Raw genomic sequence first — 59,432 nt, 5'->3', positions numbered from 1 at the left:
CTAATAACTAAAAAGTTTTTTAAAAAACTAAAATAAATAATAGTAAATGAGTAATACAAGGTAGGAAAATTATCATTATCTTTTTTTGCATCTTTTTAAGATTTACACTTATAAGTTTTAGATTTAAATAAACTATTTTTAAATTTAAAATAATTATTTTTCTATTCAAATGATTTGTAGTTTTTTACTTTAAAATAGGCATCACATATAAAATTAATTTATTTTACAATATGTGCATATATAAAGCATATCTAATAAAGTGTTTTTATGACATAATTTAATTTAAAAATTATATTTTAAAATTTTAATATTACAAATTAAATTTTATCATTAAATAATGTAATGTAAATAGTATGACCAATTGTATAACTCTTTTAATATTAGTTGTGAATAAAATAAAGCAAATGTTAATTGTATGTTAGAGCACTCACAATAGTTTATTTATCTTATTTTTTAAAATATATTATTAAATTTTATTTTTTCTATTTTACATATTAATTTTTACAATATATCGTATATGAGTTTATCTACTTTTTCTTTATATTATTTAAATATTATATTATTTAATAGTTTGTTTGAGAAAAAGTACAAAGAGAGAGAAATTATTGTAGGAAACAAAGTAAATGAAAAGAGAAAAAATAAATAAAATATTTTTACATTTGTGTACAGTTCATGCTATATGTAGATGAACACTGTACCAAAATGGAAAATACATTTCCTAATACGTGATCCGTTGGAAGCAATTTTAAGCCACTTTTATTCAAATTTTACATAAAAATAAGTTTTACAAAACTTATTGGGAGTGCTCTTAGATATCAAGAATGTCTGAAAATATTTGAGAAAATGAATGATACTTGCAATCGTTATTATAGAAGTCTTGCACAATTATTTAAAAATAAATAAATAAATACAAAACTGGAATGAAAATAAAATTAATTTTTTAATAATAGACTTTACTCTTTTTTAAAGCGACTGCACAACACTTGCACAGTTCAAGATTATATGTATCATTACTATTTTCTTTTTTCTTTTCAAACATTTTTTAAACATCTTTAAATACTTTTTTTTTTAAATTCAAATTTACTAAATGTCATTTCTTTAATTATTAGTAAATAAATAAATAAAATATATAACCGGTCAAAATGAAGGGATAAAATTATGAGACTAAACAATAATATCCTTTTGAGAATTGTGATAATTTGTTTGAAATTTGATTTTAAGAAAAAATTGAATAAAAATAGTTTGGTGTTATCAAACATCAGTAAATCCATTCTATATTTCTCTGAAATGAAAAATATTTAAACAAAGAAATTATAATAAAAAAATCTTGATCCATATACATCTCACCATATATATATATATATATATATATATTTGTTTGCTGAACAGTCTCTTTCTCTATCTTTTCAACATCACAAAATATGTGATAAGATTTACGTACTTTAATAATCACGGTTTCATATAATATAAGTCGAATTTGTTTAAACGTATTTAAATTTTTGTGCTGAATCAGCTTTTTTTTTTTTTTAATTTTAATTTTTAATTTTGGTTTTTGTTGACCGAAGAAGAAGTCATGGCATGGGATGAGTGCGGCAAAAGATAAGAAGACATGAAATAATCAGAATATGGTTTCGTGTAACGGGTGATGAAGTGAGCTTTCCGTCTCCATCCATCCAACAAACAAACAGCAGCTCTAAGCTATTGGAATTATTTCCATTAGAACCGTTGATTGTTTCAATTATTCGTTTCTCTCCACCTTTACTTTCTAAATAAACCTGACCTGTGTTGCTTTACACGTGTATTACCTAAAGGTAGTTGGTTATTCCATGCTTCAAACAGAGGGTTCATTATAACTATAGATTAGCTTTAAAAAATATATATAAATATAGTGTGAACTATCTTAAATAATTGCATTCTCAATAATATAATGTTACGTACTTGATTAAAAATAATAATTTAACAGATTTATTATATTTTTAAGTTTATGCGTAGTGTATACCATCCATGTCAACTTAGAAATTTAAATATATTTTATATTTATTTAATTTAAAAAAATAATGACATATCTAAACATAAAATATCATATCATAATTAAAAATAGATCACATCTATGGTTAGATACGAAGAATCCTATTCACATTCTTACCGGTTACCAGACATCCATCCATCTATCATCGTCAATCTTAAAAAGAAAAAAGCAGAGCATTGAATAGGTCTCTGAAAAAAAAAAAATGAGGAAATGAGATGGAGTTGGTTGGTGAGATAATTAAAAGAGTATACCAACCAAGTTGCAATAAATTTAAGGCTGAAAAGGTGAGAGATTTTACTTCTCCAATGCCTCATCGTTTGGCAAAGCAATTAATATACAGTCATTGTTATATAGTCCCAAGTCTATTATAGTTCCAACCAGACAGCTAATGGCTTCTGAAAATGGATTCCCTCCCTCTGACAGGCTCAAAAAACAGCCTGGACGTTCATATTTGCTGACCCAGTTTCAATATAAAATCAAAGACTGATCACTGATCAGAATGTCTGTTTTAGTTTCAGTGACAATGCGAAGAAGACATAATAATAATCAGACGGCCATTATCTTTCTAGAGCATCAGGGGTTTGAACTAAAGCCACTAAGGTAGTGCACGTGTGGCGGGTTGATGGCAGGTAATTTGGCATTTTTTGGGAGATAAGGGTTGTGCAGCCAACGATATTGGGTGCGAATAATGAAAGTATTGAAGGAAGTAGTTGGGCGTGTGTGTCGGTGCGTTAAGGGTGCAGATGTGGGCGATGGCATTTGTCATTGGATGCCCTGACGCTGAGGGAGATACGCTAAAACAATGGACAGAACCAGACGGTGTCAGCAGAGTTGGACGGACCGACGGTGTTGCTTGTCGTCTTACACGTGACTTTTCAAATATCGCCACGCGGTGGTGGGACAAGTTAGGAAGGCCCCCTAGGATGGGCCCATCCTCTCACTTTCCTGTGTGGAAATAGAATTTGATGGAATGAAAAATACTTGTGTTATAGGTGGGTGGGCCACGTCTGGCATTAGCCCCTTATATATATCTCGTTGGGGACAATGATAGATTACCATCTCTTATCATTTATTTATCTAATTTTTATTTAATAATTAAAAAATTGATCATTAACAAAATTTTTTATATTTAAAATTTTTTACTAATTAAGAATTTTAAAAAAATATTTAAAAATAATAATAATAAAATAAAAATTATAAATACACCTCAAAGCCGTAAACGGATGCGAATGGTAAGAAAGAATAAGCATTTCATTGTCATGGTTAAATAACTGCGAATAACTGATAAACAGAGATTTAAAATTTAAAAAAAAAAAAAAAAGGATAAACAGTGATTTTTCGTAAGGATGATAATATAATACACAATCCGTTAATTCAATATGAATATGACACGATAATAGTGGGTTATGGTTTAATCTTAACGAATTTGAGTCAAAACGGATTGATAAATTAAGACACGATTACTTAAACGGTTGATAACAAGTTAACCCATTATGAATCGTTAAAAAAGTTTAGGAGTGTAACCGGTCCGGTTTGGTCCAGTTTTGAACAAAATTTAGGACCAAACCGGTATGTACCGGTTTTTCATTTTTCAAAACCGATTACGCACCGATTACCCTCCTAAACCGATACTCCGGTGTTACTGGTTTCCAGTCTGGTTCTGTCCAGTTTTACCGGTTTTAATGTATTATATTATATATTATATAATGTAATATAGTATATTATAGTATATAATACTATAGTGATAATATATTGTAGTATATTATAATATATATTATAATTGTATTATAGACTATAATAATATATTATAATATATAATATAATGACATATTATATTATATTATAATATATAGTGATATAATATAAGTATAACTATTAATATGCACTATATAATATTAGGATAACTATTAATACAATAAGCAAAATGATATAAGATTTTAAAATTTAATATTATATTAATTAGTAATTTATTATATAGTATAAAACTATTTTATATATAGTTATATACTATATATAAATATCATATACAATATAAAAAATTAAAATATATATATCAATTGGTCCAGTCTGGTTCGGTCCGGTTTTAGAAAAAGAAAAATTGAAACCGGACCGATTTTGATCGGTTTTGAAAAAACTAAAACCGGTACCAGACCGAACCAACCTCGGACCGGACTGATGCCACCGGTTTGATCTGGTCCGGTCCGGTTTACCGGTTTTTTTTTACACCCCTAAAAAAGTTAAAGTTACAATGATACACTTATACCAAAAAGTAAAATTATTAAAATTTTAATTTCGATATTTTTATTATTTAGATTGTAATTTTGAACTTATATTTATCTTTGTAATTTTTATAAATATTGTGATTTTAAAATTTATATAAAATTATACTAAATTTAATTTGATCAAACTGGTTAATTTCGTGCTTATTAAACTCATTTATATAAACAATTTGAAATTGGTCATATTGTTGTATTAATATATTTTGTAATATTTCCTAATAGGTCAAAACTGGTTGACACGACACGACCCGTTATATTAATTGATCATATTATGATTTAAGATTTTGACACGATAAGTTTAATGGGTCAGGTTAGGATTAAGCTATATAATATAATATATATGTTTTGATACGACATGAATATAACTTGTTAACACGATTTGACATCTCTAATTTTTCTATCACTATTTTTTTCCAAATATGTCCCTTATTTTTTCACTAAATGCCCATTTTGTCCCTGTTTGTGACTCCTGCTTTTTCTTCTCTCAGCCTCACCGACTAGCAGTCCCGTCGTAGCCTTGCCTCGCCTCAGTCCAAGGTCCGCCGTCTACCTCGTCTCACTCAGCCACCGTCACACGTCCTCTCCTCCACGCTGCAGAAGTCACGAACAGATCGATATTACGGTTTTTATCAGTTTGAAATGTTATATGAGCTGTTCCTCATTATAATGCAGCAGACTGCAGTGATACAGATAGAGATATGGGCAGCGCTTCCAAGATCGTTCACGTTCTACGTTACCGCCAGCCTTTGCAATGGTAGGTGAAAGGTTCTTTCGAGTATTCAGAATGGGCATAGTTAGTGAACAATTCATATTCCCATTCATTCCCAGTCTTACATTTCATTATCAGAGGCTATGCCAGCATGCGGGAGCATGAAGTCTAGGATGTCGTCATGTCCTGGTCAGCTTTCATTGCGGGTCTCGTTCAACATGGCTGTCGTAAGGACCATTTACATCCGGTATCGAAAGCACCCGATTCTTGTAATTTGAAGTTTATTATACGATTTTATTTAAAATATTCCCTACACCCAAATTCTTATCTTAAGAAAAAGATTTAGAAAATGAAAAGTAATTCTCTATATTTGGAGAATCACTATTTATTTCTTAAATTATTTTTTATTAATATTTTATTCTAATATATAAAATAAATTATTCTTTCAATTATTTATACTTTTTATCGTCCTCATATTTGTTATAGTTTTAAATAATAATTTTAAAAATAATTTAAATAATTACAAAAATATAAAAAAATAATTTTAAAAATATTATCATACCCACAAAATAATAATTGTTTAAAATATTTACTAGAGTAATATTTTAATAGTTCAAAACATAATAAAAAAATATTAAGTAATTAAGTTTGTAAATAAAAGTAAGAAAAAAATAATAAAGAAAGAATATAGAAATATTATTTTAATATAATAGAGAAAGTATAGGGAATGAGATGTATGGAATTTTTGAAAAATGAGTAAAATTTAAGAAATTTTTTTAAAAAATATCATTTTTAACTAAATTATAAATTTTTTTTATAGAAAATACAATGTGAATGCTCTAATGAACATCTTCCTCTGTTTTGTCGCATGCACCATGATGGAACGACGAAGCCCAACGAGTTGATCACCCTCGTCAGCACACTCCACGCATGCTCGTTAGTGGAGAATTTGACAATGGCATATCAACTTTATTCATTCGTTGTTCGCTTGGGATTTGAGTCATACATTTTGTTTGGAATATTTCATTCTTTTTCATTTAGGCCACATAAATGTTGCTCCTCACCGTTTGACAACTGAAGCCGAGTCTTAATTACTTTCAGCTGCTCTCATACACAAGGTCAGTTAATAATTGTTATATATATCCATACCCATGTATATATTTATATATTTTTAGGAATTAAAAAGGTGGTAGTTTTTTTTTTTCCTGATGATCAGCAAGTGTTTAGTTTATTTATTTATTTGCAGATTATGGGTGTCCTTGGTTTTGATCACCATGCCTATGCTCATTTTCGAGATGAGAGGAAACTCAGGAAAAGATAGCAAAGTAGTTAAACACTACTCCATACTATTTTAAATCCTACTTTATGTTGTTAAGATCCACATTTCAAATGGTAACTTTGCTCTGAAATCTATGAAAGGGGACAAACCGTTGCAACACAACCTTGTTGTTGGGCTGTATATATAAAAGGGAGGTAGAGGGTTATTGCTCAATTATAAGTGGGCTCGTTATTTTCCACAAGCTAACAAAGGTTTGGTCTTATTTTTAATTAGGTGTTGTTCATAATCTGGTTTTGAAGAGCTTTCATCTTTATTTTTGTCATCAATTCAACGTTCCTAACTTAACTTTCATGAATTTTCTCCAAATTTTCACATATTTTGTTATGAGATAACGATGTATTCTTCCATTTAGAGTATTTGATTTAATTTTAACACTTTTTTAAAAGCGGCATATACCGCCTTACTAGTATATATAAAGGGTAGTGATAGGCATTTACTATTTATAAAATATTTGAATTTTTTTGTTTTTTTTATCATTTTTTTAATATCCTTAATCACTAAAAAAATTTAAAAAAAATAGAATTTTATTAATAATAACTTCCATAATCATTAAATAAAATAAAATATTAAAAAAAATTCAAATATAAAAAGAATAATAAAAGAATAAAAATGTATTCCTAACATTTTTCATATATAAAAGCGGCTATTACTTTTCTGTTTAGAGCACTGGCAATTATGAGTGACGCCAAAAATATGGGTTAAGTCAGTTGCATTGGATTAGTGGGCCTAAACTACAGTAAATCGAAAGGTAAAGAGTCCTTCTACAGTCACATAAGGAATCTCTAAAAAATTTTATTTTTCCTTTTTTATATATATATTTTTAATCATCATAATTATTTTTTTAAAAATAAAAATATTATAATATTATTTAAAAATACTTTTTTAATCACTAAATAAAAAAAAATAAAAAAAAAAGTCTAGACACCTTGGAAATACATATTCGATCGAATTAGTATATCTCAAAGGTAAAAATCCAAAGGTAGTTGACGAGTTACTGTTCACTTTTCAAAGACACATTGTTAGACGCTGCATAAGCAAATATTATTTCTCTTTTATTAATTTCGTTTTGTTGAGATCAAAATATAACTACGTTATATCTCTCTTTATCTCTCTATGTCCTGTCTGTCTGTCTCCCCCCCTCTTCATGCAAATTTGGGTTCTCTTATCTCGTTCGACGCCCTTGGTTTTCCGCGGCTCGAGTTTAAAAGATCAAGATTCTGCTCGCTGTAAGCTCCCAATTGATCTAGTTTTTTGCTGATAATATTTTCAGCTTCCAATTGTTGAGATTGGGGCTTTATGTTGTAATTGATGCAATTTTTTTTTTTTTCCATATTTTTTATGGTTATCTTCCTGATATTGTAGCTTCCATGGTTTTCATGCTAACGAGTAAGAGTTATTTATTTTAATATACATCTCATTATATATTTTTGTTTCTTGTCTGAGAGGCTTATATTTGATTTTATGCTATAAATCCTTACGTTCTGTTTGGTTTATCAGAAACAAAGGAATATAGGAGGAAATTATATTAGAAATTTCTTTTTTTTTTGGTTTGTATCAAACAAATGTTATTTTTTGATAATGATGTATCTGATTGTAAAACAAAAAAGGTGTAATGTGGTGGACAATATTTTTGTGTTTCATTTTATAAACGTCTAAATAAGATTAATAATCGTAACCAAATTACTTGAGGCCAAATTCGAATGGCATCTAATTGTTTGATAAGTTAATCTGAATGTTGTATCTATGAACAAAAAATTTGATCAGAATTGTATCTTATCTAAATAATGCATGCTAATAGAATTTACATGTGAGCTGCATTTTTGAAAATCTCACCTTGAAATTGGCTTCTTTCATGATATAATTTGTGTTATTAAAGCTTATGGGGGTGCTCGTATGTGGGTTGGTCTTATTTGGCCTCTTTGGGAGCCTTAGGTGGAGTGTTACTTATGTGGGATAAAAGAGTGGTTAATGTGATCGAGGAGTGTATTGGGGATTACTCGGTAGCAACTATGTTAAAAAATGTTGTTGACGGATGAGAATGGGCATTTGTAGGCATATACGGTTCTAATGTGGACAGGGATATGAGAAGGTTATGATAGGAGTTGACGGGTCTATACTCCATATGGGATGTGCTGTGGTGTATGGGGGCGATTGTGATGACCCGCTTTTGAGTGTATTTGCGCTGAAATAGTTGTTTTTATTTTAATTAATATTTTAGTTATTTATTTTAATTTAATTGCGTTTTAAAATTGTTTTTAATTTAATTGATGTTGTGTTTTATTTCTTTTAGTTGTTTACAGTTTTTAATATCTTCTCGGCGGTTTAGTGTTGTTTTTTTCCCGGACTGAGGATTAGACCTCGTCTTTTCCCTACCTCTCTTTTCCTTTTTTTTTTTCCTTTTCTTTTTCCTTTTTCCCTTTTTTCTTCTTTCTTTTTCTTCTTTCTTTCTTTTTTCTTTTTTTTTTTTCTTTCTTTCCCACTCGAGCCCCCCAGGTCTCTCTCTCTCTTCTCTCTCCCTCACGTCGGAAGCTTCTCACCCCCGGTTTGTCGCCGTCCGGCCACCGTGCGGCTCACCGCCGGTCCCTTTCTCTTCGTCTCCCTCCGGCGCACCTCCCCACCGAAACTCACCCCCAACCGGCCGGCCGTTTGGCCGGAAATCCTCCTTAAAGCCCGCACGGTTGTGGCTCCGATCCGCCGTCGTCGCTCCACCTCCGGCCACCATTTCTTCACCACTTCAGCACCGGTCCCTTGCCGTCCTAACCCACCTATTTCCGGCCTCCAACGACCATCGGAACAGCTCCTACGAGCTAGCTTTCCTTTTTGGGAAATCCGGCCTATTTCCGGCGATTTCGCCGCCACCCACGGCCAGCCACCACTTCCAATAGCTTCACAACCATCCCTAGACCATTCCCTATCAATCCCAAGCCCTAGTTTGTCCCCGTTCAAAAGTGGGTTTTTCACAACCCACGACCACAGTGAATTTTCACTGTGACGTTGCTTTTTCGCCGCCGTTTGCAACGCCTCGTGTTTTCTAAAATTGCCATATAGCGCTGTAAGTATTTTTCAAACCCTATTTTCAGATTTAAATATATATTGCTCATTCAATTTATTTTATCTGCTGGTTGGTTGATTTCGGACTGAGTCCGAGGAGTTCGGGGGTCGGATGGATGGAGGACGGAGTTGCTTATTTTATTGATTTATGTTGGTTGGTTATTTTTGTGCATTGATATGGCATTACATGGTGCATGCACGTGTGTTTTTGTTTAAGTGTGAAAGGCCTGTGTATTGGCGTAAGTGGTCTTACGGGTGCGTGTGTATCACGACCCCAAGCCGGGATGGGGTATTATCCCGGTGGAGCTCCTCTGGTCACTCGGGAGCGGAATAAACTGAGTGATGTCCCCTGAGTTGTCGCTAGACGACGGGAGCGGGGGCTAGGGGTTGCTTGGCTACGAACGCGCCGGGCGCGGAACCGGGCATCGCTCTATGCACCGACTCCGTGGCCCTTCGCTGGTGAGGGCTAGAGGATGCTTGGCTACGAACGTGCGGGGCACGGAACTGGGCATCGCTCGTTAGGTGTCACATGCGTGGTGGTACTCTGCGATGTGGCATTGGAGCCAGGGTGTGCGGATGACCCCTAGGGGAGGTCATGGTGCATACGGTTAATTTGGATAATGGTTTGAGACGGATAAAGGCCAAGTGTGACTTTTGGCGTGTTTTTCGGAAATGATGTGTTTTTGGGCCAAATGAGTTTTTTGGCTTGTGTGGAAAAATCGTGTTTTATGGGCTTTGTGCATTGGGCATGTTTCATGCATGTTGTTTGAGTTCTATATGTTTTTATCTGGTAGTGTTTGGGTTTTACTTACCTGCAGTACTATTTTTGGTTCTGTAGCTTTTGGTGCAGAGTTGGAGGACGAAGAGGAGGAGGCTGAGCCCGAGGATGCGGCTCCGCCGGGTTGCTGATGCTGTGCTTTATATTTTGTTTAAAATTGTATTTGTGTTTTTGTAATATTTTATCTATGTATGTTTTAAACAGCTTGTATTACGTTAAGAAAAAAATTCTGGTACTTAGTTATGGCTTTCGTTATCCGCTGCGTGTTTCTTCGTGCACATATGTTGCCTTTGCACACACTTGGCACCCGACGATAGGATGGTGACCCCGAGTTGTCACCATCCGGACGTCTCGATTTCTCCGTGTTCGGGTGTGGGGATTTGGGGGCGTCACAGCGATTTTAACATTAATCGCTTTCATAGTGAGCGATTAGGGCTTTATCGAAATTCTGTGGCCATGGAGGAGTTCTCCGAGTTCATTTTTTATCTTTCCAGCATGGGAAGCCCGTTTTCCGGAGGTTTGTCAGAGACGGCTAGCTCGAGTCAGTTCTAATCATTTTACTATTCTCCTAGAATTTGGAAGCAATCATAGCAGCCGCATGTACTTCAAATTTGAAAACATGTGGCTTACAGCGGATGGTTTTGTAGAGTTGGTGAGGGCTTGGTAGACATTGTACCAATTCTCTGGTACTCCAAGTTTTATTCTTGCAGGTAAACTGAAGGATTTGAAACAAGCCCTGAAGAAGTGGAACCTGGAAGTATTTGGCCACATTGATAATCAAAAGAATATCCTCTTGGAGGAATTGCAAGAGTTAGAGGGACGGGAATTCATGGGAGATATTTTGGAGGAGAGGCTTTTGAGGAAGGGAACGGTTATATCAAATTTGGAGAGGGTTTTGTTGTCAGAAGAGATCTCATGGTGTCAAAAATCCAAAGCCCTTTGGTTGAAAGGGGGTGACAGGTATACGAAGTTCTTTCACAAAGTGGCAAATCCACATCGACGCAGTAACGCTATCGAGAAGCTTCATTTAGGTTTTGAGGTGTTGTCTTCTCCTTCCAAATTAGAGAATTATATTGTGCATTATTGTGAGACCCTTCTCTTTGAACCATTTGGTTGGAGGTCGAAGCTTGATGGCCTGTCTTTTGAGGCAATTGATTCTCAAAGTGTGAGCGTGTTGGAGAGACCTTTCGATGAAGATGAGGTTTACAAGGTTATCTTTGGTATGGCGAAGGATAACGCATCGGGCTTGGATGGTTTCTCTATGGGCTTCTTTCAAACTTGTTGGGACATTATGAAGGGTGATGTCATGTAGGCCTTTAGTGAATTTCACTATTTTTAAAAGTTTGAAAGATCTCTTAATGCGACGTTTATTGCTCTTATATCCAAGAAACATGGGGCTTCGATTATTGAGGATTTTCTTCCTATAAGCCTAGTTAGTGGCGTATACAAGATTATCTCGTAGGTTCTTGCCAACCGGTTAAGCCCTGTGATGGAACAGATTATCTCCAAGCCTCAAAATGCTTTTATTCGTGGAAGAAAAATTCTTGACTCGGTGCTTATTGCAAATGAGTGCTTGGATCACAGGTTGAGGGAGGGAGGTCTAGGTATTCTTTGTAAGCTTGACATGGAGAAGGCTTATGATCATGTGAATTGGGAATTCCTATTATACTTGCTTGGGAGGTGTGGATTTGGTGATAGGTGGATTTCCTGGATGCGGCACTGTATTTCTACTGTCCGATTTTCAGTTCTAGTTAATGGTACACCTGTTGGTTTTTTTAATAGTTTTCGGGATTTGCGACAAGGTGATCCATTATCTCCTCTGTTGTTTGTTATAGTTATGGAGGCTCTTAGTTGGATGGTTCAGGCAGTTGTGGATGGTGGTCTATTATCTAGTTATAAGGTGGGCAATGGCACTGGTGACTATTACCATCTCACATCTTTTATTTGTAGATGATACTTTACTCTTTTGTGATGCAGACACTAGACAGATCCAAACTCTACGAGCACTGTTACTTTGCTTTGAAGCAATGTCGGGGCTCAAGGTGAATCTTGGTAAGTCCGAGATGGTTCCAATGGGAGTGGTTTCAAATATTCTCAGCTTAGCAAGCATCTTGGATTGTAGGGTGTCCTCTTTGCCAGTGAAATATTTGGGTCTTCCATTGGGAGTAACTTTTAAGGCTAGAGCTATATGGGATGGGGTGGTGGAGAAGATAGAGAAAATGTTAGCTGGTTGGAAACTGATGTATTTATCAAAAGGGGGTCATCTCACCCTTATTAAGAGCACTTTTACCAACCTTCCTACATATATATTTTTTTTTTTTTTATCTCTATTTCCTATACTTGTAGGGATGGTGAACAGGATGAAGAAACTCTTTCGGGCGTTCTTACGAGGGGGTATAGGGGAGGAAAAGAAGTTCCACTGGTTAATTGGAAGACAATCTATTCTCCAGTTGTGTATGGGGGGTAGGGAGTGTGTGATTTGAAAACTTTTAATAAAGTGTTATTGGGGAAATAGTTGTGGAGATATCATTTGGAGGGGAGATCATTGTGGAAGGCAATTATTGATGTTAGATATGGAGCTGCTTAAAAAAGAAAAAAAAAAGAAAAAAAAAAAAAGAAAGATATGGAGCTGCTTGGGGTGGTTGGTGCTCCAACGAAGTGAGGGGGGGTATGGCGTTGGGTTATGGAACTTTTTGAGGGGGTGGCCATGTTTTGAGAATCAGATTTGTTTTGTTCTCAATGAGGGCAATCGTATTAGCTTTTGGCGAGATGTGTGGTGTGGGGATCATGCATTGGAAAAGGCGTTTCCAGCGTTTTATCGTATTGCAACAAATAGGGAGGCTTCAATGGTGGATATGCGACTCTTTTCTCATGGCTCTCATCAGTGGAATATTCTTTTTAATAGGGATTTCCACGATTGAGAACTACCTATTGTATCAGATTTTTTCAGCCTACTATATACTCCAAGGGGACTCCTATGGCCCAGAGGGATAGATTGAAGTGGAGGTCTAATAATCATAAGAAATGTATTGTTAAGGCATACTATAAAATTTTGTCAACACAAGATTAGTCTCCGTTCCCTTGGAAGAATATTTGGAGGTCTCATGTGCCCTCCAAAGTGGCCTTTTTTGTATGGAATGCCGCCCTTGGGAAGATCTTGACCACGGATAATTTGAGGAAGAGGGGATGTGTAGTGATGGATTGGTATTATATGTGCAAGAAGAATGGAGAATTTGTGGATCTTCTACTTCATTGTAAGGTAGCAAGGGGGCTGTGGGATTAGATCTTTCAAATGGTTGATGTTGCTTGGGTTATGCCTTTGAAGGTGGTGGATTTGTTGGGCTGTTGGAGAAATATGCAAGGTTGTCATCAAGTGGCAGCGGTGTGGAAAATGATTCCGTTGTGTATCATGTAGTGTATTTGGTCGGAAAGGGTCTTTAATTCATCGCAATTAGAATGTATTTAGATGTTTTTTTGTATACTTCCTGTGTACACGGCCTATGCTTATTTCATCTACATCACTAAAATTTATCTCTTACTTATAATATATATATATATATATATATATATATATATATTTTATGCTAGCTTTTTTGTTGGAGTTAGTAGTTGAATTCATAAAGCTTTGCAATTCTGTGGATTGTACCAGGCACAACCATGAAGTTTGTGGAACCATTAAAAAATTACAAACATAGTGTGGACAAAGTGTTTCACTTAACTACGGGTCAAGGCATACAGTTCATAGGATAGTGTTTTGTTGGACGAGCACATAAGATATATGTAATTGAAGTCATTGGCCACTTTTGGATATAAATTGTGTAGTGGTGGACGAATCTCAGGGTCTATAGAACACTTATGAAATGTACCAATAAAAAAAATGCATTTGTATGAGTGTGCTAAACAGTTAAAGGTTCAATTTTCATATGATGGTCATTACTCTCTGCTGGGTTTAGTTGATTATTATAATGCAAAGTAGTAGCTTGCATTGAAATGAAGCGCACTTGATATTTTTTTGGGTAACTGGTACATTGATATAATGAACTTTTGGAATTCAGTTTTCCCATCAATCAAGTAGGTTGCTTACTGAAATAAAACTTTGGTTAATATGTTTTCTGGAGAATCTTATACTCCTTTGAAACATTTTCTTGTGTTTTCTATAAACTGTGGGAACATATAAAATCGACAATTGCTCCATGCTCATGGCTGGACAGTTGTGAGTTACATGGCTGTGATGGTTTATTTATTTGCTATGCTCATGGCTGGACAGTTGTGAGTTACATGGTTGTGCTGGTTTATTTATTTGCTCTAGGCTTATGGCTGGACAGTTTTATTTATTTGATCTATGGCTGGCCAGTTTTATTTATTTGCTCTATGCTCATGGCTGTACGGTGTTAAGCATTATTAGCATCACGGAATGAAAGTACCAGGTTGTATCTTAACTCTCTGAATTCAACATATAGTTTCAAAGCACAGTAAGGCTTAGAATTGAGGAAAGAAAGTTTTGCATGTAGGAACATTATACCCATTATTCAAGTAGCAGTGTTGATCTAATTGGGAATCTTGTACAGGGTGGAGAACATGGTGCTGAGAGGGTTTCGTTGCCTTTATACACTAAAGCCGCTGTAAATCTTATAAGAAAAAGGCCAATGAGTTCCTTTGTAGCTCATGGTAAATGATATTAAAGTTATTCTGAGTTCCCATTGTCTTTGCTTTCAATATGCATTCGCTTCAGCCTTTCATCATCAGTTTTTTGGATAGTTGCTTGAGCATACTGGCAAATCTAACATGTCCAAGTTTGAAGTCATATGTATCCTACCAGTACTTTTATTTTGATCATCTATCTTTCTCTCAATTATGATGATTTTCTTGTTACTTTTTTTTCCTTATAGAAAAATGTACCTAAAAAAATGCTAGGAACTTAGGATGGATGGCTTGGAATGGCTCACGTTTCTGAGCTTATTCTTTTGTTGAGCTTTGTTAGTAAATCCTTTTTGCAAATTAATACACATAGGTTTGAAAGGATGCGTGTCATAATGTCAATGAGCTTTTTGTTTGTTTTGGGTTCCATTAATAAATATGGAAAAATCTTTTTACAAGTAGAATTTGTGCATCAATTTGTAGACGGAAATAATTTTCATGAGACGAGAGATTTTCTTCTTCTCTTAAATTTTTTTTTTTATATTTTTTTAAATAAAAAAGATCATCAGAGTGCGAATTGGTGTTCGAACTTGTTGTACCTAAAAAAAAACTCGGAAAGGAGAATCTAGCAGGCAGGCGTTTCGCTCTTGTGATCAAAGCCAGCGGACTTCTCTGCCAGTTTCAAGCCACTTGCTGTCGGGAAAGAGCAAAATGAAACAGCTTTACAGATTGCATGAGTCTGAACTGCACAAACAAATTATTATTATTAAAATATAATATTTTATTATTATTTTAATGGATAAAAAATCCAATATAAAATTTTCTCTTAAATGACAGAGATGAAAAGGTAAATCATGTAGTTTTAGACAAAATTTGCCTTTTACTTTGGCTATACCATCGACATATTTACTTTCTAATTTCGTCCCTCCTTTCATCGCCAAAGTGATTTTCTGGAAGTTGAAAAACATTTTCGCCTTGGCCTGTCTGCAAATTATTTATGTGCTCTCTCTCTCTCCTGCCCAAAAAAAATTTCACGCCATAGTGATTGTTTGAAAGTTCTCTACTGCCGAAAAGGGGATTCAGATCAAAATAGTTGAAAGCATCCGGTAATATATTACAATGCTGAATATAATACAATGCGCTGAATATAATATATCTCCCTTATCAACATATTCTGTTACTATTAAATATTCTACTGTTACTTTTTATTTACTTTTTTACTATTATTTTCAACATACTTTTAACCTCAAACCCAATACCAATACCAATAGAGAGAAAGACGCTTTAATTTAAACAACAAATCCACCGTTCACCCGAATGATCTGGCCATTAATCCACTCCCCAGCATCACTCGCCAAAAATCCCACAATTTGACTCACATCCTTGGGTTCCCCGAGTCGGCCGAGAGGACAGCCATCCACCAACCTCTTGATCGTTTCCTCGGTTTTACCCGCAAAGAACAAATCAGTTGCTACAGGCCCTGGTGCTACAGAATTTGCAGTTATTCCCGTTCCCTTCAGCTCCTTCGCCACTATCTTCGTCATCGTCTCTACAGCTGCCTTGGAGGCTGCGTACGCTGCATACCCTGGTAGAAGTGATCCCACAACCGATGTTGATATCGTGATGATTCTTCCACCCCCTCCACGTACCAACCGATTAGCAGCCTCTCTACAGCACAAGAATGTTCCTTTTGTGTTCACATTAAATGTCTTATCCCAGTCCTCCACCGTTGTATTGGCTAATGTTGGGTACTTTGGATCCAGCACCCCAGCGCAGCTCACAAGAATCTGGATTTGCGATCTGAATTCTTGTTCGGCTCTTTCAAATAGCAGCTTTACCTGATCTGGGTCCGAAACATCTGCTCCAACTGCAATTGCAGATCGAGGCTGAGCTGAGGAGGCATTGAGCTCTGATGCTAGAAGCTCTGCTTCTGTTGAGCTTGAAGCATAATTGAGCACAACCCTTGCACCGAGGGAGTGGAGGTGGACGGCGATTTCACGGCCAATGCCTCGCGAAGCACCGGTTACGATTGCTACCCTACCATCGAGTCGAGAAGAAGGGGAAGCAGTTTTCCTGGTGATTTCCCCAGCCATGATTATATAGAGAGATTCTGCGACCTTCGGTGAAAATTGATAATCGGATTTTGATTGTTCTGGAGTTTACAAGGGAAAGGATATGCAGGCTTTTATTTTATAGGTAGAGAAATAAAGAAGGAGCCGTGGCCACAGATTATTGGGTATGGCTAGATAAAAAATCTTGGAATCTTTCAATGTAGAAAGGAGGAAAGAAATGGTCCAAGCCTCTCATCAGTGACACCATGTCATCACCTCTGAATATATCTATATACAGAGAGAGATTTGAAGATGCGTCACTGCATACCTTTAGATGTCACAATTCCAAAGTTGCCCATTTTTGTCAGCAAAATGTTAGATCGTCGTTCAAATGTCAATCCTCACGTCAGGGCATCACCTCTGAATATATATATATATATATATATATATTATGAAATATAATAGATCCACCTAAGATTTCTACAGAAATTTTGAACCGAATTGTCTTTTTATTTATTTTTTCTTTTTCTTAATAGTTAAGAAAATATTTTTTTAATAAATTTTTGTATTTTCTTACTTTTAAAAATTTTTAGATGAATTTAAAAATATTTAAAAAAATTACACTAATCAATAAAAAAAATGTGTAAAAATTCAGGTGACTCCAACACCATATATATAATATATATATATATATATGTATAATAGAAAGAGATTTGAAGCTGCGTCACTGCTTACCTAAGATGTCACAATTCCAAAGTTGCCCTTTTTTGTTAGGAAAATGTATGATTGCCGTTCAATGTGTTTACAGCAATGTTCTAAATTTGGTTAAGATGATAATTTCGATTTAAGTATTGAAATGGAAAATTTGGTATCAGTGTATTTTGTGTAACTTTCAAGATTAATTATATATTATTTAAAAATATTTATATGTATATATAAACTAACAACTAATAGAATAAATATATATGTAAGTGAGTATTATATGTATATATGTATATATATGGAAGAATTGAAGATTTATAAAATAAATATGTTCGAGAAAGTCACAAACTTGAGTTGGGACACTAAAAGAATAGAGAAATGATTAAAAATAATGATGTTTAAAAAAAGAGAATAATAAAACATATTTAAAATTACAAAAGAATTAAAATTCTATAAATATATGTTATATTTTAGAATTAATCAAATACATTTGGACTTAAAATTTACAAAAATATCATCAAAGCATAAAAAAAATTACAAAAACAATCCTAAAGAAAATAGGAACCAAAATGCCAATTCTAGCAAAATAACTAGAATTGGACTAGAATGGCCAAAACATACTAGAATTTAGAGTGAAGTGAAACGAGATGGTATAGTGTACTAGATACAACACTAAAATGAAAAATTTCAGCCCAAACAATGGAATGAAACCAAATTTAAAACTATGATCTATAATATATTTTATTTTATTTTTAATATTTAAAATGAACCACTTATTAATTTATGCATATTTTTATTTAACGTTAAAAAAAATTACTTATTTTTAAGAAATAATCTAAGCCAGTTTAAAATTTGTACACCCCACAACCTACATGACAAACCGAGTTCACTAACAAGCAAACCGGTTCTGCACCCCACGCCCACGCCCACGCCCACGCCCACGCCGAAGTCTCTCCTCCATCTTCATTGATCTTCACACCGAATCTCGCTTTTTCTCTCCTGTAATGAGTAATCTTCAAGCCGAATCTCGCTTCTTCACCTATTAACAATCTCAAGTGCTAGAGCTCCAGAGCAGTAAAAAAGAAACAAACCGGAAGTCTTTAAGAAAATTTAACATTTTTAAAATTTTTGTCTACATCATAAAATTGTAAAAAGTTTTTAGAATACTTAGATTGAGAAATGGAAGGATTTAGAGAAATGGACAAAGGGACACTTTATAATTGCAAACGCAAAATTATGGAACCTGGAATATTTTGGAGCCTTGAGCGAATGGAAAGAACAAAGAACAATTGTTTATTCTAAAAAAATAAAAAGGTTGTTCTTTTCCTATCTTTAAAATTCCCCATTACGTTTTACATACAAAGAAATCAAATCACCAACACTATTCTAAAGAATATGGAATCCAACAATGGAAATCGAGAAATAAATCAAAGTAGATTTTAAAAAAAGAAAACCCTCCGAATAGAATCTCATCAATCTATACAGTGTACACAACTACCAAAGAATTAGAACTTGAATCAAAGAATCGTCATAAGAAATTGTTAGACGCAACATAAATGAATGGAATTCACCTTAATGATTTTATTTTATTGATGTACCAGTATATATACAAGAGAAAGAGAATAAAAAAGGAATAAGTTTGTTACATGTAACCGTAGAGAATAACAAAATTTTACTACTCTACGGTTCCTTTCTAATATGCACATTATGTGTTGTGACAAGCTCTCCTCATGTGTAGAAGAGTCTGAAACAGAGGTATATACATCTTAATATGCCCCTTCGAGTCCAACGGTGTATCTACAACATAGAGACTCGACTTGAACCGAAGAAATTTGTCAGTAACTAGTGGTTTTAGACATCCGCAATTTGATCCTTGGAGCTAATGAAAGAAACTTTAAGTGTGTTGGCAGCCACCCCATCTCTAACAAAATGAAAATTAACATCCACGTGTTTTGTTCTTGAGTGATAGATAGGATTAGATGAGAGATATGTCGCCTCTAGGTTATCACACCATAAAGTAGGAGCTTGAGAAAGCTTGATGCCAAGTCACACAACACAGTCTGTAACTGTTGTGAAAAACGATAGCAATAAATTGAAAAAGAATATGGGACAAGAAAAAACAATCACACACGATACAAGATTTACGTGGTTCGGCAAATTGACTAAGTCCACGGGAGCTGCAGAGAATTTTATTATTGAAGAATATCACACTACAATGATGGATTAATCATTGTACGTCCACAGTGATTCTACCGTACGGCCATATGATATAATAATCATATATATAGTCAAACGACAAAAAAAATCCTATAGTTGTGTAAAATGCATGTTCACTCGAGCGGCGTGTCGAGTGAACTTCCTTCCCGCATCTGCTCGAACTCACTGTCGAGCTGACATCGAATGTTCAACTCTGCCTGACTTCGCTCGAGCGGCCAATGCCTCCCGCTCGAGCGGTGTGGACCAGACTCCATAGTACTCAACAATTCTCCCACTTGGAGACTGGTACACTTGCTGTATCGCCGTCTTCCTCAAATATGATATCCTCCACCTCTACAACTCACTGCCCCTATCTTCATGCTATAAGACCAAATGAAGTTGCGCACAACTTCAGTTTCTCAATTATAACACCCTTTGTCAACATATCAACAGGGCTCTTACTTCCACAAATTTTCTCAAGTAACAATTGTCCGTCATCTAACAATGATCGTATGAAGTGATACTTGATCTAAATGTGTTTGGTCCTAGAATGAAATGCTGGATTCTTGGCAAGGAATATGGCACTCTGACTATCACTGTAGAGAGTGTCTTTCTGATTCTTTTTACCCAATTCCTCAAAGAAGCCCTGTAGCCATATCATTTCCTTTGCAGCTTCTGACACTACAATATACTCAGCTTCTGTAGTGGACAAAGAAACTGTTTTATGTAGATTAGAATTTCATGACACTGCAGTATCACCAAGTGTATAAACAAAGCTCGTGGTACTCTTTCTGCTATCAATATCTCCAGCTAGATCAACATCAACATAGCCCTACATCTCCAAGCTCTCTCCAGAGAAACACAAATAGGTTTCTGAGGAGCCCTTTAGGTACCTCAAAATCTATTTCACTGCTTCCCAATGTTGCTTTCCTTTAGGGCTGAGCAGAAATCCGAAAATCCGACTCCGACTCCGACTCCGCTCCGGCTCCGCTCCGACTCCGCTCCGACTCCGACAAGTCGGAGTCGGAGTCGGAGTTTTTTTCCCCCTGGAAGTCGGAGTCGGAGTCGGAGTCGGAGGTAGAGGTGTCCCGACTCCGATCCGATCCGACTCCGACTCCGACACACCGACTCCGACTCCGACTCCGACTTACAATCCGACTCCGACTCCGACTCCGACTTCCAATCCGACTCCGACTCCGACTCCGACTCCGACTTCTACTCCGACTCCGACTCCGATATTGTGCATATTTTATAAAAATATTTGTTATCAATATATTAACATCTAATAAATAATAATCTATAAACATTATAATGAATAATATAAGTTAATATAGTTACTAATACTATAAGTTAATTTACATTACTAATTTACTATAAGTTAGTAAGTTACTATAAGTTAATATAGTTATTAGTTACACTATAAGTTACTAATTACTATACCTTATATAGTTAATTTACATTACTAATTTACTATAAGTTACTATAAGTTAATATAGTTATTATATAAGTTACCATACCTTATATAGTTAATTTACATTACTAATTTACTATAAGTTACTATATAAGTTACTATACCTTATATAGTTAATTTACATTACTAATTTACTATAAGTTACTATATAAGTTACTATAGCTTATTTTATATTTTACATTACTAGTTTACTATAAGTCAATATATAATATATAGTTATATATATACTATATATATTAAGGGCTTGTATAGTATATAGTTACTATACTATGTATAGTAATTAACTATACTTATATAATATATATAGTTATACTTATATAATATAATATATATAGTTATATATTAGCTTAGTAATTAACTATACTTATATAATATATTGGAGGAGTACTTATATACTATAATATATATAGTTATATATTAACTTACTAATTAACTATATTTATATAATATATTGGAGGAGTACTTATATAATATAATATATATAGTTATATATTAACTTACTAATTAACTATATTTATATAATATATTGGAGGAGTACTTATATAATATAATATATATAGTTATATATTAACTTAGTAATTAACTATACTTATATAATATATTGGAGGAGTACTTATATACTATAATATATATAGTTATATATTAACTTACTAATTAACTATATTTATATAAGATATTGGAGGAGTACTTATATAATATAATATATATAGTTATATATTAACTTACTAATTAACTATATTTATATAATATATATAGTTATACTTATATAGTTATATACTATAATATATATAGTTATATATTAACTTACTAATTAACTATATTTATATAATATATAATAGTATACTATTAGTTAATATATATTAAATTAATATCACAATATAATTACATAATTATTAAATATATTCCCTTGGATATAACAACAATAAAAAAAATTTGTCAAATTTCTAATATATAACTCTCTAAGTTAGTAATAATTAATAAAGTAATAATTAACTAGTGATTTTTTTAGTGAGTTAATTAAATAATACACATTAAATTGTTACTTAATTTTATTTTTACTAACTTAAAATATATTTTTACTCACTTATTATTTATTAATTTATTTTTATTGTTTAGAAGTAGAATTTAGAAGTAGAAAGTCTTAAACGGCGCCGTTATTGGAAACTGGGTTGCGTGAAACGGCGCCGTTTCACGCAACCCTTTATTTTTTTTCAGATTTCTGTCACTGAAACGGCGCCGTTTGGGGTGAAAATAGCCCCAAACGGCGCCGTTTCAGTGTTTGCTATTAGGTCTTTTTGCCCCCCCCCTTTCTCTTCTTCCCCCCCGATCCCTTCGAGTCCCCCTGCGCCGAATGCGAATGCAGCGAATCCCTCTCTGCCTCTCTCACCTCTCATCTCAGATTCTCTCTCCCCCCCGATTCCCTCCCCTCCCCGATTCTCTGCCTCTCTCACCTCTCACCTCTCATCCCGATCTCTCTCACCTCTCATCTCAAAACCTTATTATTAGGTTTCCCGGCCCCCCCCCCTCTTCCCCCCCGATTCCCTCCCCTCCCCCTGCGCCGAATCACTCTCTCTCACTCTTTGATTTCTCTTTTCTGTTATGGATTTGGTTTTGGTTTTGATTTGTATTTTCATTTTTTGGTTTTGATTCCCTCCCCTCCCCCTGCGCCGATTGCCGAATCCGTCGTTTGGGTTTGTTTTTTGAGGATTTCTCACCGACTCCGTCCCGACTCCGCTCCGACAAGTCGGAGCCGGAGCCGGAGCGGAGTCTAACACCTTCGGAGGCGGAGTCGGAGGCCAGATTCGGCCTCCGATAAAATCGGAGTCGGAGTCGGATGGCTCCAATACCGACTCCGATTCGTCGGTGCTCAGCCCTACTTTCCTTGGTTACTCATGTATCTACTCACGACTCTCACTGCATGGGCAATATCCGATCATGTGCAAACCATAGCATACATAAGTGAACCAATAGCCGAGGCATAAGGAACCTTATTCATGTAATCTTGTTCTTCCTCTGACTTAGGTGACTGATTCTTGCTGAATCTGAAGTGACTGCCCAAGGGTGTGCCAACTGGTTTGGCCTTGTCCATATTGAATCTGTTGAGTACCTTTTTCACATACTCAGTCTGTGAAAGTATCAACGTACCTCTAACTCTATCTCTGACAATTCTCATGCCAAGGATTTGCTTTGCAGCTCCCAAATCCTTCATTGCAAAGTGCTCTGACATCTGCTTCTTCAGATTATTGATCTCATCAATACTAGTCCCTGCAATAAGCATGTCATCCACATACAATAGCAGAATAATATAAAAATTGTCAAAGTGCCTGAAATAGCAACAGTGATCGGTTTGACATCTAATGTACCCTGCACTGTGCATGAAGTTATCAAATTTATTGTACCACTGTCTAGGAGCTTGCTTCAGGCCATACAAGCTCTTCCTCAATTTGTAAGCTGAACCTTCATTTCTCTGTACCACAAACCCCTCAGGCTAGTGCATGTAAATGTCTTCTTCAAGGTCTCCATGAAGAAAAGTTGTATTCACATCTAACTGTTCAAGAAATAAATCTTCAGTAGCAACCATAGCCAATAGTATCCTGATGGTTGTGATCTTCACCACAGGAGAAAAGATCTCAGAGTAATCAATACCCTACTTCTGCTGAAAGTCTTTTACAACAAGTCTGGCCTTGGAACTCTTACTGCCATCATGCTCAGTTTTCACCCGGTACACCCACTTGTTGTGTAATGCCTTCTTCCCTGATGGAAGTTCTGTCAACTCCCATGTTTGATTCCCTAACAGGGAATCCATCTCATCTTTCATGGTCAGCTCTCACTTGCTAGAATTTTCATCTTGCAAGGTTTCTTCGTAACTCTGCGGTTCTTCACCATCTGTCAACAGAATGTAATTCAAAGTGGGTGAAAAACGCTGTGGATGACGTATAGTCCTAACTGACTTGCGAACTGCAACTGTAGAAGTGGACGGGTCTGAAACTGTCTACAGAATAATAGGAATGGGTGCACTGGACCCACTCTCCCCGTCACTCACATCTCTACATTGCAATGTGACCTCTGGTAGGTCATCCAATTTTACAAACTCGGACTCCTTAGGAGCTACTACAAAAGCTGTACTAGACTTATCTTTGTATATAATTTTCTCATTGAAAATCACATTTCTGCTTCTTATGATTTTTCGACCTTAATCATCCCAGAAACGATAGCCAAATGCCTCATCTCCATAGCCAATAAAATAACATTTCTTTGACTTAGCCTCAAGTTTGCTACGAGGATTAGAATCAATAAGCACATAAGAAAGACAACCAAAAGTTCTAAGGTGAGAAAATTTGACCTCTTTCTCGCTCCAAACCTCCTCAGGCAGTCCACAATCCAGTGGAACTGATGGCCCTCTGTTTATCAAGTAAACATCTGCCCAGAAAGTGGGTGGTATTCCAGCGTGCAACCTCATGCTTCTAGCATGCTCATTAATAGTTCTGTTCATACGCTCAGCAACAACATTTTGCTGTGGTGTCTCAGGATTGGTCTTCTCCATTCTGATACCTAGAGCTACACAATACTCCTTGAACCCACCATCGACATAATCACCACCATTGTCAAACCTCAAACATTTCAGTTTCAAGCATGTCTCTGTCTCAACCATGGCTTTCCAAATTTTGAACACATTAAATACATCAAATTTATGCTTCAAAAAATAAACCCATACATTCCTACTATGGTCATCAATGAACGTGACATAATAGCGAGAACCTCCAAGAGATGCCACTGGGGAAGGACCCCACACATCTGTGTGCACAAGATCTAGTCTTCCTATCTTAGGCGTCCTGTCACTTTTCAACAAGCTGACCTTCTTTTGTTTCCCCATAACACAACTCTCACACATATTGAGATCAACTGACTTCAGTTCTGGTAGCTTGCCTCTAGACAGAAGTTCTTTCATACCCTTCTGACTCATATGACCAAGCCTGCAATGCCACAAATCTGCTGTGCTCTCTACAACGGTAGTAGCAATAGTGTCAATCAAACCAGTAGCCATATATAGTGTACCAGTTTTTTTATCCCGAGCCAATACCAATGTCCCTTTTGTGACCTTCCAGGTGCTATCTGAGAACACCACTAAATGACCACACTCATCGAGCTGTCTAAAAAAATAAAGGTTCTTCTTCAACTCAGGAATGTGCCTGACCTTTTGCAAGGTCCATTTGTTCTTGCCAGGGAGTGCAATATCAATGTCTCACATCCCCATTATGTTCAAAGCCTCTCCATCAGCCAAATACATCTTCCCAAAATCACCTGCAATATAGTTCCGCATTAACTCCCATTAGGAAAATGTATGGAAGGAAGCCCCTGAATCCAGTATCCAGTCATCAACTGGACTATGAACTGCAAGCAATAGTGCATCCTGTACTTCTTCAGTTACCACATTAGCACTATCATTATTGGTCTTCTTAGAGTTTTTGCAGTTCTTCTTTATGTGGCCAGCTTTGCCACAATTCCAGTAAGTTGCCTGGTAGACTTGTTCTTGCCCCTGTACTTTGATTTTGATCTTCCTCTGTTTGAGTTCTTGTCTTATGATCTCTCTCGAGAATCAACATTTAGAGCTGAACTCAAACCCAAGGTCTCGCCTGAATCTTTCCTGTGCACCTCCTCAATCAAAATCAAATCACGAATATCATCATATTTCAATTTAGATTTACCAGCAGAATTACTAACAGCCATTCTCATGGTTTTCCAACTATTTGGTAGTGAAGTCAATAGTATCAGTGCACGTATCTCATCATCAAATTCAATTTCAACAGATGATAATTGATTTGTGATAGTATTAAAATCATTCAAATGTTGTGCAACAGACGTACCATCTGCCATCTTCAAATTGAATAACTTTTTTATCAAATGTATCTTGTTATTCGCTGACGGCTTTTCATACATACTTGACAAAGCCGCCATGAGATCCACAGTCGTCTTCTCCTTGATGACGTTGTGTGCAATGGATCTCGACAGGGTTAATCGAATAACCCCCATAACCTGTCGATTCAACAGGTTCCAATTAGCATCATCCATCTTTTCCGGTTACTTTCCCAATAGTGGAAGATGAAGTTTCTTCCTATAGAGATAGTCCTCTATTTGCATCCTCCAGTATCCAAAATCCATGCCATCAAACTTCTCGATCTCCGATGCCTTCAATTCATCTCCAGCCATCGTTTTTTCTCAGACCCGAACTTTGGCTCTTGATACCAATTGTTGTGAAAAATGATGACAATAAATTGAAAAAGAATATGGAACGAGAAAAAACAATCACACACGATACAAGATTTACGTGGTTTGAAAAATTGTCTACGTCTACGGGAGCTGTAGAGGATTTTATTATTGAGGAATATCACACTACAATGATGGATCAATCACTGTATGTCCACAGTGATTCTACCGTACGACCATATGATATAATAATCATATATATAGTCAAACGGCGGAAAAAACCCTAAAGCTGTGTAAAATGCATGTTCGCTCGAGGGGCGTGTCGAGCGCCCATCAAGTGAACTTCCTTTCCACATTCGCTCGAGCTCACTGTCGAGCTGACATCGAGCATTCAACTCTGCTTGACTTCGCTCGAACGGTCAATGCCTCTGCTCGAACGGTGCATTGGTCGCTCGAGCGGTGTGGACCAGACTCTACAGTACTCAACAATAACGAAATGAGTTTAATTGTTGAGGAAGCTATCGACTTGTACTCAACTTCCGTTGAAGACCTAACAACATTTTTTTGTTTTTTTGAGCTCCAAGAGATGAGGTGTTTTCCAAGGTAGATGCAAAACCCTCCTGTGGAATGAAGATCATTTGACAACCCCCCCTCCCCCCCAATTGACATCCAAGTAAGCTTGGAGTGTAAGACTTGAGTTGGAAACAAAAAAACAGACCATCATTGATAGTGGCTTTTAAATATCTGAGGATGCGCTTCACGGCACTCCAATGAGGGGCTTTAGGGGAGTGCATGAATTGGCAAACTTTGTTGACGGAGTAAGAGATGTATGATCTTGTCACCGAGAGGTATTGCAAACCTCCCACAATGCTCGATATAGTGTAACATCCACAAAGTCTGGGGTATCAAATTTTGACAATTTTAGAGAGGCAGCGATTGGTGAGGTCATGGGTTTAGCATGAAGCATATTGCTTCTGCTGAGAATGTGTTTGATGTATTTTCTTTGAGATAAAACAAGTCCATCAGTAGTATAATCAACTTCAATACCCAAGAAAAAAGATAGAGAACCTAGATCTTTTACTAGAAGGCAAGTCCTAACTCAAAAATGAGATCAGTGACGGCCAACTATTTTGAGGATTTTATGACTAGATCATCCACATATATAAGCAAATACATATGAATGTCATTGTTATTGAGAATAAACAATGATGGATCTGCTTTAGAGGCAATAAAGCCGTAGTCAAGGAGCCAAGAACTTAACTAAGTGAACCACGCTCGTGCTGCTTGCTTAAGCCCATAGATAGCTTTCTCAAGCTTGCAGACGTGGAAAGGCTGAGAGGGATCCACAAATCCTTATGGTTGCTGCATATAGACATCATCAATGAGCACACCATCTAAAAAAGCATTTTCAATGTCAATTTGATGCAAAGACCAGCCACGAGAGATAGCGATGGATAGAATTAACCGAATGGTTGAAGGTTTGACTACTGGGCTGAAAGTGTCATGAAAATCAACACCTGGTTGTTGATGAAAACCTTTGGCAATGAGACATGCCTTCCATCTCTCAAAAGATCCATTGGCAAGGGTCTTGGTGCGGAAGACCCAATGGAATCCCAATACGTTTGTGTGAGGTACAGGAGGTACCAAGGTCCATGTGTGACCGAATGAGAGCATTGTGTTCCTTAGTCATGGCCTCCTTCCATTCTATGTGCTTGACAGCTTCGAAAAAACTTGATGGATCATCCGGTATACCTTCAAAGACAGTGAGACAATTTCGAGTAGGGTATATCATGGTTCTATCATTAAAAATACGGGGATGTGAGAAATTTGTGTGGGATCGAGTGATGATAGGTGAGCTCGGTGGAATAAGGCATGGATTGGGAATATTTGAAACAGGAGAAGAAGAGGATTCGAGAGAGGGGTTAGAGGAGGGGGATGAAGATTGTGAAAGTATTGGGCTGGCATTAGGGGGAGAGTGAGTTGGGCCGTTGTTGATGACAGCAGGTGGGCTATGCGTGCTTGGATGTGGGCCTAAGATGGAGGATGAAAAAATAGGTAAGGAGGCCGTCTGGGAGAGAGATGGTTCAGATTGTGGTTTGAGCCCTGTTTTGGACAAGGGAAAAGAATTTTCATTGAATATTACATCACGGGAAATGTACATGCGATTTGTATTTAAGTCAAGACACTTGTAGTCTTTATGGGTGATTATGCCCAAAGAATAATACTGTAGTTGTAGCACAACTTTAGGATGTTGATTCCACAGGGAGACAAATTAAAATAATGATAGAAAGAATAAAGAAATTAAAGAAAAATAATAATTGATTAAAGGAGAACACAGATTAATTTTAATGCAAATTGAAGTGAAGCAAAGTTACTAATGGAAGAAATACTCAAATTTGACGAACAATAGAGCGTCGGGAATTCCTTACACAATTCCAGTATTTTAATTATTCGTAATTCATTGTATTGAACCCAAGATTTCAAGTTTTGTGTAATTATATATTTACAGATAGATTTTAATGATAACAAATGAATTCAAAAAATAAATGAGTTTCAAATTCTAGTTGTTCACATAATGGAATCAAACACATCAAAGAACCAAGCATGAGCAAGAAGGAAACAAGTTCACATTAAAGTCATAGAGTAATGTTGTAAATCTCTTAAAATTTGAAATTAAGATTAATGCTCAAAATTAATATTTTATCATAAAGCATTAAAATACATTTTCCACATGTGCATGAATATTTTTGAAAATTAAATTTGAAAATTTTGAAAGATGATTGATTGTCATCTTTTGCAGGTGCATGCCTTGATTAAATGGTTGAACTTTGAAAATATTAAAGATGATTGATTGTCATCTACTGCTGAGGCAGAATATGTTGCTGCGGGTAGTTGTTGTGCTCAAGTTCTCTACATGAAGTAACAACTTGAAGATTTTAAACTCATGTATAATCACATTCCAATCAAATATGATAATACAAGTGCTATAAATCTTTCAAAGAACCCAATACAACATTCTAGAACTAAGCATATTGAAATAAGGTATCATTTTCTTCGAGATCATGTGCAAAAAGGCGATATAATATTAGAGTTCACAAACACACACGATCAGTTAGCAGATACTTTCACAAAACCTTTACTAGAAGATAGATTATGTATGATTAGAAGAGAAATAGGTATGATGCATGCTATGAATATCTCTTAAAAGATAGACCAGAGTCAATAAAAATAGAGATAAATTTTTTAAATACTTTTACATAAACTTGAGATTCTTAGCCTCGTGTTTGAGACGTTCATTCTCTTCATACAATATCATGTCATTCTTATCCAAGGGAACCGGCAAGCGGAATGAAGAATCTAATAAAGATTTCAACTGTTTATTCTTCTGCCGAATAATTCATTCCTTTGTGTGAGACTCTTGAACAATTCGTTGAAATACAACAATTTGTTCTTTGAGCTTTTCAATTTCGTGATTTTTGGTTTGTAGCCGCTGAGAAAAAGCCACAATAAAGGAAGAGTAGCGAGTCCCAAAACTCACCAAGTCATAAATAACATCAGAATCTGACTTATTAGTCAGATTATTATTTTCTTGCTGCAACATGGCACCAATGGTAGTTACAGAAAGAACATGAGGTTGAGATGTAGAATGCCTCATGGATGGATCTAGAGAAATGTTAGAAGAATGAGCCATTAAGAAAAGAATAGAAGGCTTAAAACGAGAATGTTGAAGGAATGCAGATGAGTTATAGAGATGAGAAGAAAACTTGATGCGGATTGGATGAACTTCAGGACTGATTTTATAGAGATAGCATAAAGAATAAGACAAGCTATCATCCAAGTCAAAGAGCAATGTATTTTTTTCCTGATCGGTGAAAATGACATTTTTAAAAACTCGGAGCCTTCAATCTCGTTTGTCAACAACATCAGACAATTTTTTCAAATCTCCAGCCGCACTTGTCGGGTCACGGATGGATGAAATTTATTTATTTATTTATTTATTTAACTATCTACAGTGTCTACTAATGCACCATTTTCTTCAGGTCTATTTACTTGCTGCCGATCCTTTTTAATGATGTCAAAAGGGGGAGAAGTTTTAGACTAGAACATTAACGTTGTTTAAATTGCTAAACTTGTTATATATGCTTGGAATTATATTTATACTTTTGCTTGAAAAATTAACGCATATTTTCAGGGGGAGCTTAAATATTAATACAGGTTTCAAGTTCTATCAAGTATTTGTCATCATAAAAAAGGAGGAGATTGTTGAACCCAAGATTTCAAGTTTTGTGTAATTATATATTTACACATGGATTTTGATGATAACAAATGAATTCAAAGAATAAAGGAGTTTCAAGCTCAAGTTGTTCACACAATGGAATCAAACACATCAAAGAACCAAGCATGAGCAAGAAGGAAACAAGTTCACATTAAAGTCATAGAGTAATGTTGTAAATCTCTTAAAATTCGAAATTAGGATTAATGCTCAAAATTAATATTTTATAATAAAGCATTAAAATACATTTTCCACATGTGCATGAATATTTTTGAAAATTAAATTTGAAAATTTTGAAAGATGATTGATTGTCATCTTTTGCATGTGCATGCCTTGATTAAAGGGTTGAACTTTGAAAATATTAAAGATGATTGATTGTCATCTTTCACATGTGCATGTTTTATTTGAATATTTTCAAAAGTGATTGATGCTTTTTTAGACTTATACAAAAGGTAGATGATTTTGTTTGAAAAATTTGAAAAGTAAAGTGTACTCATTTTGTCATATGCAAAAAGTAAAAGATTAGGTTTGAATTTTTTGAAAATGAAAGTGTGTTCATTTTGTCATATGCCAAAAGTAAAAGATTAGGTTTGATTTTTTTGAAAAAGTGAATGATGTTGTCTTTGACAATTGAAAAAGAAGAACCTTTTATTTGAATTTTTTGAAAAAGTGAATAATGTTGTCTTTGACATGTGAATCTTTTTAAATTTGAATATGAAGTCTCATATGCCTATAAATAGATCATTTGAGAGCTTCACATTTACAACACCAAGAGCATACAACATTCATTCAAAGCTTTCATTCTCTCTTCTCTAAGCATTGAGCATTAATCCTTGTTCATTTTGAGAGATATAGTTTGCGCTGTATTGTTCTTATTTCACTCATTGAGGAGTGTTTTCTAATAACCTACCCACTATAAGCTTTTGTATCAGAAAAATGGTGTGTATAACGCTTGTGCGTGTAGAAAGTATTCTACACGGGGAATAGTTGAATCACCACGTGTAAGGTGATTGCAAGTGTAGAGGGTGTTCTACACGGATCCTTTGTAGCGATGTTGTTCAAAGGTGTAATAGGTTTCTATCTCCACCTGAAGGAGGTTGAATAGTGAATTTGGAAATCCTCAAGGGGTAGCTTGAGGCGAGGACATAGGCATTGGGGCCGAACCTCGTTAACATACTGAGTTTGCTTTTCTCTTACCCTTACTCTTTATATTTATTGTTATTTCATATTTTGTTTATATTTTATATTATATATTTGATTTATAATTGTTATTTTTTTAATACAACTCAATTCACCCCCCTCTTGTGTTAGTCATCTGGGCAACACATTGGATAACTCAATTGGGAACTCAATTTCCAAAATTTTCAATCGGAAGGTATAGATTTATAAACCAAATATAACCCTTTGAAAAATCATTCACCACTTCTAAAATACGTAAATTATTAACCCTATTAGGAAAATCCAACAACGATAATATACTCAGGGAACGATATTGCAGTAAAGAACTAAATCAATATAGATAAATAATTGATCCAAACATAATCAAAGAACCAATCTATTCAATAGAAAAAGTATGACCGAATCCATAAACGGATTAAATTCTATGATTATTCGGAGAAGAAAACATCAATGATAAATTGTGAATGATAAAACGAAAGAGTTTTAGTAATTGAAAATCAAATACATAAATTAAAAAAAATTAAAAATATCATCTAATGTGCAAGTTCATCTCTAACCCTACTTGAGAATTTAGTTACCCATAAGTATAATAGATAACAAAAATATCCAGAAAAAAGTACAGCAAACGGCAACCATGGAAGTGATATTCTCATCTATTCAAATCTACCTCTTGTACCTCTTCTCTTTCTCTATTTCGTGCTAATAATATGATTATATAAGGTAGGAAAAAAATCCTAATTCTTCATAATTTTCGCATAAAAAAATCGTCTAAATTTTAGGACTCATCTTGGCAGCCACGTACATGTTTTACGAGTTCAAATTTGGAAATCTTTATTAGAGAAAAATTTATAACCCTTTACGATAGCTTTCTAATGTCTCAATAATCGTATCAATCCAATATGTGAGGAAAAAGTTACAGTCAAAATACTAAAATATGTTCGGACTGTCTCATAGCAAATTTCAGATTTGGACTTCTTACAGTTTCCTTTTGTGAGTTTTTTTTTTCTTAATCTAAATTGCTCTCAAATCCCATGAAAGTTTTCATTTGAATTAGACTGAGTTTTGACTTACTCTTTTATAAATTCTAAAATTAAACATAAAAAAACTGTTTAAGAGTATCTCAACGTAAATAGAAACTCAATTCAACTATATACATTAATTCCTATGATTTCTATTCATATTTTAGTATTTTGATCCAATAATAGGGTATTTAGAATGCACTTCCACGCACTCATCTATGGGCTAGGCTATAACATAAGAAGAGACGTGATGTGGACCGAAAATTCAATTTGTGAGAGGAATATGGTTAGAGATTGGGCCAACATTCACATCCAAAAATTTTAAGGAATTTGTAGTCGGGTTCTTGATGATAGACCAAAAAGTAAGGTGATTTGTTGTGTAGAACCAAAGTGGGTAAGAGATTAATTAGGAACACCACGGTTTCAAAAGCCTCAGCCCAATAAGAGAATGGAAGTGAGGAGTGGACTAGAAGAGCAAGGCCCGTTTCTCCAATATGAAGATGTTTTCGTTCAATGAGGCCATTTTGTTGCTGAGTATGAGGGCATGAAAATCTGTGAGTGATACCAAGTTGTTTGCATAAAGGGGTGAGAGGTTTAAATTCACCTCCCCCATTGGTTTGTAAGGTAATGAGCTTGGTATTAAATAATCTTTCAATGAATGGTAAGACACTTGAGAAAATTTGAAGTACATTTGATTTTAACTTGATAGGAAAAATCCACGTAAAGTGTGTAAAATAGTCCAGAAAAGTAGATAATATCTATAGCCATTTCTTGAGACATAGTGGGCTGGACCCCATAGGTCAGCCCATAACAATTGTAAAGGCTAAGTATAATGGGCCTGTTTTGAAGGAAAGGAAAGTGATAATATTTTGTTAAGGGTCATTCGAGCACTGGAAAACAGAGTCTGTGGGAGATAGTGGCAAAAGCTTGGACCGCATGATGTAGAGACCAAGTTTAAGGAGGGGTGACCAAGTCTTTGGTGCCATTGATCCATGGAGGTTCATTCACCAATATAAGTTGATGGAGACGACGAAATGGTTGCAGCAGAAGCAAAATGATAGAGTCCATCACGAGTTGGACTAGTGATGAGGGTTTTCCTTGTTACCTTGTCCTTCACAAAGAAATGAGTGGAGTGAAATTCAAAATAGCATGAGTTATAACACAAAATTGAAGAATGGCTACTAAATTTTTTGTGATAGACAGGACGTGCAAAATATTTTTGAGAAGGAAGTTAGATGAGTTTAATGAGAGGGAAGTGTCACCAAAGTTTTCGATGGGAAGGCCATTGTTGTCACCTACTCTAATGGTCTCACCACCTGCATATGTTTCAGATGATAGATTCAAGTTAGGAAAATCATTAGTAAGATGATGTGTGGCTGTAGAATCAGGGTACCACAATGAGTTAGAAGGCTGAGTCGGAGTCGTGTAATTTGCAGAGAAGTTGTTGGGAGCTTCATATTGGTACGAGTGATTGAAACAATGTCGGCATTGAAGTGTGAAGTGTCCAGCCTTGTTGCACACTTGACAAATTGGGCGTTGAGCATTGTATTGCTGAGATGAATTTGAGGGACAGGGAGGTCTGCCACTGCGACCATTATAAGGGTAACGTCCACTACTACGCCCTTGTCGTCCTCCTCGATTGGGTCCACGGCCATGTTGATATCTTGTAGAAGAGATGTAGTTTGCTGATGGTTCCAAAGAAGAAGTAATGGGTCGGTTGGTATGAGCAAGTCTAGATTCATGGATGAGAAGATGTTGATTGAGTTCATGGGAGAAAACATAGGTGGTTCTAGTGGCGATGGGGGTAACTAATAGCTCGTAAGATGGACCAATTCCATTTAGCAGATAGATAACAAGGTCCTTATCTGATAATGAACTACTAGTAGCGACAAGAGAGTCTACAAGGAGACGGACTTTGCTAAAATAGTTAGATATTGACTAGTCACCTCGAAAAAGATTAGTGAGTTAAAAACGAATTTAAAAATCTTTGGCATGAGATTGAGATGAGTACATGGACGAGAGGGAAGTCCATAGTTGATGAGCAATTTTGGAAGGGAGGACGTGACCTAAAACAGAATCTGAAAGAGATGAGAAAATGATGCTAAGGACTAGTTAGTCAGTGCGCCTCCAAGAATGAAAGGGATTACTTGTATTTATAGTTTTTTCTCTTTTTTTTTTTAATATTTAAAATAATTTTTCAAAATACTTACATTTATTAATATTCACTTTCTTAATAATAATAATAATAATATCTACTCTATCGGTCTATTCCATAGATTAGAATAGCAATTTCGTTTTGTTAAATATTCAACCAGTTTTTACGGGGTACTAAAGATTTGCACCAGATCTCGCGGGCTAAAGTAAAGCCGCCAGGTTTCTTCCATAAAAGGCTCTTCTGTTGCCGGCAATCCCAGTATCAAAGGGTGATGTTTTACGTCCGTTTGCTTATACAGACGAGACGAAATGAGACGAGACGAGATGAGATAAAGTATTTTAAATAATAATAAATAAAATATTAATTTTATATTAAGATTTAAAAAAATTAATTTATTTATTATATTTTATATAAAAATTTTAAAAAATAGTAATGATGAGTTGAGATGAGATGAAATTTTTAGTTTTGGTTAATCAATCCGGATTAAAAAAATAAAAAAAGACAAGAAAATTTTAGGCTATGTTTGATTTTTTTATTTTCCTTTGTTTATTACTTCAATCTAATTATATTTAAGAGCACTAACAATAACATAGATAAAGGTAAAGATAAAATTAGACTAAAATCACTAATTTTACTTTTTATCTTTGTCACTTAAGATAGACTCATACTTTAAATTATCCATCTATTAATTAAAATGATAATAAAATATTATTTTTTAATAATAATAATTTTTTATATTTAATAATTATACTAATCATATATTAATTAATAATTTAATTTTTAAGTGAGAGAAAGCAAGAGAAAGCGAGAGAGTAAGGGGCCAAAAATAAATCATGCGGGACAAAACAGAGAAGTAGTTAATGATTTTAATTAAATAAAATATACTTTTGGCTCCCAAACAGTAACGCCATATATGACTTTTGGCTCCCGTTCACTGTAGTTCAAAGTTTCACTTTTGACCCTTATAGCTAGCACAAAACAGACTTTTTAATGTAATACTTCGTACATTATCTTTACGTTTGTTAATAATGTGTTTTGAGGGAAAATTACCTATTTGTCTTTTATGGGAAAATTACCTTTATTTATTTATTTATTATTATTATTATTTTTTTTTTTTTTTGAGGTTTGTGGTTGATGAGCGAAGAAAACTACCCCTTTTGTCCTTGATGTTTGTCATTGGTGAGTAAAATTACCTTTTTGTCCTTAAAATGTCGAGGGTAAAAGTACCTCTATCTTTGAGGTTTGTGTTTGAAACTTTAATACACTACTTGAATGTCTAATTTTTGCTACAGTAAATATAAGAAAATATCTATATTTGATCTGTACTATTTATCAACTAAATCTTATTTTAATAATATTTTTGAACACCGATGAGTATAATTCTAAATACTTTTTTTATTAAATTAGAATGTTAAAATGTGAATAAAAATTAAAAGAATTAATTAATATTCTTGAATTTAACTTTTATTTACTTTGAGATATTTTTATATATAATTTTTTTTATATTTAATTTTAAAATTTATATAAGAGAAAGATATACATTCATTTTGACTTAGGTGTAAGATGCACGATGCGGAAAAAAGTGGGTCCTTTTTATTTGGATGCAGGGCTCATCATCATATCCTCTCTTTGGTTTTGAACGGAAGAGATGCAAAAGACACGGGCTGTTTAATTTACTTTTCATTTTGGAGGCGGCGCGCAAGCTAACAGCATTGGCAAGCCTAGAATATCAACAAATCTATTTAAAATAAATTTTTAAATAGATTAATTTACATTAGACTAGTTATTTTAAAGTCTAAATAATAATAAAATATTATATATTTTAATAATATAATTTTTTTTTTATATTTTACAAATACACTTAATATATTAGTTAATAACTTTATTAAATAAATTATTATAAATATACTATTTTTATAATTGACTTAATTATTCAATAAATATATTTTATCAACCATTCACTCAACAATCACATATATAAACATACCAACATTTATTCTACCCAACTTTTATATTTAAAATTGTGGTTGAAACCAACAAACATGCCAACAACTTTCTATAACAACCAATCACCATCTACAATTATTGAATGAACTAATTTTTGCCAACAACTTTCTATAACAACCAATCACCATCTACAATTCTTGAATGAACTAATTTTTGCCAACCATTCTTCTTTTACCAACTTTTTTAGTTGTAACTAATAGTTGAGGATCAAATTCTATAAATAGACTCATCATTTACTCATCAAAAGCCAAACTTCATTCCTCCAACCCTCTATTTTTCTTCCCTTAATTTGCTATGAATCCATTTTCAAATTTTGATGATGATTATGCTGATTATGAGTTGAATATGATGCAAGCAATTGCAATGATATCCGAGGGAACATCTTCTACACCTCGTCGTACTCCTCAACGTCGTAGGTTCATCAGACGTGATTCATTCGAAGGTCATCAACGCCTTTGGAATGATTATTTTGCTTAAACACTAACATATTCGTCCCATCTTTTTAGGAAAAGGTTTCAAATGAGTCGTATTTTTTTTTTTTACGCATATATGCTGCAGTAGTCTCCCACGATGATTATTTTGTCCAAAAGAGAGATGCTAGTGGGAGGCTTGGATTGTCTTCCCTTCAAAAGATGACTGCAGCGATTAGGATGCTAGCATATGGGGTCACCGCAGATCTAATGGACGAGTACATCAAAATCGAAGAAAGTACGGTACGACAAAGTATGAAGAAATTTGTTAAGGCAATTGTCTCAATTTTTGGCAATGAGTATTTGAGATCTCCAAACAGCAATAATATAGTGAGGTTCTAGATGCCGGACAAAGACGTGGATTCCCAGGTATGTTGGGTAGCATTGATTGTATGCACTGGAAATGGAAGAATTGTCCTACTGCATGGAAAGGTATGTATTCTGGTCATGTAAATGAACCAACTATTATTTTGGAGGCTGTTGCATTTTATGATCTTTGGATATGGCATGCTTTTTTTGGTTTTCCTGGATCGCATAACGATATCAATGTACTTGATTGATCTTCTGTTTTTGCTGCATTGGTTGAAAGTCGTGCTCCTCCGTGCAATTACACAATCAATGGTCATGAATATACAACATTAGTCACTTTTTCAGGTGACTTTCTCTTCTTAGTCAACAATCTCTTTGTACAACACCTTCGCTTTCTCAATCTACAAAAATTTATTAATTTCTATTAGTTCATAAGTAAGTCCACAAAATAATTAAATGAAAAAAGGTTTTAGGATACATACCTTGTCTTACTCTGTTGCACCACTTGGGTGCAATGACTCTACCTGTGCTATATATGCACAAAATTTATTGATCCATTTTTTAATCATGGACTATCGATTTATCAAAGACCCTTCAGAACGATTGGCAATGTTCGGTTTTTTATATTCATGATAAAATGTGATAATTCTTTCCCACATTTGAGTGGACTTTTGATCAGTACCCCTAATCGCATCGATGCTAATATTGAGCCAAGCTGAGACAAGGAGGTTATCTTCTTCAACGGTGAAAGATGCACCTCGTTGAACTTTTTTTGAAAGATGCCTCTTTTCACCGTCATTTAGAGTTGCTTGGACAACAATATTATCATGTTGCGTTGGGGTGCTATCACAACCTCCTCCTCCACTTTGCAATAAAGTGGTGAAGAATGGGTCATCATCAAAATGTGTGTCCATTCTTGAAAAATATTAATATTTTAAGGAGTCAGACAAGTTGCCCAATAGTCAACATCATATTGCTATTTCTCAGTCCATATATCATTTAAAGTGACATCATTTTGTAAAATCAAATGAGAACATTGTTTTGAGATCAAAGGAGAATTTCATAATTGATACAAGCAAGACATTATCAGAAACATGACCAGAAACAGAGACATTTGAAGAAAGAATACTAACTGAAACAAGGAAAGAAAGAAAAAAAAACGAGTAAAAAATAAATAAACTAACTGACAGAAAACACGCATGCATTATTAAAAACATGGCTAGAAACAGAGACATTTGAAGAAAGAATACTAACTGAAACAAGGAAAGAAAGAAAAAAAAATGAATAAAAAAATAAATAAACTAACTGACAGAAAACACGCATGCATTATCAGAAACATAGCCAAAAACAGAGACATTTGAAGAAAGAATACTAACTGAAACAAGGAAAGAAAGAAAAAAAAAAGAGTAAAAAAATAAATAAACTAACTAACAAAAAACACGCATGCATTATCAGAAACATGGCCAGAAACATAGAGTTTTGAAGAAACAATACTAATTGAAACAAGGAAAGAAAGAAAAATATAGAAAAAAAATATCAAAAACATGATACAATTACAAACATCAATGAAGGATTCAGAAACATATAGAAAAAAATACAAGTATAAAGAAATAAGGAAAAGAAAAGGCATGAAATATATAAGTGTGTGTGTTTGAACCAAATACATATATACTGAACATCATCCAAGTATAGTTTGATCCTTTCTCTATCTGTCTGTATTGTAGCAGGGGCTATTTAAGTGCTTAATCACATTATAGAATCAAGGGTCATTCCATTTTTTCATAAGCTTTCTTCATGTCTATCTTAATCCCCCTCAATAGTCCATCTGTTAGGAGTTTATTTGAAATAAAACCTCCAATGGTATCAGCACATCTATTGCCTAGTTGTTGTGCTACATCCCATACTTCTAGAAAATTTCTCTCTTCTTTACTTTTTTCAATTTGAAAACTTATCCAAATCCAGACTTGCTTAAGCAATCTCAAAAACCTCATATGAAAAACACTAGAATGTTGTTGCCCAGATGACTAACACAAGAGGGGGGTGAATTGAGTTGTATTAAAAAAATAACAATTATAAATCAAATATATAATATAAAATATAAACAAAATATGAAATAACAATAAATATAAAGAGTAAGGGTAAGAGAGAAGCAAACTCAGTATGTTAACGAGGTTCGGCCCCACTGCCTACATCCTCGCCTCAAGCTACCCCTTGAGGATTCCCAAATTCACTATTCAACCTCGTTCATGTGGAGATAGAAATCTATTACACATTTGAACAACACTGCTACAAAGGATTCGTATAGAACACCCTCTACACTTGCAATCACCTTACACGTGGTGATTCAACTATTCCTTGTGTAGAATACTTTTTACACGCACAAGGGTTATACACATCATTTTTCTGATACAAGAGCTGATAGTGAGTAGGTTATTAGAAAACACTCCTCAATGAGTGAAATAAGAACAATACAGCGCAAACTATATCTCTCAAAATGAACAAGGATTAAGGCTCAATGCTTAGAGAAGAGAGAATGAAAGTTTTGAATGAATGCTGTATGCTCTTGGTGTTAAAAATGTGAAGCTCTCAAATGATCTATTTATAGGCATATGAGATTTCATATTCAAATTTAAAAAGATTCACATGTCAAAGATAACACTATTCACTTTTTCAAAAAATTCAAATAAAAGGTTCTTCCTTTTCAATTGTCAAAGACAACATCATTCATTTTTCAAAAACTTCAAACCTAATCTTTTACTTTTGGCATATGATAAAAGGAGCACACTTTCCTTTTTCAAAAAATTCAAACCTAATCTTTTACTTTTTGCATATGACAAAAGGAGCACACTTTACTTTTCAAATTATTCAAACAAAATCATCTACCTTTTATATAAGTCTAAAAAAGCATCAATCACTTTTGAAAATATTCAAATAAAACATGCAAATGTGAAAGATGACAATCAATCATCTTTCAAAATTTTCAAATTTAATTTTCAAAATATTCATGCACATGTGGAAAATGTATTTTAATACTTTATGATAAAATATTAATTTTAAGCATTAATCCTAATTTCAAATTTTAAGAGATTTACAACATTACTCTATGACTTTAATGTGAACTTGTTTCCTTCTTGCTCATTCTTGGTTCTTTGATGTGCTTGACTCCATTGTGTGGACAACTTGAGCTTGAAACTCCTTTATTCTTTGAATTCATTTGTTATCATCAAAATCCATGTGTAGATTTATAATCACATGAAACTTGAAATCTTGGGTTCAACAATCTCCCCATTTTTTATGATGACAAATACTTGATAGAACTTGAAACCTGTATTAATACTTAAGCTCCCCCTGAAAATATGCGTTAGTTTTTCAAGCAAAAGTATAAATATAATTCCAAGCATATATAACAAGTTTAGCAATTTAAACAATGTTAATGTTCTAGTCTAAAACTTCTCCCCCTTTTGGCATCATTAAAAAGGATCGGCAGCAAGTAAATGGACTGAAGAAAACGATGCGTTTAATAGTCACTGTAGATAGTTGAAAAAGGAGCCGTCCGTGACCCGACAAATACTACAAAGTCTCGAGGCCTAACTCTATGAATTTAGTGCGGCTGGAGATTTAAGCAATCGTCTGATGTTGTTGACAAACGTGATTGAAGGCTTTGAGTTTCTATAAAAAAAAATGATCATTTTCATCTATCGGATGCCAAAAAAAAAATACATCGCTTCTTGACCTGAGTTCTGTTTTTCCACAACGATAGAATGGCTGAGCAATTCTCTTCCACTAATGTTCCAGACTTGAATCAGGAACCCTTGATGCATCAATCATCAATCTTCTCTCCTGAGGCCATCAATACCATGATAGGAGGAGAAAACCGTTTTTTTAGTAAGACTGATTTTGAGATTATTGCAGAATCAAGAATGCTCAGTAGTCAATATGCTGCCTCTGTTACGATCATGTCTTAGAGGTTAATGGCGAGGGTGAGTGAGATTGATCATCTTAACATGCAAATATCTGAGTTATGACAGAAGCTTGCTAATAAGGATAGTGAGAATAAAAGGCTAAAGCAAGAAAACCAAGAGTTGAAAAGATTTGCAGATTGGTATGCTCATGATCTGCAACCACGAATAGAGGAGCTGGAACGAGAAGGGGTTTAGATACAAGGTCAACATCGGCAGATAACAGCAGAGGTTCATCGTTTACTAGAAAAATAGGGACAATCTACTGTTAATCTCGCTGGCTTAGTAAGAAAACTTTTGACAATGTGTATCTGGCATATCTTGTATTTCTTTTGACTAAATAAGATTTGAAGAGACAATAGTTTGTCTTATTCTTTATGCTATCTTTATAAAATTTGTCCTGAAGTTCATCTAATCTGCATCAAGTTTTCTTCTCATCTCTATAACTCATCTGCATTCCTTCAACATTCTCGTTTTAAGCCTGCTATTCTTTTCTCAATGGCTCATTCTTCTAACATTTCTCTAAATCCATCCATGAGGCATTCTGCATCTCAACCTCCTGTCCTTTCTGCAACTGCCATTGGTGCCATGTTGCAGCAAGAAAATAATAATCTGACTAATAAGTCAGATTCTGATGCTATCTATGACTTGGTGAGTCTTGGGACTCGCTACTCTTCTTCTATTGTTACTTTTTCCCAGAGGCTACAAGCCAAAAATCATGAAGTTGAAAAGCTCAAAGAACAAATTGTTGTACTTCAACGAATTGTTCAAGAGTCTCACACAAGGGAAGGAATCATTCGGCAGAAGAATAAACAGTTGAAATTTTTATTAGATTCTTCATTCCGCTTGCCAGTTCCCATGGGTAAGAATGACATGATATTGTATGAAGAGAATGAGCGTCTCAAACATGAGGCTAAGAATCTCAAGTTTATGTAAAAATATTTAAAAAATTTATCTCTATTTTTATTGACTCTGGTCTATCTTTTAAGAGATATTCATAGCATGCATGATACCTATTTCTCTTCTGATCATACATAATCTATCTTCTGGTAAAAGCTTTGTGAAAATATCTGCTAACTGATCGTGTGTGTTTGTGAACTCTAATACTATATCGCCTTTTTGCACATGATCTCGAAGAAAATGATATTTTATTTCAATATGCTTAGTTCTAGAATGTTGTATTGGGTTCTTTGAAAGATTTATAGTACTTGTATTATCACATTTGATTAGAATGTGATTATACATGAGTTTAAAATCTTCAAGTTGTTGCTTCATGTAGAGAACTTGAGCACAACAACTACCCGCAGCAACATATTCTGCCTCAGCAGTAAATAGTGTAACAGAATTTTATTTTTTACTAAATCAGGAAACTAGTGCATGACCTAAGAAATTGCATGCTCCACTAGTGCTTTTTTGATCTATTTTACAGCCAGCATAATTTGCATCTGTGTAGCTGATTAGATTGAAAGATATGTGCTTAGGGTACCATAACCCTAGGTTAATTGTACCACTAAGATATCTAAGAATGCGCTTAACTGCAATTAAATGTGATTATTTTAGAGATGATTGAAAGCGTGCACATAAGCACACACTAAACATAACATCTGGTCTACTGGCTGTTAAATATAATAAGCTACCAATCATACTTCGATATATCTTCGAGTCAACTAGCTTACCGGATTCATCTTTATCAAGTTTAGTTGATGGGCTCATTGGTGTTCCAATTTCCTTAACATTTTCCATCCCAAACTTTTTTAGTAATTCCTTAATATATTTTGATTGATTGATGAATGTCCCACTTTTTGCTTGCTTAATTTGTAATCCGAGAAAGAATGTAAGTTCTCCCATCATGCTCATCTCAAATTCTTCATGCATAATCTTAGCAAAAAGTTGACACATATTTTCATTAGTAGCACCGAATATTATATCATCAACATAAATCTGAATCAAAAGAATATCATCATTTTCATATTTAATGAAAAGAGTTGTGTCGATTTTTCCTCTTGAAAAATCTTTTTCAATCAAGAAACCACTGAATCTCTCGTACCAAGCTCTAGGAGCTTGTTTAAGTCCATATAGTGCTTTTGTGAGTTTGAAAACATGATTTGGGGAAATATGATTTTCAAAACCTGGAGGTTGCTCAACATATACCTCTTCAATTATAAAACCATTTAAGAAAGCACTTTTAATGTCCATTTGAAAAAGTTTGAAATCTTTATAACAAACATATGCAAGTAGCATTCGAATAGCTTCTAATCTTGCGACTGGTGCATATGTCTCATCATAATCGATTCCTTCTTCTTGATTAAAACATTGGCTACAAGTTGAGCTTTATTTCTAGTAATGACTCCAGACTCATCTTTCTTGTTTCTAAAAACCCATTTTGTTCCAATAATAGTATGATTTTTGGGTTTAGGAACAAGTGTCCAAACATCATTTCTTCAATATTCTCAAGATTTGTTACCTCAATGTCATCTTTAGCCATAAGACAAAGATTTGCTGATTCTCTATTGCTTGCTTCACTATCTGAGCTACTTGAATCATCATCCCATGTAGCTTTCATTGCTTTCTTGCTCTTGTTTCGATCTTTATTTAACAGAGGACAATCTGGCTTGATATGACCAGATTTATTGCATTTATAACAAATTAAAGTGTTATTTTTACCTGAATCTTTCTTGGAAAACTTTTTGAAGGATTTCCTCGGAGGAGTTTTATTTTTCTTTAAGAACCTCTGAATTCTTCTTGTTATCATCGCAACTTCTTCATCTTTGTCTTCATTTTCCTCATCTTTATCACTTTCACTTTCATGAGGAATAGCTTTAAGTGCCAAGCTCTTCTTTGGCTTTCCTTCTTCTTCTCCTCTTTTAAATGTGTACTCATGGGTGATAAGTGACCCGATGAGTTTATTCACTTCGAGCTTCTTGAGGTCTCTAGCTTCAAGAGTCGCTGTCACTTTTGATTCCCAGTGTTTTGGTAGAGAGTTGAGAATTTTTCTTACTATCTCTACGTTAGAATAAACTTTGCCAAGAGCTGTCAAACTGTTTATGATATTAGTAAAACGAGTGTGCATACTAGAAATAGATTCATCATCATTCATCTTAAATATTTCATATTTATGAGTAAGAATATAAATTTTTGATTCCTTGACTTGCGAAGTTCCTTCATAAGTAACTTCCAAATTATCCCAAATTTCTTTTGCCGTAGCACAAGTCATTATTCTATTAAAGTCGTTTCCATTGAGAGCATTAAATAATAAATTCATAACAGTTAAATTCAAAGTATAAAGTTTATCGTCTTCACGATCAAACTCTTCTTCTTCCTTTTTGACCTTTACTCCATCAACCACTTTTGTTGGAATATAAGATCCATTTACAATGCATTTCCAGATTTCTCGACCTTGTGCCTGAAGAAATATTCTCATTCTAACTTTCCAGAATGAGTAATTATCTCTACAAAAGAGTGGAGGCCGACTGCTAGATTGACCTTTACCAAATGAAGCTGAAATGTTAGTCATAAGATCTTAACTCAAAATATAGTTAATCTTATAATAGAGCTCTTAGATATGATACCAATTGTTGCCCAGATGACTAACACAAGAGGGGGGTGAATTGAGTTGTATTAAAAAAATAACAATTATAAATCAAATATATAATATAAAATATAAACAAAATATGAAATAACAATAAATATAAAGAGTAAGGGTAAGAGAGAAGCAAACTCAATATGTTAACGAGGTTCGGCCCCACTGCCTACGTCCTCGCCTCAAGCTACCCCTTGAGGATTTCCAAATTCACTATTCAACCTCGTTCAGGTGGAGATAGAAACCTATTACACATTTGAACAATACCGCTACAAAGGACTCGTGTAGAACATCATCTGCACTTGCAATCACCTTACACGTGGTGATTCAACTATTCCCTGTGTAGAATACTTTTTACACCCACAAGAGTTATACACACCCTTTTCTGATACAAGAGCTGATAGTGGATAGGTTATCAGAAAACACTCCTCAATGAGTGAAATAAGAACAATACAGCGCAAACTATATCTCTCAAAATGAACAAGGATTAAAGCTCAATGCTTAGAAAAGAGAGAATGAAAGCTTTGAATGAATATTGTATGCTCTTGGTGTTGTAAATGTGAAGCTCTCAAATGATCTATTTATAGGTATATGAGATTTCATATTCAAATTTAAAAAGATTCACATGTCAAAGACAACATCATTCACTTTTTCAAAAAATTCAAATAAAAGGTTCTTCCTTTTCAATTGTCAAAGACAACATCATTCATTTTTCAAAAACTTCAAACCTAATATTTTACTTTTGACATATGATAAAATGAGCACACTTTTCTTTTTCAAAAAATTCAAACATAATCTTTTACTTTTTGCATATGACAAAAGGAGCACACTTTACTTTTCAAATTATTCAAACAAAATCATCTACCTTTTATATAAGTCTAAAAAAGCATCAATCACTTTTGAAAATATTCAAATAAAACATTCACATGTGAAAGATGACAATCAATTATCTTTCAAAATTTTCAAATTTAATTTTCAAAATATTCATGCACATGTGAAAAATGTATTTTAATGCTTTATGATAAAATATTAATTTTGAGCATTAATCCTAATTTCGAATTTTAAGAGATTTACAACATTACTCTATGACTTTAATGTGAACTTGTTTCCTTCTTGCTCATGCTTAGTTCTTTGATATGCTTGACTCCATTGTGTGGATAACTTGATCTTGAAACTCCTTTATTCTTTGAATTCATTTGTTATAATCAAAATCCATGTGTAGATTTATAATCACATGAAACTTGAAACTTTGGGTTCAACAAATGTCAAAGATGTATCAACAACAAAACCAAGACTCAAACTGCATTTTTCTAAACTGGCAGAGGGCATTGTTTGATCCTTTCACACCATTTTTTTATTTTTATTGATCCTTTCACAATAAATGATTACAATATTTGGACTGGCAGTTTTCATTTTTATAGAAGGATACACGATGTAAAAATGCAAGGGCAGAGGACATTGTTTGGAGAGACATATCCAATTAGGTGTAAATCGCATATGAAGGGAAATAGGTGAACGAAAGATGATCATCAATACATATTCATAAAAATTGAGGGGCAGGATGTTTTCGTTTACATTTTCCTGATGATCAATACATATTCATGAGTTTCATTCCTTTTACCAAATCCTCCTTCCTAAACCAAACAGGCCCCAGTGAAACCAGTCTCTATTTATGCTCTATTTACAGATTAATAGAGGCATGAACCAACTTCCAAAAAACCTAACTGAACTCCTACTTTGTAACTTTAAACACTGACATAGTCGAAATTGCAAATTAATTCAAGAGAGTTGTAAAAAATAGATCTTCTACTCATGTATGTTTCCACTGTTTCACTGCCATTTCAGGACTGTTAGGTCTACCAACACGAGTTCATGCCAACAACTACGGACCAAGAATTTTCCAACACATTGAAGAAAAATAAAATAGTCAAACAACAGTCCATTTACAACAATGTTGAGCAAAAACCCCAAACAACATGATCAAACAACGTCAAACAATTCTAAAGGGTCCAAGCACTTCCAGATTACACTATGTCACCAATTTCTTGCCCAAACGCAGGAAAAAATACAAACAAAAAGCTACCGTATACCATTTCATCTTTTAAAAAAAAAAAGACTATGCATTTACCCAAACAGGGGCGACGGTAGCGTTGGATTCGTGGAGGAAGAACCATCGGCGTGAATCGTGGAGCAAACAGATGCCTTCCAATCATGGAGCAAGCCGATGCCTTCCAAGTGATTCGACCTGGCTGGGAAAAATAGGGCACGAAAAAATACTCAATAAATCGGAGAAGAGGGAGAGAAGAGCGAAGAAGAGAGAGGAAGAGAGACTTACCGTCGACAGCTCGAAAACGACAGCGTCTGTTGGAGAAGGCAATCGATGGACCTGATTCGAGACTGCGGGACGAAGAAGGCCGAATGGGGAGAGCACTTCGTTCGGGAGAAGCCAAGAGGAAATATTGTGATTTTGGGAAAAACGATAAACTGAGAGAAAGAAGGGAAAGTCGGTAGAAGAAAAATAATAAACTAATCTTTGGACTCGGTACAGTAACTCTTCAAGTCTGGCGAGCAGCTTACAATTACTGTACCATTTATGTCAAACTTTTACAATTTAATTAGGCCATTGCAAATAATTATTGTATAAATGCTAGCTATTTTAAATTTGCATATGGTAATAATAAGGCCATTGTCAATGCTCTAATGGGAGTTTTGGAGTGGCACGCAAGCTGGAACTGCTATTTGACCAATTGTTGCAACTCACTGACTCAGCAATGCTAGCTGGCCATTTTCACTTGGACATAGGACCCATATCATTACCTTAGTCAAACAGCAGGGAAGACTTGAATTTAATCAAATCCCGGCGCAACACACAAGCTGGTCCTGGAAGGACTACGGATAAACATATTTGTAAGGGTTGCTTTTATAAAATTCTATGAAAAAAATTTAGTTACAGTATAACTACATATTAATATGTGTATTAATTTAATATAAAAATAAATTTTATTAAAAATAATATTAATTTAAATTTTAAATATGAAAAAATCAATAATAGTATTCAAAATAGTATGTAACTTTATTTATACGTAGTAAAACTCAAAATTTTATATACTATATTATCATTTCATTTCAATCAATTAAATATAATATGATATATTTATAATCATTAAATAATCATTTATTATATACTTCTTTATCATCTAATGATAATGAATGTGTTATATCTTACTTAGTATAATAAAAATAAGATAAGAGCGTAATGTATAATATTACTTGCTGATTTTTAGACGAACGGACGTGGAGGGAAAATTTGAAGAGAGAAAAAAATTACTTTATTGAGTTTTTTTTTTTTTTTTTTTTTTTTTTTTTTTTTTTTTTTATAGAGAATTCAATCTTGGGTAAAGTCTAATGTAAAAATTGATTGGTAAAAATATTTTGACTTTATTTCAATTCATAGATTAAGTTTTATTATTTAAGATTCTAGAATTGAATTCTCTATTTGTTCTGAATTTTTGTAAGTTTGAGACAATTACATTAAATCTTGTTATGGTTTTTAAATTATAAATATATGATTGTGACTTAAACATTTGTTTTTTATGTCATTGATGTGATCTTTTACTGCACTATTATTTGTGAACAGTGTCGTCCTTAGATCTGATATTAATTTTTATATATGAAAACTGTGGTTTTTTTTAATCAAAGTAATCTTTATTCAATTAAATCAATCAACTAAAATGAATAATACTTGAATGACTATCCTCCAATCTGACTTCATCCTCATCACTACTTAAAGCATACTAGGCTAAAACATGTGCAACCATATTAACATGCCTCCTGACATGGACAATATCCCAAGAGTCAAAGTGATTCAAAACCTACTTTGCATCCCATAACAGAACACTTGAGAAGTGAGACTTAGAAGAATCAAATTTTAAGCTGTTAACTACATTCAGTGCATCCCCTTCTAATATGATCCTCCTCAAGCCTATTTCTTTTGCAAACCATACTGCTTGAAGAGCTCCTTGAGATTCTACTGTGAATGCATCGGTAAACATGTGTTTTTGTAAACTTCTAGATGCTACTATTCTACCTTGAAAATCCCTTATGACAATACCAATGCCAACTTTACCAATCTCTTGCTTAATTGCAGCATTCCAATTTACTTTATAAACATCGATAGGTGGTGGAACCCAACTCGAGTTACTACTCACTGGTGGATATCTAAGAATATGCTGTAGAGCTTGACTATCTTGGAGTTCTGTCAATAGTTGCTAAGCCTGCTACAAAACCTTATTAGGATGGATGAAATCTTCTTCGAAAATGAAAGAATTTCTTCTTTGCTGTCATGATGATTTTCTCCAACAACTCATGCTCTAATAATCCATCCATGTAGATTAATAGATGCATAAAAACCAGAACTAATGAAATTACTTTTCTCAACTTGCCCCTAGAATTAAATTTGAGAAGGTAAATGTTCATAATGTTATATCTTCCAACTATGAATTTGGTGTTATAATTCTTAATTGGCTGGTTGTTTGGGCACGGTTACACGTGCCCGCCCTAATGCATGGACGCGTATTCCACTAGGCCATACTCCATGAGTACGCGACAGAACGGCATCTCCCGTAAATGCTGTGCACTAGTCCTTGCCCAGAGGACGTGGTTCCGTTTCACGGCATCGTGAGACGTATGGTAACATGCGCCCTCTGGCAGACGGTGTCGCTGTTCTGTGGTGTCCCTGGGGTGTGACCCTCGGGAATGGCATCACAACATTTTGGGCTTCGAAATAGCCCATTAAAAAATAATAATAATAATTTAATATAAAAATTTGATGTGACTGATATAAGCAAATTTAAATTCATCTCATATTAACTAAAACAAAGATTTAACTTTAACTATTGCAATGGAAATGTTGAAGATCTAAAATATTGTTTCTTTTTTAAATAAAACCATCTAACTTTTCATTTAGATGATTAGTGCTTTTTATTATTATTTATTTTGCCTTAATTAAATTATATTATCTCTCAAATAAAATTATATTTTTACTCTTGAAGTTTCTTTTGGACAAATTTTAAATAAACTTGATCATCTCCTTATACTATGACACACTTAAAATTAAGTTTATGTGCGACTATTTTTAAGAATAATACCATATATTATGAATTATTATTCTCAGTTTTTTTTTTTAATAAATGAGCTCTTCAAATCCTTATTCAATATTTTCATTTAAAGAGATTGCATAAAAATGAAATCATCATATTGCGTGTTGTACATGTCTTGAAAAGTTGCAATGTTAATACAGAAAATTTATGCATTTTAGTGGAACGTTTTTTTGGGTTCCAACTGGACAAACGTGTCTAGCACATTGATCCACCGCTAAGTATATAATATGGAAAAATATAATTGTAAGTATAATTGTACACTAATCCTTACATCAATATGATGTGATTGGTCAAAAAGTAGATTTTATTAAAAATAGTGTTAATTTAAATTTTAAGTATGAATAAATCAATATTGATATACAGATTAATGCGCGACTGTGCTTGTATGTAGCAAAACTCATATAATATATATATATTAGGGAACACGCAAAACCATTTATATACATATAAATATATATATATATATTAGGAACGGCTTGAGTGCATTAGTCTTGGCGTATACCTGACATAATGTTTTAAATAAAAAAAATGTAAAAGTTAGTAGTTTTTTTTTGTCTGCAAAAAGAAAATATAAAGTTAAAGAAAGTCAAAAAATAAGATAAAAAAAAATATAAACTTCAGCAAATGATGGGCATTGATCTACATCTATATTAGATTATTTATTTACTCTCTATATAATAATAAAATATCATTAATTTAATAATTTTTTTAATTTTTATTTTTATCACATTTTATAATTCTACTAATTAAAATATTAATAGTAATTATATTCTAATCAAATTAGTAATATTAAATATTAATGTTAATAATAATTATATTCTAATTTAATTAATAATTAATATTATATATTGAATGTTTATGTATTTTATTAGTTAAATTTACTTAAAGTTAAATTTTACAATCAAAATGCTCTAAAACATTTTGTTCTAAAAAGTAAAGTCATTTAATTTTTTTATGGAAACAAAAAGAAATAAAAATGAGTACACTGTTTAAACAAAATAGACATAAAAAAAGGATGTCAATTCATGTGCATCGCAAAGCTATTAAGAATTTTTTGGTAAAACATGATTTTTCATTAAATTCTACAAGGGAGCTACATGTCAAATAGTCAAGGGTTTTAAAAACTCTTGATAAAGAGATCCTTCATAAAATTATACAAAGAAACTACACGTCAAATAGTCAAGAGTCATAAGGGCCTTTTGATAAAATAGGATTTAAAAGAAAAATAACAAAAGTTATACAGTTAGATAACCACCTATCTATTTAATTATATAAAAATCAAGTTTTCAATTGCTGACTTGGCATTCATACCATAAAATTTGGAAATGAAAGGTTGCAAAGAGAGACTTACACTAAGTGAAAAGACAAGGTGATCGGAAACGTCAAGCGGAGAAACAAAGTGAGATGTGGAATGCCTCTATTATACTTGCGAAGAGTTGCCCAGACTGGAACGCTTGTTGAATATACGATAGAGATATTGAGCCTTTGACTTCACCGACGATATGTAACATGTTGGAAGACCAACCGTCTCCTCCACCAACGGTGCGAAATGGCCGAGAATCACCAGGTTTGCTATGTTTGCCGTTTATTTCTTTCATCACCATAAATTTTTGGTACATAGGCGGATTGAAGCAAGTTTTTTTCCCTGTGTATTATTCGAGGCCGATTCTAACAAAGTTGAAAGACAAATGTTTTTACAAGTTTACAGAAACAGAGTCAATCCCCAATGTTCGATCATCCTCATCTATTAAGGATGGACTTCCTTACATAGACTATGAGGTTTCCGTCGACTTCAACCGGAACGGGCGATCCCACCCTGCAGCACCCTATACGTTTGAAAACAGCACCCTCAACCTCATAGAATGCCCCTGTTTCTTGCACCAAAAATAGAGCAAGTTTCGAATACCCTATGGTGAAGGCGCATAATATGGCACTGAATAAGATAACCTCGGGCTCAACGTCCTCAGCAATGAGTAACTCCTCGATGAAGAAGACGATGAGAACTGGGAGGAAAACGGCCTCCCACCCATTCTGTCGCCCGAGGTGGCGAAATCCGAATTTGGGTCATACATTAACAACAACACCAACAACACAGCGGCATTCGCTGGTTTTCTCAATGCCTTTATGGCGTTGTATACAGTATTGGAAACAATCTCAAAGGGGTTCATACAATTTTCATCATTAATAGACCCATACTAATCAAATCCCGGGTCTGCTAAATGCCTATTCTTTATTTCTCTCTCTCAATATTTTTTTTTTCCTCACAGTTCATCAACTTCGTTTATGGTGTTCTAGTATTTGGCGAAATATATTGATTTCATTGATGGGTTTTGTAGGGTAGAGGCTGTTTAAATGACTATATCTCGGATTTTTTTATACATCCTGCTTTCCTAGGAATGTTGCTGTGTTATGACAATGAGAAGAAGAAGTTAGTGCAGGAGTACTCGCAATTTTCTATAGCGAGAGGCAATATGTCACTATGCCAGCGGCAAGAAGCCTTAAAAGATGAGGGAAGAAGCTGTGTCAAGGGGTCTGTGGAAGAGTGCTGAATTGTGTGGAAGTGAATCGAAGTGTGTGGAAGTGAAGTAGTTCGTGAAAAGTGACTTAAGTGTCTAAGAGAGACGACGTCATAGACACGACGTCATTCTCATTTAATTAGAGTACAAGGTGCTTAAAATACCATTTTCACGCAGTCAAGGAGTCACAGAAGTCACTATATACTATGAGATAAGATATTACAGCACAATAAAATATAGGTTGAGTTTGTTGGTGCAATTGGCAATGCAAGAACTGAGGCATGGTTCATTGATTTGTTTGAGGAATGACGAAAAGCAAAAAACCTTAGCAACTTTATATTGCTTGAACATTCATTTGGAGGGTATGTTGCAGCTAAATATGCTCTCTTAATCCAATTATTGTTTGAGTTCTGGAATTAATATCACACATTTTGTCTTTTGTCTATCTCACTGAAAATTTAATTTTACATTAAATTATCTATTTAAACTCTATATAATAATAAAATATTATTAATTTTATTTTTTTATCTTTATATAATTTAATTTTATTATATTTTATAATTTTATCATCTACTAATTTATAATCAAATAAATTATATTTTGTGTTAGTTTCATGATTTATAACATGTACTTTTTTTATATTTTTATATTTAATAACATGACGGCTATTTAGTTCATTCTAATTAAATTATTATTTTTACTTCTCTTTTTAATGGCCATTGACTCATTTAACAATAAATTTAAAATTCGTTGATTACACTCATCTAAACTTCTATATATAAATGTCTTAACTTACCAATCAAATATTTGTATTTTTCATCCAACTATATTCTTTATACATAAACCATAATCACAACCTTGTTATATTATATATAGAGTAATGTTAAACACAGTCATTAAGTATGTAAACGTCGTATAGTCTATTTGAAAAATAATGGGTTTCTCTAATAAAGCATATGTTTTTTATGTAAATTCCATATATATGCACTTTTTTCGATGAGAGAATAACTAGGGGTGAAAACTGACACCTTTAGTGAGGTTTTTGGGCAAAACAGACGCCGACCTACGTTTGAAAAAATGAAGGGGCAACCAACAGTAACCGATTGATGGGAGGAGGAAAACCGGCCATCTCAACTATGACAGTTCTTTGGCAGCTCTTGGTCGGTTTTCGATTCGTGTAGATGCAAGATTTTTCACAAAAAGAGAGAGAGAGTTGCAGAAAGCCGATCGGGGAGGAAGGTCTGGGACCTGGAAAGAAGATGACCTCGAAATTACGTTGTTCCACTTAAGTTTAAGTGGAACGGCGCCGTTCCATACATAAGTTTTTCATACGTTTTAAATAAAACGACGCCGTTTGATTTAATATCAAACGGCGTCATTTCAATTATGTTTCGTATACTTATAAGGGTGGCAATATGTTACACGACCTGTTAACCCAACACGAACACGACATAATAATAGCGGGTTAGAGTTTAATTTTAAAAGGTTCAGGTCAAAACGGGTTGACCCGTTAAGACACGATTGCTTAACCAATTGATAACGGGCCAACCCGTTATGACACGATATAACCCATTATGATACGTTAAGAAAGTTAAAATTACAATTATACCCTTATACCTAAAAGTAAAATTGTTAGAATTTCATTTTTGATAATTATTTAGATTGTAATTTTAGACTTGTAATTAGTTTTATAATTTTTATAAATATTGTTATTTTAAAATTTATATAAAATTATGCTAAATTTAATCAGGTCAAACTGATTAATTTTAAGCATATTCAACCCATTTATATAAACAGTTTGAAACGGGTCATATTGTGTCGTGTTAACCTATTTCGTAATATTCACTAATGGGTCAAAACAGGTTGACATAACACGACTCGTTATATTAATGGGTCGTGTTAGGGTTTGAAATTTTGACAAGATAAGCTTAACGGATCGGGTTAGGGGTCCACCTTTAAACCGAGACCGAACCACTAAACGTCGGTTTCTTTAAAAACCCACCACACACCGACCAGTTCTAGCCGGTCGGTCTGCATTGATGGCAATCAGTTTTTTCAGTTTGTGTACAGCCATAAGAATAGCACTTGCACGCTCTAACTTTATCTAACAATTTTGTCAAATATATATACACACACACACAAACATCATAGAGAGATAGAGAGTTTCTTTTTAATTTTTCCTTGAGTAAAAGTGGACGGTGGAAGGGTCGAAGAGATCGTCGGCAACACAGAGAGGCATCCACCAATCCAAGTGCTTCTACGGAGATGGATAGATCTACGATAGAATGTACCGAGTAGTGTATTCTTGTTTTTTTTACTTTTTTCATTTCTTAATGTTTAAGAAAAAAGTCAATGCATTTTTTTTTTATAATAATAAAAAAAGGAATCCACCAATCGGTGCATTCCATTGGCACACCCTCGATCTACTTAACATTTCTCCACCAGACCAGAATAGAAAGATGGCATCCATTATCGAGAACAGAAATAATAGTAAATACATAGGATGAGGTAGTTACAATACACGCCAAAGATGAGTTTGATTTACTGTATATCAAAGTCTTGATAATGCTTTAAATAAGAAACCTGTTTGAAATTTCACTATTAATGCATATTTGAGATTGCGGTGAAAAATATAGCTTATAACTTTAGGACTTATAACTTATAATTTAACTAATAAGTTCTACTATTAAGAGTTATTTACTATTTAGTAATCATATGATTAAAACACTTTCAAAGATATAAAGTTTGTTAGGAAAAAAATTAAAAAAAAAAAAATACTTTCTGAGGTAGAAATGACGATTATTTGAATTTTTAACTATTATGATCATATTATTAAAAGTTTAAAAGTTGTAATTATTTTAAAGTTGTATGGATATTTTCGTCCATTGTGAGTTTTTTTTAAATTCGAATTACATTCCGCATTATCTAAAAAAATACGTTTGAGAAAAAATATTAAAATAATATTTTTCCTCAAATGTACTTTTTAACTTATTTAAGATTAAAAGTGCTTTAACATTTAACACTCAAATGATCTTATTTTTTTATTACAGAACTTTTAAGAATATTTAAGCACTTTTTAAAACTCCTAATGCAACTCCAAATAGACCTTTATTAGGTCCGCCGAGTGATCCACATTAAACGCGGGATTTGGAAATTAAAAGACGGGAAAAAAACAAATAGCAATAGCGTGAGTACAAGCTTTACATTATAATCATAGAAGTATAACTGTAATAATTATGTAAATAGGAAAAACCTATTAACACCTATAATTCCCAAAGAAAGAAACTCTGTTTATATCCAATCCGTTAAATGATAATGGTGATATCTTTTTCATAGAAAATATAATGGTCATTCAAATTTAAAATAATTAAAACAGCTATATCCAGTAATCGAAAGTCATGTTCGACAAATTGAGAGGTATACGAATGTGCTTTTTTCAAATGAGTAATGCTACTTATCATTTTAATTCTCATCATTATATTTCATGATGTGACATTAGATAAATAGAGACTATTTATTATATTTCACAGTCTAATATCTCTCACAGTATAATATCCGACAATGAAAAGTAGCTTGACTCAAAACATTACAATGAATAGTGCAATGAGCTGGGAATCCAGCCAATTATTCATCGCCTAGGCACCCACAAGCTAACGGGCAGGCAGAGGTGACAAACAAGTCTTTACTCAGAATTTTAAAAAGTAAGCTAACATAAAGGAAAGGTGAGTAGTTAGAAGAACTCACAGGAGTACTGTGGGCATATAGGACAACAGTGAAGACCCCAACAAGCGAAATACCATTCATATTGACTTTCGGGAGTGAAGCAATCGCCCTAGTGGAAATTGGTTTGCCTACATACCAAACCCGCCATTTTAATTAAATAGAGAACAATGAAGCACTGGAGGAGCACCTCAACCTCCTAGAGGAGAAAAGAGAAGAAGCCAAAATCCAAAACGTCATCCAAAAAAGAAGGATAGAGCACTACTTCAATAAGTGGGTCAAGCCCAGATCTTTTAAAATAGGTGACCTGGTTCTCAAAGAAACAGGAGTGACAACACAAGATGAAGGAAAGCTCGGGCCACGTTAGGAGGGCCATACATAGTGGTAGCTAACAATTGACCGGGATCATACTGCTTCAAGGACAGCCAAGGAAAGGAGTTCCAACACCCTTGGAACACTGAGCATCTAAAGAAGTTCTACCCTTGATTCTTTTAACTATGTATTCAATAAAGCAAGATCAATAAAGACGGATGGTTGTTCAGTTTGCTTGCCCACGACCCCCATACTTAGTCGCCAAAGTCGAGTTCAAAGAGTCGTGGTGTAATCAAAGGGAGTGAAGGTCAAAAGACCCCGCGACTCGGATACTTAGTCACCAAAATCGAGTCTAAAGACTAGTGGTGTGACGCCTCCAAATTCCGTTTGGGATCGGACGGATATTTGAAGCGTCGAGACATGCAACACAAGGTTACCTACTCCCGTTCATGACATATAAGATGCAATGTTCCTAACATGCATCTAACATTATGCAATATTCGCAGCGGATAAATTTTTTTTTCTTTAGCAATACTATGCACCAAATTGAAAATATCTCAAATACTTAAAACATACTTCATACATAACGATCCATTAAACATCTAAGATCACAACACTAATCCAAAATGGTTATGATCCAAAAAGATACTAGAGATGCAACTCCATAGTACAAGTAGTAATTTAAGTTAACTACTACATTAACATTGACGTCGCATCATCGCTCAGTCAACTGTGTCTAGTTGGTTAACTCCCAATTCTTCTTCAGATCCTGTAACAAGATCTACCATTCGGGGGGAATGGTAATTGGGACTACTATAGTGAGATTTGATTATAAATCTTAGTAAGTTAACAAAAAACCTCCACACAGGCTAATGATGCATGCATGATAGTAAAAGCATGAATGCATAATCAAATTCATAAGTAATTAAAGTATAACTTAACGTACAACATAGCATAACTGACATAACTTAAATTGAAATGTGAACTGAACTTGACTTGACATGAACTTGATCTGAAACTTATTCTTTAACTGCTTAAATACATACTCCACAGTTGTTGTGGCCCCATTTATTCTACGTGTCACAATTGTTGTGTCTCACGTAGTGTATGCGTCACAATTGCTGTGACCTCATACTTCGTGTGCCTGAAACTTATTCTTTAACTGCTTAAATACATACTCTACAGTTGTTGTGGCCCCATGTATTTTACGTGTCATAATTGTTGTGTCTCACATAGTGTATGCATCACAATCGCTATGACCCCATACATAAGTAATTAAAGCATAACTTGACGTACAACACAGCATAACCGACATAACTTAAATTGAAACGTAAACTAAACTTAACTTGACATGAACTTGAACATGAACTTAATATGTACGTGACCATAACATAACATAACATAAACTTGATCTGAAACTTATTTTTGAATTGTTTAAATACATACTCTACAGTTATTGTGGCCTCATGTATTCTACGTGTTACAATTGCTGTGTCTCACGTAGTATATGCGTCACAATTGTTGTGACCCCATACATAAGTAATTAAAGCATAACTTGATGTACAATATAGCATAACTGACATAACTTAAATTAAAACGTGAACTGAACTTGGCTTGACATGAACTTGCTCTGAAACTTGATTTAACATAAACTTGCTCTGAAACTTGAGTTAACATGAACGTGATCTGAAACTTATCCTTTAACTGCTTAAATACATACTCCACAGTTGTTGTGGCTACGTGTCATAATTGCTGTGACTCCATACTTCGTGTGCTTGAAACTTATTCTTTAACTGCTTAAATATATACTTCACAGTTGTTGTGGCCCCATGTATTTTACGTGTCACAATTGTTGTGTCTCACATAATGTATGCGTCACAATTGCTGTAACCCCATACATAAGTAATCAAAGTATAACTTGACGCACAACATAACATAACTGACATAACTTAAATTGAAACGTGAACTGAACTTGACATAAACTTAATCTGAAACTTGACTTAACATGAACTTGTTGTGAAAAACGATGACAATGAATTTAAAAAAAATATATGGAACGAGAAAACAATCACACACGACACAAGATTTACGTGGTTCGGCAAATTGCCTACGTCCACGGGAGCTGCAGAGGATTTTATTATTGAGGAATATCACACTACAATGATGGATCAATCACTGTACGTCCACAGTGTTTCTACAATACGACCATATGACATAATAATCATATATATAGTCAAACGGCGGAAAAAACCCTAGAACTGTGTAAAATGCATGTTCGCTTGAGCAGCGTGTCGAGCGCGCGTCGAGCGAACTTCCTTCCCGCATC

The 59,432-nt window shown here is 34.0% G+C and overlaps 2 protein-coding genes and 1 long non-coding RNA gene across 3 annotated transcripts; 2 read left to right on the top strand and 1 right to left on the bottom strand.

Annotated features, from left to right (window-relative positions):
• Window positions 1-7,330: 7,330 nt before the first annotated feature.
• LOC122311658 lies at window positions 7,331-15,057 on the top strand. The gene is made up of 2 exons (XR_006242837.1): window positions 7,331-7,582; window positions 14,754-15,057. It is a non-coding gene; the product is annotated as an uncharacterized LOC122311658 (long non-coding RNA).
• Window positions 15,058-15,913: 856 nt separating this feature from the next.
• Window positions 15,914-17,167, bottom strand: LOC122311657 (NADPH-dependent aldehyde reductase-like protein, chloroplastic). Its single transcript, XM_043126289.1, has one exon. It carries the CDS (start codon window positions 16,914-16,916, stop codon window positions 16,113-16,115), a length of 804 nt encoding a protein of 267 aa, XP_042982223.1. The 5' UTR covers window positions 16,917-17,167; the 3' UTR covers window positions 15,914-16,112.
• Window positions 17,168-37,346: 20,179 nt separating this feature from the next.
• LOC122311390 lies at window positions 37,347-38,075 on the top strand. The gene is made up of 2 exons (XM_043125939.1): window positions 37,347-37,523; window positions 37,640-38,075. Exons 1-2 carry the CDS (start codon window positions 37,376-37,378, stop codon window positions 37,891-37,893), a joined length of 402 nt encoding a protein of 133 aa, XP_042981873.1. The 5' UTR covers window positions 37,347-37,375; the 3' UTR covers window positions 37,894-38,075.
• Window positions 38,076-59,432: the final 21,357 nt, after the last annotated feature.

The sequence above is a fragment of the Carya illinoinensis genome, chromosome 5, assembly GCF_018687715.1.
Source record: "Carya illinoinensis cultivar Pawnee chromosome 5, C.illinoinensisPawnee_v1, whole genome shotgun sequence".
Lineage (NCBI taxonomy): Eukaryota > Viridiplantae > Streptophyta > Magnoliopsida > Fagales > Juglandaceae > Carya > Carya illinoinensis.
This window is presented reverse-complemented; position numbering and strand designations above follow the sequence as displayed.

Coding starts and splice junctions, on each gene's coding strand:
- LOC122311390 (XM_043125939.1), top strand. CDS start 37,376: ATGAATCCATTTTCAAATTTTGATGATGATTATGCTGATTATGAGTTG. Junction 37,524..37,639: donor CAGACGTGATTCATTCGAAG/GTCATCAACGCC, acceptor TATATGCTGCAG/TAGTCTCCCACGATGATTAT.
- LOC122311657 (XM_043126289.1), bottom strand. CDS start 16,916: ATGGCTGGGGAAATCACCAGGAAAACTGCTTCCCCTTCTTCTCGACTC.